The sequence below is a fragment of the Nicotiana tomentosiformis genome, chromosome 1 (assembly GCF_000390325.3).
Source record: "Nicotiana tomentosiformis chromosome 1, ASM39032v3, whole genome shotgun sequence".
NCBI lineage: Eukaryota > Viridiplantae > Streptophyta > Magnoliopsida > Solanales > Solanaceae > Nicotiana > Nicotiana tomentosiformis.
In genome coordinates, this window is record NC_090812.1 from 68,611,042 (window position 1) to 68,683,130 (window position 72,089).

General features: G+C 36.1%; 3 protein-coding genes, 1 long non-coding RNA gene and 1 pseudogene across 9 annotated transcripts; 1 reads left to right on the forward strand and 4 right to left on the reverse strand.

Annotated features, from left to right (window-relative positions):
• Window positions 1–15,848: 15,848 nt before the first annotated feature.
• Window positions 15,849–17,721, reverse strand: LOC104091398 (uncharacterized). Its single transcript, XR_685137.4, has 3 exons — window positions 17,368–17,721; window positions 16,808–17,201; window positions 15,849–16,130 (listed from the first exon to the last, which is right to left on the reverse strand). It is a non-coding gene; the product is annotated as an uncharacterized lncRNA (long non-coding RNA).
• Window positions 17,722–32,357: 14,636 nt separating this feature from the next.
• LOC104109925 (protein DWD HYPERSENSITIVE TO UV-B 1) lies at window positions 32,358–41,173 on the forward strand. 6 transcript variants are annotated; one of them, XM_009619315.4, is made up of 10 exons: window positions 32,360–32,532; window positions 33,793–33,840; window positions 34,491–34,744; window positions 35,646–36,222; window positions 36,577–37,215; window positions 37,865–38,305; window positions 39,258–39,452; window positions 39,584–39,640; window positions 40,412–40,474; window positions 40,553–41,173. In XM_009619315.4, exons 1-10 carry the CDS (start codon window positions 32,413–32,415, stop codon window positions 40,634–40,636), a joined length of 2,478 nt encoding a protein of 825 aa, XP_009617610.1. In that variant the 5' UTR covers window positions 32,360–32,412; the 3' UTR covers window positions 40,637–41,173. The 6 variants fall into 6 exon arrangements, with proteins under 6 accessions (XP_070040461.1, XP_009617610.1, XP_009617611.1 ...); XM_009619317.4 differs by having other exon boundaries at window positions 32,375–32,532; window positions 33,774–33,840; XM_070184360.1 differs by lacking the exons at window positions 40,412–40,474; window positions 40,553–41,173 and adding an exon at window positions 40,211–40,404 and having other exon boundaries at window positions 32,358–32,532.
• On the reverse strand, window positions 33,513–33,651 carry LOC117279984 (U4 spliceosomal RNA; annotated as a pseudogene).
• A 2,456-nt stretch (window positions 41,174–43,629) lies between the features above and the next one.
• Window positions 43,630–49,034, reverse strand: LOC104109923 (uncharacterized). Its single transcript, XM_009619312.4, has 6 exons — window positions 48,775–49,034; window positions 47,478–47,683; window positions 46,432–46,705; window positions 45,775–45,882; window positions 44,781–45,025; window positions 43,630–44,119 (listed from the first exon to the last, which is right to left on the reverse strand). The coding sequence occupies exons 1-6, from the start codon at window positions 48,964–48,966 to the stop codon at window positions 44,023–44,025; spliced, it is 1,122 nt and encodes a 373-aa protein (XP_009617607.1). The 5' UTR covers window positions 48,967–49,034; the 3' UTR covers window positions 43,630–44,022.
• A 19,357-nt stretch (window positions 49,035–68,391) lies between these two features.
• LOC104109922 (probable indole-3-acetic acid-amido synthetase GH3.1) lies at window positions 68,392–70,910 on the reverse strand. The gene is made up of 3 exons (XM_009619311.4): window positions 70,482–70,910; window positions 70,130–70,231; window positions 68,392–70,012 (listed from the first exon to the last, which is right to left on the reverse strand). Exons 1-3 carry the CDS (start codon window positions 70,799–70,801, stop codon window positions 68,647–68,649), a joined length of 1,788 nt encoding a protein of 595 aa, XP_009617606.1. The 5' UTR covers window positions 70,802–70,910; the 3' UTR covers window positions 68,392–68,646.
• Window positions 70,911–72,089: the final 1,179 nt, after the last annotated feature.

Consider the following 72,089-nt stretch of genomic DNA (forward strand, 5'->3'; position numbering starts at 1 on the left):
TAACATAGTTAGAAAAATTCTCGAAAATTTAATAGTTAAGGGAGCCCTCGGCTCAAAACAAGGTAAACACAGTGGGATAATCACTCGGGATACCGTCCCGTAGTTTTAAATGAATATGCAGTACAAGGGGATCTCCCGAAATACGTCTTTAGTTCCAAAGTAAATATGCAGTACATGGGGATCTCCCGGAATACGTCCGTAGTCCCAAAGTAAATATTCAACGCAAAATAAAATGACAGGTATGACATCGAGTTATACAGTTTATACTGGACACAAATAAGGCAAATGAGGACTTAGCTAAACATGACACACAAAATGTCAATTAGGCAGTTAAAACACGTAAACATGCTTTTCTAGTCTAAACTACACAATTTAAACATATTAGTACGACTTAATAAGAGAAACAATTTATGATTTAAAAAGGTTAAACAGGATTTTTGCAATAATAGCCCGTGTACGTACTCGTCACCTCACGTACACGGCGCCCACACAACAAATAATATTAAGATATCCTAAGGGAGAAGTCCCCAACACAAGGTTAGGCAAGCCATTTACCTCGAACCGCTCCAATCATCTCAAAAATACGTTCTTGTCACGAGTATCCGACTCCAAATGGCTCGAATCTATTCAAATAAATTGCATAATATAAATATAACTACGAGTTACTAATTTAGCTAATTAATTCGAAGCTAAAGCGTGAAATTAGGAAAAATGACCAAAAAGTCACCCCCGGGCCCACGTCTCGGAATCGGGTAAAAGTCGCAAAATACGAACACCCATTCACTCACGAGTTTACTCGTACCAAAATTGCTCAAATCCAATACCAAAATCTCGATCAAAACCTCAAAATTCGGCCTAAGAATCTTTCTCAATTTTTCACCCCAAATCCGAAATTAAATGATAAAATCAACCATAGATTAGTAGAATATAACCATAAAGGAGTTAGGAATCATTACCAAAAAACTTCCTCCGAAAATCTCTCCAAATTTCTCCTTCTACCGAGCTCTCAATCAAATTTTGTGTCATGAACTTAACCCTCATTTTTTAACCTTAAATTCTGCCCAGGTGCGTTCTTCTTCGCGAACGCTACATCACGATCGTGAACGCGATGAACAATCTTCCACTGGCCAAAAATTCCTCCTTCGCGAACGCGAGGGGACTCTCGCGAACACGTACCTTCCACTGATGGACCCTTCGCGAACGCGGGAACCTCTTCGCGAACGCATAGGCTTAATTCCCGAAGCTTTCTCTAACCTGTTCCTCTTCGCGAACGTGAGGACCATATCGCGAACGCGTAGGCTTAAGGTCCCATACCTTTGCGAATGCGGGAACAACATCGCGAACGCGAAGAACAACTTCGCTGCCTTTCCCAGATGCACTACGCGATCGCGAGGCACCTCTCGCGAACACGATGAAGGATTTTTCTACAACAAAACACTAGAAATCTGCCATTTCTCTAAGTCCAAAGATGACTCGCTGAGCATCCGAAACACACCCGAGGCCCCTGGGCCCTCGACCAAACATACCAACCAATCCTAAAATACCATACGAACTTAGTCGAGCTCTCAAATCCCATCAAACAACGCTAAAATCACGAATCACCCTCCAATTCAAACTTAAAGAACTTGAAACTTTAAAATTCTACAACTTATGCCGAAACTTATCAAATCATGTCCGATTGACCTCAAATTTTGCGCACAAGTCATAATTAACATTACGGACCTACTCCAACTTTCTGAATTGAAAAACGACCCTGATATCAAAAATTTCACTACCGGCCCAAAACTCCAAAAATTTAACTTTCGCCATTTCAAGTCTAAATGAGCTACGAACCTTCAAAACACAGTCCGGACACGCTTGTAAACCCAAAATCACCTAACGGAGCTAACGGAGCCGACAAAATTCCATTCCGGAGTTGTCTTCACATAGTTCCGACTACGGTCTAAATCCTAAGGCTTAAGCTCTCATTTAGGGACTAAGTGTCCCAAAACACTCCGAAACTCAAAACCCATCATCCCGGCAAGTCACAATAGTAGAAAATGATTTGGGGAAAATAGTTAATAGGGGATCGGGGCTATTACTCTCAAAACGACCGACCGGATCGTTACATACTCATATGTGGGTAAATATAATTCAGCGAATTAAGAGTCAAATCTGAAACCTCGAGGGTTGGGTATTCTAAATTAGCTATGAATTAGCCTAAACAAGAAAATTAACATGAGATCGATATTATGTAATTATAGATTGATTGGACGAATTTGTACGAATTGCTCGAGGTGAAGCATTTGGTATTTCGGCACAAGTACTGTGAGTAGTAATCTTACCGCAATTTGTATTTTTCATAACTTGCATGATTTACACATGATTTTTAATATGTATATGTCACCGATTATTTTGAGTTGCATGTGTGGGTCAGAACCATACACGAATAGGATAAGTAATGACATATTCAATTATTTGACCCTAATCGCCACACACGTACGGAGGAATAAGAAAGAAAGACAAGATATCCTATCACGCCCTCGCAGAATCACGATTATGGAAATGACCGGCTATATAACCATAATTGAGATTCTACTACCGACGTGTGCTCCATTAGTCACAAGAATAACCTAGGGCTCTGATACCAACTTTGTCACGACCCAATTTAGGATAATGACCGGCACGTAGGAGCAACTGCCCCCAAGTAAGCCTCATCAGTATTTTACAAACAATCGGACAGAGTTTCCCCTATATTTGGACTATCCCAAAAACTTTCCTGTCTCAAATCAACAACCAAACATCCTCATATCAATTTAAACGACAATGACTTTATCAATTAACCAAAATAAATATCTACCATTAATAATCTACCCACTAACAGCTAGAAATACTACTTTATCTCCAACTTTGATAAGAATGAGCGATACTCAACATAAGTCTATAATAATAAAAGAATACTCAAGACACTAGAATAATGACAATGGAGCGACACTAAGAGTCCAAAGAAAAGGCCATTCTGATGCCTCTTACAATGGGGAGAGGGAGTCTTAAATAGACTAAAGGAAAGATGCCTTTGATCTTAGGCGTACAAATGAGCGGTCTGATTTAATCGACAGTCTTGAGTGGTCGACAAACAGAAATGGATGGTCCACTCTTTTTAAAAGCAAACAGTAAAAAGCTGTCTTCTTTTTCAAAAGGTGAACAGTGAAAGCAAGATTCTTTTTCTGCTGATGGAGACTATGTCGGTCTTTAATGATGGGGACTCTGTTGGTGCAGATTCCACTTAATCGTAGTTTGGATCCATGTACGCCAAGGCTATACCCTTTAGATCGCACATATCACCATTGCTGCTTTCTCCTATAGAAGCAGCATCTTCGATCAATTGCATGATTTGATCTTCTTCGTAATCTTCAATATTTTGTAAAGCTTGTTTCAACTTTTCCTTGAGGGCTGCCTTGGAGGGCGAAGCTTTCTGGAAGCCTTGTTGGATGGGTTTCTGAACTTTGGGGACTTGTTGTTTAGGAGTCCACCCCTTGATCTTGATTTCTTTAGACAGATATTTGATTCTGTCAAATTCTGCCTTGATAAAATTCCAGCTGACGATAAAAGATATCCTCTTCTGGACAAAGTACTTACACATTTTAATGTATTCTGGTAGAGTAGAAATGGCCTCTTTGGTCTGAAAATCATCAAACCTGTTGAGGAATTGCTGGGGGAGGATCTCTCTATTTCCTCCGAATATGTTCCACCATTCGTAGAACCATCTAGGGATTACAGCTTTAGTAACTTCTAAGCTATACTTAACAAACCAAGTATGTCCTGGTCTAATATACATAAAATTGAACCATGCTGCTTTGTAATCATACCAGCAATAAGTCTGGGGACAATGAGTCATGGTGAGTGCAACTGGTGTGTGCAGGTGATAGGCAAACCACTCGAACGGTGATAAAATTTTCTTAATAGTAAACCTAGAATAATTAATAAATCCTAATCTATTTTGGCACAAAGTATGTTCTACTTTGATAGAGTCAGTATCAATTAAAATGGCTTCATAGAACCTTCTTGTTTTGTATGAACTTTCAGTATCCACATAGTTGAAATCCGTATAGCACGGTTTGATTAGGTCTTCTAGTCTGAGACCTTCATACTCTTTGTCTAGGGCTAAAATTGGTAATACCTGAAGGGTAATGTATTCGAACTTTTCTTCTTTTTGAAGATCTTCTTGAGTTGTCTTCTTGACTGAAGGATTAACTGCTTCTGCAAAAGTCTCTAGGACTTTCATGGTGTAGCTCTCTTTTGTCTGGACTGTAGAGTTGGATGTTGATCCTTTTTCCAAAGGTTTTGGTTGGGTTTTGGTCAGTTTCTCTGAGGGAACTGGAATAGGTACTGGTAATTTTGGGTACTCAGCTAGAGCTGTATACCTGTTTTGGAAAGAAAGCTGTGGCCTTTGGGGGGCTGATGTTTTGGTAGGAGTTATGGGAAGAGGGACAAATGGTCTAGCCATTTGAGGTTTGTTGATCTCCTTTCCTTTGGAAGGAGCATTAGGTCTGAAGGGCCTCATTTTTTCCCTGTAAAAATTCTCTTGTTAGAAAATCAGGTAAAGAGTTTTCTTCTCCTTTGATAAATTCAATTTTAAAATCAAAGCTAGACAGTAGAGCCTGCCATCTAGCAAATATCTGTTTAGAAACCAGATTTTTAACATCTTTTTGTAGAATTTCTTTAGCAGATTTACAATCTACTCTAACCAAAAATTCTTTGTTAATAAGATCGTCTTGGAATTTAGTGATACATAGCACTATAGACAAAACTTCTTTTTTAACAGTAGAATAATTCTTTTGAGCGGAATTCCAGATTTCTGAAGTAAAACGAACTAATTGTTCAGAAGACTCAATGGAAGTCTTTTGTTTAAGGATACCCCCGTAACCAATATCTGAAGCATCTGTTTCAACTATCATAGAAGCTTCTGGGTTAGGGATTCCTAAGCAAGGATGGTTTTGTACAAGTTTCTTAACTTGGATGACTGACTGTGTCTGTTCTTGACTCCATGGGATAGGATTCTTCCTAAGTCTTTTGTAAAGGGGTTCACAGACCTGTCTAATGTTGGGGATAAAATCAGCAACATAATTGAGACTTCCTAAGAATCTCTGTAGTTGGGTTTTATCACTAATCTCATTAGGAAATTTGGACGAGAACTCCATGGCTCTGCAAATTGGTTTATAAGATCCTTGGTAAAGGTCGTGACCTAAGAATCTAATAGAGGTTTGTAAGAGTTTGATCTTCTGGGCACTAACTACCAAACCATTTCTCTTAACAACTTTCAGGAAGGTGTTGAGGTGCTTGAAGTGAGAATCTATGTTATCAGAAAATATAAGAACATCATCTATATAAACTATAGACATATAACTGTAATCATTAAAAATGGAGTTCATGATGTTCTGAAACTCAGATGGGGCATTCTTGAGCCCAAATGGCATTACATTTTATTCGTATTGACCGAAGGGAACATTAAATGCCGTTTTGTATCTGTCTTTCTCAGCTACTTGAATTTGCCAGAAACCAGATTTCATATCGAACTTACTGTAAACATTAGCTTTGTAAGTTCTTTTCAGAAGATCCCTTTTGTTGGGGATGGGATATCTGATCCATTTAAGGACAGCATTCAACGGTTTATAGTTTATAACTAATCGTGGGGCACCTCTCTCTTTCTCTGCACTTTTATTAACATAAAATGCAGAACAACTCCAAGGAGATTTAGAGGGACGAATAATGTTGTTTTTGAGGAGATTCGAAATCTCTTTTTTGCAAACTTCCATAATTTCATGATTCATCTGAATAGGTCTTGCCTTGGTAGGGATGACCTGTTCATTGAATCCTTCTGTGTAAGGAAGTTCAACCAAATGCTTTTTTCTTTCCCAAAAAGCGTTAGGAAAATCAGAACATATTTCTTGTTCAAAAGTGTTTTGAAGATTAGCTATTTTAGTAACTATCTCCGGGGTTTTTAAAATCTGTTTAATTTTCTTAACTTTTATTTCATCCTTTAAAAAGGTGACATGCTGAGATAGGCTGTTTATACGAAAAATAGTACTTTTTCTAATAAAATCATTTTTATCTTGTGAAAGGGTTTTAACAAAAGGAAAATGTAATTCTTTTCCTAATATTTGAGTAGAAATACCATCTAAGCCAGTAATAAAAGGTTTTATCTGAGTGATAAAAGGAATTCCAAGAATGATATCTTCATTAATATTTTCAGTAATAATGAAATCATTTGTCAAGCAAATACCATTATTACAAATATGAGCTTTTGAAAGCTTATAATTAATACGAAGTTGTTCTCCTGTAGCGGAGTATAATTTGGAAGTACTTTTTTCTAAGTACTGAGTAGGAACAATGCCTTTCATGATGCAGTTACGATCTGCACCACTATCAAGTAAAGCGATTTTGTTAATAGCGAAGTGTTTGCTAATAACAATCTTGATAGGAATATGGCAACTTTGAGGTTTGATACTCGTAATGACCGTAAGGCCGGGAGTTTGAGATGATGAAGTCTTATCTTTGGTAAGACGGAGATCAATAGAGTCTTCATTCTCAGAATGACACTCACTTTGATGAGGACTAGGTTCTTCTTCATTTTCTGACTTATATTCATAAGTCTTAGCTTGTTTAAGAACCTGCTCTGTCAAGATATCAACTTCGACGTTTCCAAGTCTTGATTTGATACTTTTGATTTCGTCTTTAAGTTCTGAGACCTCGTGTCTCAAATCCGAAATCGAAGGTTCAGCTGGTTTATCGAAGCGAGCCATGACTTGCTTCATGCTGAATGGTTCAACAACTGACCTAGATTTAGGTCTGTCATTTTGATGAGTAAGAATGAGATTCTTGAGTTCAATCAAGTACTTCTTTCTAGACTCATCATCTGCGATATGTTGGACAACATCAAACAGAGCTTCTTTGGAGCTATCCGAAAGTACCTTGATAGAAACCTGGGTTTTATCGCAAGTACAAAAAGCTCCAGAACAATGGCATTCGATGCCAGATTGGCTTGAGTCAGAGTCATACGCGATGTTGATATCATCTTCATCGCTATACTCATCCGAAGAATAATCAGGGGAAGAATCTGAATTAGGTTCTTCTAAGATAGAGAAGAGTTCCTTTTTGGTGTCTTCACTGATTTCTAGAAGATTGATTTTCTTCTTCTTTCTATCTGATTTGCACTGGTTGACTCTGTGACCAGTTTTACCACAGTTCCAACAGACATCTTTGGTTCTGGAAGACTTTGAGGGTCTTCGGAATTTAGATTTCTTTCTAGGAGGATCATCAAAATTTCTCCTAGATTTGTGGCGACGGGTCTTTTTGGAAGACCTGTAACCCTTTTCCTTCTTGGAAGAATGAGTAGAAGGATCAACAATGTTAGTGTAATCGAAGTCTTGGCAGAAACTTCCTAACTCTCTTCTAGAGGAATGTTGCTCTTTTTTGAGCTGATTTTTAAGCTTGATGTCTGTGCAGAGTTCGAGCCCTACAACATTGATGATGCTAACAATATCACCATAGGTCATCTGATGGTAAGAAATTTTACCTTCACAACGATCCTGGATTTTGGTTCGGACTTTGCTAGAGAATAAAGGGGGAAGACCGCTAATGAAGCATTCTTTCCAAAAATCTAGATGACAGTCAGGTCTAATCATAACCTTGCTGATGAATTGGTTTTTATACCAGATAAAGTCATCTAAAGATGGACAAGATAGATTATTTAGAATTTTCAAACTCCTGTCTTGGAAGAGTTTTGGCTCTCCAATGAAGTGTTTTGCTATGTGGTAGAGAAGGGTTGCACATGCATCTTCTCTAGTCATCTGCGAAGTAGTTTCCATAGGTGTAACTGTCCCACCTATAACCACAGCAGAGGAGGTTCCTTCTGATTTAACTACGGTTTTAACAGCCGTAGCAGAATAGATAGCGTGTCTAACATCATCAGTGAAATAATTATCCCACCAATGTTTTAGCATGCCAGTAAATCCAGCTACAATCATAGAGGCGACTTCTTTATTAGAAGATCCTCTTATCTTGTAAGCTGTAATACAAACTCCCATTTCATGGAGTTTATGGTATATTTGGTGCTCTGCAAGAGCATCAATGTTCCATTCGATAATGCTTCTTCCTTCGTGAGAAGTAGAGGCAAGAAAATAATTTTCCTCGTATTGGATATCTGGAAACGAGGGACGCTTATGATAATTTTTGTAATTATGAAAGCGTTCATTTGTAAGTCTATGAAGGAGATCTTCCTTTTCTTGGATGGTGGATATTTTGCCATCCTTGGGTTTCTCCTTAGAAATATTGAGATCAGCCAACTGTTTGTTGATTTTGTCAAGAACATTACCACTAACTTCAAATGTATCTTTGAGTTTCGGATATTTATCCTTAGAAAACTCAGCGATTTTGAAATCTGGGTTTGATTCAATGTTCTGACTAGAACTGGGTTGTGAGAAAGTTGGCTTTCCACTGAATAAAGACTTTTCTTTGGAGTCTTCTATTTGTCTGGAAATAACATGAAAGAGCTGATTCGAGTAATTGTTTTGTTCAACAACTCGATCAAGATCAGAATAAGTAATTATGTTTGTTGGTTTTTCGCTTTTCATTTTGAAAGGAGAAGCGGAGATCACAACGTTAGAAACTGGGATTTTTATTCCTTCTAGAGGAGGAGTGACAGATTCAACAACTTTGTTGTTGGCTGTATACCATTTGTTAATGAGGACTTGCAAGCAGTCCTTCTGATGTTCATATTTTCCAGATATTTCAAAGCATTTAAAGAAATCGATTTCGCATCTAATTCTTTTCATGTCTGATATCCAGCAATCTATGAAGTCTTTTCTCTGTTCAAGAGAATAAGTAGCAACATACCATTTTCTTTTAGGTACGTTATCAGGATGAGACCATTGTTGGTCGATCTTCTTCTGATCTAGGATATATGGATCACCAGATCTGATTGTCTTGATATATTCAGGGACTTCTTCCTGAGGGGGATACATATCGCTTGGGGTTGGACTAGCAGGATGATTTTGGTAATAAACTTTTGGGACTGTATGGGAGAAATCTACTCCCGTAACTTTCCCTTTGTTGTTACCAATAGTTGGGACGGAAGTTTCGACGTTTTCAGTTACGTCTTCCTCCGGGGGTTTAGAAGAAGAAGGTACGGAAGGAACAGTAGTCCTTCTTCTAAAGGAACTAGTTCTGCTCGAGAGATTAGAACTTGATCCTAGGAATTTCAGATCAATAGATCCATCAGGAAATTGAATTACTTGTTCAATCTGAGATCTTTCAAGATTCGAAGTAGAAGGTTGAGTTATGGCATCGAAGTGCCATTCATCGCTTGTGAGTATATCATTCCAATTAAGGAGTCTAGGGATAAATACTGTATTATGATCAGTATTTGCTTCCATAAGCATGGTGACTCCCTTGACACTTTCAACTCGAGCTCTAGGGGCAAGAGTAGTGTCCATGAGTCTGTAATAGACTTTGTGGATGATAGCTACTTCACGAGTATTGATTTTGCTATTCATATTCTTGGTTTTGACGTTTAAGGTCAAAGTATCCATGACGTTTGGGTCATTGATATCTACCGATAAATTAGGATACCAATTAAAGTATACCGGGCCATTGGCTAGGTTACTTTGAAGAACTCCTAAGAGAGAGTCGTCGAAGTTCAAGAGACGAGCATCTCTCAGAAGGACGCAAATGGGTATGTCTAAACCTTTCCTGAAGAGAGGTTTGACATCAATTTGAACTAAACCAATATGCAAGTAATTGAATCGATTTTTATATCTATTCAAATCATGCTCAGAAAGTAAGTTAATAATTTCTAAAGAATTATTAATAGCAATAGTGGACTCACAAGTCTTAATGTTATGCTTCTTAACGAAACTGAAATTTCCTAATTCATAAGTCTTTTTAAAAGGTTCATTAGGGATACTCCAATTTTGTAAATCAGTTTCTAACTTAGCAATCTTAGTTGCTGCAGAAGATAAATTAACACTGTTCAAAATATGCTGGTTTTGATTCATATTTTGAAAATATAGTCTAGGGGCTTATAGGGCTAAAAATAACTATTCAATACGTATAATTAAACAGTATATATGTATAACATGATACAGTACCTTAATCTCTTAGATCTAATGGCTTCTCAGTAATGTCTTCTTGGTTTTACGTCTTTTTCTCTAAAGTCATCTTAGTGACTGGAACACCTAGCAAGGTCTAAACGCCTACCTCGGCAATAGCGACCTATCTCAATCAGGCTTGCCAACGTCTGAACCGGATATTAATCGGTGACTTCATACTTATAGAGAAAATAACCACCTCATACTGGAACTTTGAAGCAAATTAAAACCAGAAATAAAAGAACTGTATGTAAGATATACATATATATGGTTTAAAATAACATATATGAAAGTATTTTTGCCATGCCCTAGACAGTATATGTACTTAGCTGCTCATACTAAGTACGTATACTGCCAACATAGCTCTAATACCAAGTAGAACATACTTTATCGTTTGGAACTTCCTCCTTAGTTATCTTATATTCACCCAGTGTTTCATGTCTCCATGCTGGAAACAAAAATGTATGTCAGACTCCTCCCAAGTGCTTGAAGCACCTACTATACCACACGATGAGAAGTTATCTTACGAGGAGGAGCCGATGACTATTGTCGATAGACAAGTAAAAAAGTTACAGTCAAAAGAAATTGTGTTCGTTAAAGTTTTATGGAGAAATCATGCTGTTGAAGAAGCTACATGGAAATAGAAGATACTATGAGAGTCGAGTATCCCCAATTATTTCAGTCTACAGGTACGTACCTGAGCTAAATTCGGAGACCGAATTTCATAAGGTGGAGAGAATGTAATACTCCTCATTACAAAAAAAGGGTAATTAAGCAATTTACCCCCAAAAAAACAAAAACAAAAAATACAATATAAGATGAAATAGGGGCAAAGCCCTACACTAACAGAAACAAAAGAATAAAGGGCCGAAGCCCCTTTCTCTATCCAAAATAAAAAAGGTTAGGTATTCTAAATTAGCTATGAATTAGCCTAAACAAGGAAATTAACATAAGATCGATATTATGTAATTATAGATTGATTGGAGGAATTTATACGAATTGCTCGAGGTGAAGCATTTGGTATTTCGGCACGAGTACTATGAGTAGTAATCTTACCGCAATTTGTATTTTTCATAACTTACATGATTTTTAATATGAATATGTTACCGATTATTTTGAGTTGCATGTGGGACAAGTCTTTTACTCGATATGATACCGACATAGTTATTTGACATGATTACCGTTGTTTTAAATATTCTTGTTGTCACTAGATATGTTTTATCGTTACTTGAATTTACTGTTATCGAAATGAAATTACATGATTTGATAAGAACTGAAATGCCCTATATTATTTTAAAAATTTTTCTTATGAGTATATACGGATTACAAAGACAAGTATAAATGGGAGTAGACTTTGAAGGATCCCGTAGCTAACGGCGGGTTCGTTAGACCTGGTGCACCTTGTAATCACCGATTGCCGTTACAGCCCTCGCTAGTGGGAAGGTAGAACTAGCATACCGTTACTGATTTTCCTCGAGTAGGGACTACCGTTATATTTGACTTCTTGCGAAGGAGTCCACAGTTATACCGATTACATGATCTGTTCATTGAAACCTTCCAAACATAAATATTGATATTACACAGTATTTACCGAGCTTATTACCGAATTGTCAATTGATTTATATTACATGAAAAATATGATGAGACTGATTATAGTTTATTATTTCTGAAAGGACATTTTTATGATATTTTTTGTTTAATATACTAGCGTGTTTTCTGACTTGTCCCCAATAAAAACAGTTGTGGTTAAGTGTTATTATTCACTGAGCTAGTGACTCATTCCCCGCTATTTTTTTTTACAGAGAAAACAGTTGACGCGGGCGAGAATTTCGTTAATTAGAGCGCACATGTTGATAGTTCTTGGTGAGCCTCACACTTGTTCGCGTGGGCGGAGATTTTATTTATTGTTATGGCCTTTTCTTTGGACTCTTAGAGTCGCTCCATAGTCATTCTTCTAGTATCTTGAGTATTCTTTTATTATTATAGACTTATGTTGAGTATCGCTCATTCTTATCAAAGTTGGAGATAAAGTAGTATTTCTAGCTGTTAGTGGGTAGATTATTAATGGTAGATATTTGTTTTGGTTAATTGATAAAGTCATTGTCGTTTGAATTGATATTAGGATGTTTGGTTGTTGATTTGAGACAGAAAACCTTTTGGGATAGTCCAAATACAGGGGAAACTCTGTCTGATTTTCTGTAAAATACTGATAAGGCTTACTTGGGGGCAGTTGCTCCTAAGTGCCGGTCATTATCCTAACAAGTAACTATACCAAATGCCTATGCTCTAAGAAAATTGAAGAAACTCAAGTTGTATTATGCCATTCATGATTTGGAGATAGTCATAGTGGTATTTCCTTTTAAAATTTAGAGACACTATTTATACGAAGAAACCTATGAGATTTATACCTAGCACAAGAGTCTGAAGTACATTTAAAACCAACAGAGATATAAATATTTAGCAATGCTGATGGAGGGAACTACTGAAGATATAATTGTACTATTTTGTATTGTTCGGGAAAGATAAATATTATAGCTTATGCAAAAAAAAAATATGGGTGATTTGTCGCATATAGCTCCTATAGAGACATTTATGGACGAAGATATACATAGATTAGAGGGTACACATGTTAGATTCAATGCGAAAAAAAATAAAATTCAAAGATATTATTGGCTATTGGCCAAGCCCTATATAGAGTGTATAAAGGATAGCTAATACGAGGTTGAGCGATTGTTTAATTACCGAGATTAGTTTCTAGCTGGTAAAAGCAAGGATATGACTGTTAATAGTAAGGGTATTCTCCAACTAGATAATTAATTATGTGTAGCAAACATATATGGGTTGAGACAAGCTATTCGTGATGAAGCTCACAACTCTAGATACACTGTATATCTCAGGTCTATAAGATGCGCCATGACTATAAAAAAAATTGATTGGTTGGAAAATAAAGAAAGGAAAAAAAAATTCGTTAACTTTGTTTCTAACTATTTGACATGTCAGTATGGTAAGGCAAGCACTTGCGACTCACAGGTCTACTAAAACAACTCAAGATTCTGAAGTGGAAATACAATAGAACAATACATTATATGACTAAATTACTCAAACAATTAGAGGTATGATTATATATGGAAAAGTTGTAAATTGGCTTACAAAGTAGGCACGTTTCTTGCTAGTTAAAACCTCTTATAGTGAGGTAAAATATACATAGATATAGATGAACATAAAATTATCTGACTCAATAGAGCTCTATTGTCCATCCCCCATAATAGAGGATCACATTCACTTCACAATTTGAAAATCTTTTCAAGAAATGTTGGGTACACGAGTAGATCTTAGTACTAGTTTTATCGCACGCAAATGCAAAGTCCGAATGTGCTATATAGATCTTGGATGATATGTTGAGAGATTGTATTCTTGAGTTTGGAGGTAGTTGGGATGCTTATCTACCTTTAGTTGAATTTTCTTACAACAATAGCTTCCATCCCAGTATTCAGATGGCACCGTACGAAGCATTATATGGTAGGAGATGTCGTTCTCCTATCAGAGGGTTTGAAGCTGGTGAGATTAACTTATTGGGACCCGACTTAGTACAAGAAGTTGTTGACAAGGTCCAATTGATCAGACCGCAATTGCTCACAGTTTAAAGCAGACAAAAATCTTATGCAGATAAGAGAAGAAGAGACTTAATGTTCACAATTGGAGACAAAGTGTTCATACAGGTATCTCCTATGAAAGGTGTGATGCGATTCGGGAAAAGAGGTAAGTTGAGCCCGAAGTTTATAGGTCAGTATGAAATACTTGACCGAGTGGGAGCTGTGGCATATCGTTTGGAACTTCCTCCTTAGTTATCTTATATTCACTCAGTGTTTCATGTCTCCATGCTGGAAAAAAAATGTATATCAGACTCCTCCCAAGTGCTTGAAGCACCTACCATACCACACGATGAGAAGTTATCTTACGAGGAGGAGCCAATGACTATTGTCGATAGACAAGTGAAAAAGTTACAGTCAAAAAAAATTGTGTTCGTTAAAGTTTTATGGAGAAATCATACTGTTGAAGAAGCTACATGGGAAATAGAAGATACTATGAGAGTCAAGTATCCCCAATTATTTCAGCCTACAGGTACGTACCTGAGCTAAATTCGGAGACCGAATTTCATAAGGTGGGGAGAATGTAATACTTCTCGTTACAAAAAAAAAGGGGGAAATTAAGCAATTTACCCTCAAAAAAATAAAAAAAAAATACAATATAAGATGAAATAGGGGCAAAGCCCTACACTAACAGAAACAAAAGAATAAAGGGCCGAAGCCCCTTTCTCTATCCAAAATGAAAAAGGTTAGGTATTCTAAATTAGCTATGAATTAGCCTAAATAAGAAAATTAACATAAGATCGATATTATGTAATTATAGATTGATTGGAGGAATTTATACGAATTACTCGAGGTGAAGCATTTGGTATTTCGGCACGAGTACTGTGAGTAGTAATCTTACCGCAATTTGTATTTTTCATAACTTACATGATTTACACATGATTTTTAATATGAATATGTTACCGATTATTTTGAGTTGCATGTGGGACAAGTCTTTTACTCGATATGATACCGACATAGTTATTTGACATGATTACCGTTGTTTTAAATATTCTTGTTGTCACTAGATATGTTTTATCGTTACTTGAATTTACTGTTATCGAAATGAAATTACATGATTTGATAAGAACTGAAATGCCCTATATTGTTTTAAAAAATTTTCTTATGAGTATATACGGATTACAAAGACAAGTATAAATGGGAGTAGACTTTGAAGGATCCCGTAGCTAACGGCGGGTTCGTTAGACCTGGTGCACCTTGTAATCACCGATTGCCATTACAGCCCTCGATAGTGGGAAGGTAGAACTAGCATACCATTACTGATTTTCCTCGAGTAGGGACTACCGTTATATTTGACTTCTTGCGAAGGAGTCCACAGTTATACCGATTACATGATCTGTTCATTGAAACCTTCCAAACATAAATATTGATATTACACAGTATTTACCGAGCTTATTACTGAATTGTCAATTGATTTATATTACATGAAAAATATGATGAGACTGATTATAGTTTATTATTTCTGAAAGGACATTTTTATGATATTTTCTGTTTAATATACTAGCGTGTTTTCTGACTTGTCCCCAATAAAAACAGTTGTGGTTAAGTGTTATTATTCACTGAGCTAGTGACTCATTCCCCGCTATTTTTTTTACAGAGAAAATAGTTGACGCGGGCGAGGATTTCGTTAATTAGAGCGCACATGTTGATAGTTCTTGGTGAGCCTCACACTTGTTCGCGTGGGCGGAGATTTTATTTATTGTTATGGCCTTTTCTTTGGACTCTTAGAGTCGCTCCATAGTCATTCTTCTAGTGTCTTGAGTATTCTTTTATTATTATAGACTTATGTTGAGTATCGCTTATTCTTATCAAAGTTGGAGATAAAGTAGTATTTCTAGCTGTTAGTGGGTAGATTATTAATGGTAGATATTTGTTTTGGTTAATTGATAAAGTCATTGTCGTTTGAATTGATATTAGGATGTTTGGTTGTTGATTTGAGACATGAAAACTTTTGGGATAGTCCAAATACAGGGGAAACTCTGTCCGATTTTTTATAAAATACTGATAAGGCTTACTTGGGGGCAGTTATTCCTAAGTGCCGGTCATTATCCTGACAAGTAACTATACCAAATTCATGCAAACCAAAATTCAACCTCTGACTGTTGATCTCTACAGAGAAAATGTCAGCACAATAGTCATTCATCTCCCTTTTCATCAATACATTAATCATTTGATGTTGTGTACATATATTAGGGGGCAAATCGAGGAAGTATCCAAAGCATGACTCCCTAAACAAATTTAATTGCTCACTTGGCAAATTTTCCTTGCTGTGTTCCAGTACTTCAACATCTGTATATGATTGCCAATGAGTCACACCACATTTCACACCTTCCATGACAAAGAACTTTTGTCTCTGAATTAAGAAACAAAATAGTAAGGATAAATCTTAAAAAAATAAATGCATCGACCCACATATCAACAAAGAAAAACAGGACACAAGTATATACAAAAAGGTATTTTTTTAATCGATAGTATTATTTCTAAAATTGCATAAACATATGAAATTTATAAAACTAAATTCATTTGTAATACATCAAACTTACAAAATATGTACAACACCGATAATAAAAAAAATGTGAAGTTAATTTTTTCGGAGAACTCATACAATAAGTATACAAAAAACATACAAGAATAAACAAATTATCTCATATAAACATATAAAACACAATACAAAACATATAATCTAACGTACAAATAATATATAAATATATCATTATCAAACAAACAATAGCACTACGCTACAAAGGCGGATACATTCAAAAAATAGCGTGCATACAAAAAACATACAGAAAAATACAAAAAATAAAAAAGTCATTTATGTTAAATAATCACTATCATGCACAATCAACTTCATTTGTAATACACTAAACATACAAAATATATATAATTAATAATTAAGAAAATATATAAATATAACTTTTTGGAAAACTCATACAATCGGTATACAAAAAACATACAAAAAAGAAACAAATTACCTAAAAAACTCACATAAGACAACATAAAGGAAATATTTTTAAAGTTGTACAGTACCTTGTGATCAGATTCATCTTTACGAGAGCCGAAATCCGGATCAATCTTATTATTCTTTTTTGATTTAGTATCGTGATTAACTTTACTCCTCTTTCTTGCTTTTAATACCAATTCTTCCTCTTCAAAATCATCTCGAAGTGCCTTACCATTCCTCTTAGAAACCGAACCTTCATCAATCACTACAGGTATTGCATGCCTAGAATTCGATTTTTTGATTTTTTTTCTTCTTGTGAAAATACACCTAAGTCAAAACTAGGTGTTTCACCCATAACTTTTTTATAATATTTTCGGGGTGATATTCGAACTGCTGTGTTACCTGTTAGTGTATCAACAACAGATTTTCCAGAATATTTTCTCACATATTCAAGCAAAGATGTCTTACCCATTGTTAGTTCTGAAAAAGGTGGAATAAAAAAGAATATTAAAGAGACATTTTTAAAATGGATAAAAAACATAAATAAGAACAAAATACAGAGAAATTAGAAAAGAGACATTGTTAATGTAGAGTGAAGCTTGAAAATTAGACAAAATAAAGAAAGGCAACAAGATTCAAAATTTACCCACAACTTAATTGTAGAACAAATTTTCGAATTTTTTCTTTATTGTATAAATAAGAAAGAGATTTTGGATGATTGAAAGAGAGAAATCAGATATCAAAAACTTTGGAAGAGGAAAGAATCTGTAGTTTTTGGGGATAACAGTAGATGATTGAAAGAGAGAAATCGGATATCAAAAGTTTTGGAAGAGGAATGAGTAAGCGAGATTTTTAGGTTAGAAAGATTTTGGGTATCAGTGGCTTTCTTACGGTGGGTAAGTACAAAGAGAGGTGATGATTTTGGGTATCAGTGAGTTTCTTACGGTAGGTAAATACAAAAACAGATGATGTTTTTGTAATCCTTTGAAAAATGAAGAGTATCTTAAATGTAGGGGATTATGTGTAACTGATACCCACTATTTAAGGTATGTTTCATTTCCTCCTTTTTATGATTTTGTATAAAACTAATAAATATAGGTATATAAAGTAATTAACAAGTAAATAAAGATAGTAAATAGATTTCTATTATAGTATAGATTGGTAAAAATCCAGCAAAGAAAGCTTAGCAAGGGTTCCTTTTTCAAACCCAGCCCGTGCAAAATGAATTTAAACGCGCCAGGGGCCCATCATCTCCAAGCCAAGATCATATTTTTATTTTATTTTTATATTTATTTTGTGTTTAAAGTTGAAGGGAGCCTGTAGTAGTGGTAATAATTTATATTCAGACATATTTAATTGAATGATTGAATAGAAAAAAAAAATAGATAGTAACCTTTCAAACCAATCTTTTCCTTAACACAAAATCAAGTACTACTCTTTTTGGTTTTAAAAGCACCTTGCATGATAGAAAACGAAGTAATCGAACAAACCGTATCCGAGTCGATAACCCATTAGTCATATGTCATTTTATTCCAAATTGTAAACCCAATGCAAATAAATTACGTAATAGTAACACTTTTTTATTCGGATTATATCAGTACTTTCTTAATTTGCTATCACTATATATCTTGTACTTTATTACTTCCTATTTGTGCTTCTTTCATATTCTCTTTTACTATCTTGACTTTAGTTTTCTAAATATCTTCTCTTGCTATTAGTGCTTCTTCCATCTTTTCTTTAGCCGAGGGTCTATCGGAAACAGTCTCTCTGCCCTTCCAGGGTAGGGGTATGACTGCATACATCCTACACTCTCCAAACCCCACTTTCGTGGGATTACACTAGGTTGTTGTTGATTTTAAGAAGTCTTAAACTTGCTTGTGGTTTAAGACTTGTTGCGGCCAAATGCACATGCAAGTATAGTCGTCAAGTAATAAAATGACTAAAAGTCGGATGTCAAACCCACGAGGACTTGTGACTAACTGTTAACTAAATTAGACTATCCTAATTAGGTAAACAAGAATTAAACATAGAAGTATTTTATTCTAAACTAATTAAAATAAGAAGAAAATAACTAATGAACTTTAAACATAGGAAGAGTAGAGTTTTATATTATCAATGTGATGAAAACGATCTAGGGTTGTGGGCTATCTAACATTCCTATTGTATTCTTCAATTGAATTGACTAACTAATTTATCTAGTTTATTGGTTAACATGGTTAATATTGCTCATAAGAATCTGTCGAGTTCTTACTCACCTATTCAAGCTAACCTAATGCCTATATGTCTATGGAATTAGAACTAACAAGAATACATTTATAATTCCTGTAAATCAACCAAGCAAGACAATTAGGTATATGTCTATCCTAACCACGAATCCGTTCCCCGATGCCCAGGGTCAAGAACTTGCTCTACTCAATCCTATGTGTAATCTAGAATTTCCACTTTCGAGTTCAATTCTAGATTCATAGATTGTCACGACCCAAAATCTGAGGATATGGGAGAGCCTGACAGAGAAGCAAACGCCCCTGAGGATGATCAGGAAGCTTAGTTCATAATTTTTTATGTTTGTAATCGATCATGTAGGAATTTTTGTATATAGACAACTTTGGCCGATTTGTGAAGACTTTATGCGTGCCTTACAAATGTTTTCACAGGGATCTTAACAATTCAATCAAATTTGGACTTCGTAATCTCTATGATTGATTATTCGAAGTGATGTAGCCCTTGGGCTTACTAGTTGAGTTAATGATTAGAACTTGAAGAAATATAATCCGTAAGCGTAATAGTCGAGTGAGTGTTTTGCTCGAACTCGAAATGAAAGTAGCCCGTAGGCTTTAATCGTCGAGTGAATGATTCGAACTCGAAGCAATGTAGCCCGTGGGCGTGATGGTCGAGTGAGCGCTTGTGAACTCAAAATAAAAGGTAGCTCGTAAGCATATCAGTCGAGTAAATGATTCGAACTTGATACAATGTAGCCCGTAGGCGTAATGGTCGAAGTAACCCGTAGGCTTAGCAGTCGAGTGAATGATTCAAACTCGATGCAATGTAGCCCGTAGGCGTAATGGTCGAAGTAGCCCATAGGCTTAGCAGTCGAGTGAATAATTCGAACTCGATGCAATATAGCCCGTAGGCGTAATGGTCGAAGTAGCCCGTAGGCTTATCAGTCGAGTGAATGATTCGAACTCGATGCAATGTAGCACGTAGGTGTAATGGTCGAAGTAGCCCGTAGGCTTAGCAGTCGAGTGAATGATTCGAACTTGATACAATGTAGCCCATAGGCGTAATGGTCGAAGTAGCCCGTAGGCTTATCAGTCGAGTGAATGATTCAAACTCGATGCAATGTAGCCCGTAGGTGTGATGGTCGAAGTAGCCCATAGGCTTAGCAGTCGAGTAAATGATTCGAACTCGATGTAATGTAGCCCGTAAGCGTAATGGTCAAAGTAGCATGTAGGCTTAGCAGTCGAGTAAATGAATGATTCAAGCTCGATGCAATGTAGCCCGTAGGCGTAATGGTCGAAGTAGCCTGTAGGCTTAGCAGTCGAGTGAATGATTCGAACTCGATACAATGTTGCCCGTAGGCTTAATTGGTCGAATTTAACTTGATTCTGTTTGCATAATAAATCTCCAAATAGAGGAATTTTCCTTGGATATAAGATGTCGATAAAGAAGAGAACTTTCTTCGCACGTCATTACACATGTGTTCATGTTTCGCGCTTGGGTTCGGGCCAATCTACATGAGCATGGTTCGTTTCGACCATTTGGCTCTTACAATTTTTCCTATTGGAACCATGTTGTTGTGAAATAACTCTCTTGTATTTGAACTCGATGTATTTGAGGGCCTGATGCCCCCTCAGTATTCGAGGTCGATTGTAAAGAGGCCTCGGATGTTGTTATAAGTGCAGCACGATCAATGGTTGCCTCATTAAAAACCTTGCCGAAAAACTCATTTGGGATAAAACCGCTCTAAGGGAAAAAGAGTGCAACATATGCTTTCAAGCGAAAGATCCATCTTAGCCCTTGTTCGGACTTCTGCAGGGGTTAGTTTTGGAATGTAAGAGAATATGGAAAGGCCGAACCTTAGCAGTAGTACCGTTTCAGATGTGACATATTCCAGCTGCTTGATAGTTGTTTGCCGTTTATAATGCCGAGCATGTACGATCCATTTCCGATGTTCTCGAGCACCTGATATGGTCCTTCCCAATTCGGTCCTAGTTTTCCTTCGTTCGGATTTCGGGTATTGATGGTGACTTTTCTTAACACTAAGTCCTCGGGCTTGAATTGGCTGAGCTTGGTTCTTCGATTATAATATCTTTCGATTCACTGCTTTTGGGCGGCCAATTGGACGAGAGCAGCTTCTCGTCTTTCGTCCGATAATTCGAGGCTGGTATTCATAGCCTCATTATTTGATTCTTCCATCACGAATAGAAATCTGGTACTGGGTTCACCAACTTCGACTGGTATCAATGCTTCAGACCCATATACTAAGGAGAATGGGGTTGCCCCCGTACTGGATTTTGACGTCGTCCGATATGCCCAAAGGACTTCGGGCAGGATTTCTCTCCATTTTCCTTTAGCGTCGTTCAACCTCTTCTTTAAGTTTTGAATGACAGTTTTGTTCGTTGATTCGGCCTGTCCATTCCCACTGGGGTGGTATGGCGTCGATAGTATTCTTCTTATTTTGTGATCTTCAAGGAATCTTGTTACTTTGCTGCTAACGAATTATTTTCTATTGTCACATAGGTATCCCGAATCGGCATATGATATGATCCCAAATAAAGTCTATAACTTCTTTCTCTCTTATTTTCTCGAACGCCTGTACTTCAACCCATTTAGAAAAATAGTCAGTCATAAATAAAATGAATTTGGCTTTACTTGGGGTCGATGGCAGAGGGCCGACAATATCCATTCCCCATTTCATGAATGGCCATGGGGATAGGACTGAGTGAAGTTGCTCTCCGGGTTGATGGATCATTGGCGCAAACCTTTGACATTTGTCACATCTACTAACAAATTCCTTCGCATATTTGCCCATATCGATCCAATAATACCTTGCTCTGATTATTTTTCCAACTAATGTATCGGCACCGGAGTGATTCCCGCAAGTGCCCTCGTGCACTTCCCGTTGGATGTAATCGGTATCTCCCGGAACCAAGCATACTGCCAATGGTCCATCGAATGTCCTTCGGTATAACGTTCCGTCCGAAGCCAATGTGAATCGAGCAGCTTTAGTCCGTAGGGTCCTAGAATCTTTAGGGTCTAATGGGAGCTTTCCGCTCTTTAAGTATTCAATATACTTGTTTCTCCAATCCCATGCTAAGCTTGTAGAATTTATCTCGGCGTGAACTTCTTCGATTACTGATCTCGAAAGTTGAATAACATTCCCCGAGCCCAAGTTATCTACCTCGACCGACGATCCCAAATTCGCAAGCGCATCAACCTCATTATTCTGTTCTCGTGGAACATGCTGTAAAGTCCATTGTTTGAAATGGTGCAAAGTGACAAGCAGTTTGTCTAAATACTTTTGCATTCTACCTTCTCGAACTTCGAAGGTTTTGTTTACTTGACTCACCACCAACAAAGAGTCACAATTGGCTTCAATGACTTCTGCTCCCAAGTTTCTAGCTAGCTCGAGACCTGCAATCATGGCTTCATACTTGGCCTCGTTGTTAGTCAACCTGATAGTTTTAATAGATTGCCTAATAGTGTTACCCGTGGGTGGTTTCAAAACTATGCCTAGCCCGGACCCTTTCATGTTCGAAGCCCCGTCCATAAAAAGGATCCATACCCCCGATGATGTACCTGATTTCAACAGGAGTTCTTTTTCGACTTCGAGTATGAGGGTTGGCGTGAAATCGGCCACGAAGTCTGCTAAAATTTGAGACCTGATGGCCATACGGGGTTGATATTCGATATCGTACCCACTGAGTTCGACGGCCCATTTGGCCAGTCGGCCTGATAGCTTGGGTTTGTGCAAAATATTACGAAGCGAGTAGGTGGTTAATATGCATATGGGATGACATTGAAAGTACGACCTTAACTTTCTAGAGGCGCTTATCAGTGCAAGTGCCAATCTTTCTAGGAGCGAATATCTAGTTTCCGCTTCTCCTAAGGTTCGACTCATATAATAAACGGAGAATTGCGTACCTTGCTCTTCTCGAACTAGGACACTGCTTACGGTGATTTCTGATACTGCCAAGTACAAGCAAAGTTTTTTGCCTGTTTTTGGAGTGTGAAGTAGTGGTGGTCTTGATAGATATTGTTTTAGTTCCTCTAATGCTTGTTGACACTCCGGGGTCCAAGCAAAATTGTTCTTATTTTTGAGTAGGGAGAAAAATTTGTGACTTCGATCAGATGATCTCGAAATGAACCGGCCTAAGGCTGCAATCTGACCCGTTAGCCTTTGTACGGCTTTCACACTGTCCACAATGATGATGTCTTCGATGGCCTTGATTTTATCGGGGTTAATCTCGATTCCCCGATTTGATACCATGAAGCCGAGGAACTTACCCGAACCGACCCCGAAAGCACATTTTTCGGGGTTGAGCTTCATGTTGTATTTCCTCAAAATTTCAAACATTTCCTGCAAATGTGTCAAATAGTCCTCTACGCGCAGGGATTTAACTAGCATGTCATCAATATAAACTTCTATTGATTTTCCTATTTGTTCTTCGAACATTTTATTTACTAGGCGTTGGTAAGTAGCCCCTGTATTTTTTAGCCCGAAGGGCATCACATTATAACAATACGTTCCATATTTGGTGATAAACGAAGTCTTTTCCTGGTCCTCCGGGTTCATCTGGATTTGATTATACCCGGAATAGGCATCGAGAAAAGTGAGGATCTCGTGGCCGGCCAGGGCATCGATCTTGCGATCGATGTTGGGCAGCGGAAAGGAATCTTTGGGGCATGCTTTGTTCAAATCCTTATAGTCCACACATATTCTAAGTTTGTTCCCCTTTTTAGGCACTACAACTACGTTGGCTAACCATTCGGGATATTTCACCTTCCGAATGGACCCTATTTGAGAAACTTGGTTACCTCATCCTTTATGAATGCGTGTTTTCCCTCGGACTGGGGTCTTCTCTTTTGCTTCACCAGTCTGAACCTAGGGTCCAAGCTTAGCCGATGTGTCGTTATATCCGGTGGGATGCATGTTATATCTAAATGGGACCAGGCAAAACAATCGATGTTATCGATAAGAAATTGAACAAGTTTCTTCCTGAGTTCGGGGCTCAACCCCATTCCCAAGTATACCTTTCGCTCGGGCCAGTGCTCGATTAGTGTGACTTGCTCTAGTTCCTCGATTGTTGATTTGGTGGCATCGGAGTCATCAGGAATTATGAAAGATCGAGGGACCTTTTGATCATCATCTTCTTCGATCTTCTGGTTATCTGGTTGGGTCGAAGCCGATGTCTATGATTGCTATTTGGTGCCTCATTCTCCTTCTGAGCCCGATCCCATTATCAGCGAAGGTGAGGACATTGATTTTGCTTCCTCGACGACGAACATTTCCTTTGCGGCTGGTTGTTCTCCGTACACCATTTTCGTACCTCTCGATATCGGGAATTTGAGGGCCTGGTGTAGGGTCGAAGGTACAACTCTCATGTTGTGGATCTATGGCCCTCTAAAAAGGGCGTTGTACCTCATATCGCCTTCGATCACGTGAAACTTTGTTTCCTAGATGGTTTTGACTACGTTTATTGGTAGGATTATCTCGCATTTGGTGGTTTCACATGCCATATTGAACCCGTTTAGAACCAGTGTTGTGGGTACAATCTGGTCCTACAGGCCGAGCTGTTCTACGACCTTTAATCTGATGATGTTGGCCGAGCTACCTGGATCGATTAACACACGCTTAATTTTAGTTTTATTCATGAGTATGGATATTACCAGTGCATCGTTATAAGGTTGGATGACCCCTTCTGCATCTTCATCATCGAAGGACAAAGTCCCCATGGGTGCGTAATCTTGAGTCCGAGATTGCTTTTCCCTCACAATCGATGTTTTAGTGCGTTTAAGCACTGGTCCTTGAGGGGTATCGCCGCCGCCGATGATCATGTGAATGATGTGCTGCGGTTCTTCTTGCTCGTTTTGCTTGCCGAAATCCCTGTTTTTAAAATGGTTCTTCGCCCTATCACTCAGAAATTTCTGAAGGTACCCTTTGTTAAATAAGCGGGCTATTTTCTCTCTTAGTTGCCTGCAATCTTCCGTTCTGTGGCCATGGGTGCCATGATATTTGCACATTTGGTTGGGATTCCTTTGGGCAGGATCGGTCTGCATGGGTCGAGGCCATTTAGTGTCTTTGATGCGTCCGATAGCCGACACGATAGTGGATGCACCAACGCTGAAGTTATATTCTGATAATCGAGGTGCTTCTATAGGATCGACATATTTATCAAAGCCGTTCTTGCTCATAAGTCCCCGAGAATTTTTCCCTCGATCAATCCTTCGATTATTTCGAACTGTATTGCGTGCTGAACCATTGTTCACCTGATCTGCGACGTACGGTTGATATCGGTCTATGTTCGACCTTTGTTCTCTGTCGATCTCCTTTTGGTTTTTAGTAGCTGTTCTGTTCTGATGCACGGGTCCATACGGAGCTCCCAACTGATCATCCTCGACCCTTATTTTTGATTGGTATCGGTTGTGTACATCTGCCCAAGTTATTGCTGGATACTCGATCAAATTTTGTTTCAGCCGATGTGATGCTGTCGAACTTAGCTCGTTCAATCCTTGGGTGAAAGCTTGTACGGCCCAATCGTCTGTGACCGGTGGCAATTTCATGCATTCCATTTGAAATCGGGATACGAATTCCCTCAACATTTCATTACCCCTTTGCTTTACTTTAAAGAGGTATGATTTCCTTGTTGCAACCTTTATGGCACCAGCATGTGCCTTTATGAACGAATCTGCTAATATGGCAAAAGAATTGATGGAATTTGGTGGTAAATTGTGATACCAGATCATCGCTCCCTTCGAGAGGGTTTCCCCGAATTTTTTCAACAACACGATTCGATCTCATCGTCCTCCAAATCGTTACCTTTGATGGCACATGTGTAAGAGGTGGCATGTTCCTTAGGATCAGTCGTACCATTATACTTTGGAATTTCGGGCATACAGAATTTTTTGGGGATTGATTTTGGTGCCGCACTTTAGGGAAAAGGCTTTTATATGAATTTTTTTGAATCAAGCCCTTTTATCATTGGTGGAGGCCCGGGATTTGATCGACCCTGGTATTTTATGTTTCCACTCTCTTGTCATTTGCTTCGACTCGTTTTGTGAGTTCCTCAAGCAATTTAGTAATTCCGGGAGTGGTCCCCGATTCTTGCTTGTTTGATTTCACTATGGCGGGCTCCGTTCCGGGGGTGATTTCTCGAAGTGGATTGGAATCCGGCATGCTTTGTACGCGAGTTTGGCTCTGTAACTAAGCTATCGCTACTTGTTGGGCTTGTAGCATCTCGAAGATCATACGTAAGCTGACCCCGATTTCCCCCGCGTTATGGGTGTCTCGGGCTACGGATCGAGTACCTCCCTGAATGCTTCTTTCCGGCCCCGGGTGCCAAGTTGTTTGTTTCATCTTGAAGGCCGGCTTCGTGGTCGATAGGTAAAGCCATTGCTGATTTGAAGTTGTAAGCTGGCGTGTACTGTAGATTTATATCAAACGATCAATATTATCCTTAGCTCCACGGTGAGCGCCAAACAGTTTACCCGAAAAATCGGATAATATTAAATTTATATATGGTTTTAAGGATACGTAATACCTTTTGATATGAAGATAAAGACACGAGTATTTTGATTATGAGAATGACAATGATGAAGAGAAAGAATGAATAAGATCTAGTAAAATAAACAAAAATATCTTTTTTCCTATACAAAGATATCTCCTTGTCTCATTTTACTGGATCTTATTCATTCTTTCTATTCATCATTGTCATTCTCATAATCAAAATACTCGTGTCTTTATCTTCATATCAAAAGGTATTACGTATCCTTAATACCATATATAAATTTAACATTATCCGATTTTTCGGGCAAACACTTCTAGAGTTCTAAATTAAAATTTTGAACATCTCAAAAAGTAATTCTTTTCTCAGCATTCAGTAGCAAAAGTATTAATGTATTATTATGTGAGAAATAGAATTAATAAAAAAAACTAAATACTGTTATGAAAATAATTATATTGTGGATGTTCATTTATTACTCCGCTATAGATAATCTTCCTGAAGAAGATTATCTATTTAGTACTCTGTTGAAGTTTATCTACAAGCAGCTGATGCAGGCAGGTTGCAAGCAGCTCAATGAAATGATTTGCAGCAGTTTCTTATTAAACAGGCAGGTTGCAAGCAGCTCATGCAGACAGCTTACAAGCAGCTAAAGAAAAGCCTCGCAACTGCTTCCTTTCTTCTATAAATAGAGGAGTTTTCAGCTCATTATGTAGATGAATTTGAAGTTGAATAAAATATCAATCTCCCTATATACTTGTCTTCAGTTTATTTCTTTTATAGTCTTTATTTTATAACACGTTATCAGCACGAGTTTCTAATCTTGTCATCAGTCTGAAAGTATTTTTATCAGAATGAAAATCACCAATTGACTGTAGGCAACTCGGCAAATAAAGGTGGAGTGCTTCTTCTCTCGTGACGTAATTGGTGAGTCTTTGTTATAAATTCCATTTCTCTGAACACCTGAGATGCAATCCTACTGGCATTCTTAAGATAAGTACTACTATTAAATTATGTTCTTTATGTCTTTTGAGCTTGAATAAATATATGTTTATCATATATGTTAATTACTGTCTTTCTAGCCAACTAATGATGCCGATGCCGTTTTACTTGGATGTGGTCTCGTGAAATTGAAAAAAATAATTGATTTTACTTAAGTTGTTATATGGTAGCGAGACACACCAGTTTTTATATGGCAAACGATTGCGGTCTACGTACATGTATACAATAGTTATTTTGTGCTTATTGTCATCCTAATTATCTTAATAATGGATTACAAAGTGGATACCATTGTTAGATCCACTTAAACTCCAGCATAGTTTACAAGAAATATACAACCACCAGAAGTGGTTATGTTTCGTATATCTCATTGTAACTAAATTTTGTTAACCACCAGAAGTGGTATATGCCTATGACCACCAGAAGTGATAATTTAAGCCTTCTGTGATTACAATTAAAGATAAGCTAGAGAAATATTCTTTATATTACATGCACGTCTCGATTTGCTCCTCAAGTAGTAAATATTTTAAAAGAGGTTGAAGCATCACAATTGATGTGATTAATGCGCGTTCAGATAATTATATTCGATTTTCTGAAGGATGAGAATTTTTGATAAATATTAATCCATTCCCTAAAGTGAATATGATAATATTAATAAAGTTGTAAATATGAACGTGCTCTTGATATAAATATATTACAATTCACCTCCAGAAGAGGTAATATGATTGAGAGAATATATACTCAATTTTTCATATTTTAATTTGCTCCTAAAGAAGTAACACAATTGAAATTTTCTCCCGAAGCAGGAAAATATTATGAAATTGTGTCTTTCTGTGCGTAAATAAAATAATGAGCTATTCAAAGTTATTTTTGAAGCACATTTCCATTCCCTGTAGTGAATGAAGAAATACCACAACTCACCTCCGGAAGAGCTAGAATAACAAATGATATAAATATTATTTTTGTGGCATAAAGATCATTGTCGCACGTACCTGTTGTACGTAAAACATCTTGGATAATTTTATTAAGTATCATTCTAAGGCAAAAGCATTCTTGTAAAATATTTTTTACTACAACCACATTAATATATTATGGTTAGTTATTGAGTTCCCCGAAGAAAATAACAACTCGTGTATCTTTCCTTAAAAGATGCAATGACTATGTGACTGCCGTATTGATACAAAATATTCAGATGTTAATGATATTTCTCCTTGAAGGAGATATTTGTCACAAAATTAGTGGTAGAAATATTAAAATTCTTAATATTCGTCATTTACGAATTTAGAATTAGTTTTATATTGTTCATTTGATTATGATTTTCTCTCATGATACCAGAAGTGTCTGAGCAATATTTGATAGTACAAAATGTATCAACAACTCCTGAAGAGCTAATTGTTGTCTAGAAGACACATGACACCAGTAGTGTCTGGTAAATATTAGATTGTGGATAATAAAGAAAGGCTCTCGAAGAGCTTATATACAAATATGTTATTCATATTATATGATTATGGTCAAAACATATGTTGTAGTAAAACAGAAGTTTACTGATACAAATGGCTATTATATTGAGACCACAAATGATTGGAAGACTGAAAATCTCTATGTTTCCACAATCATATGGGGTAAAATAATATGTATGTGAGAAGTTACCCGCCTTATTCTTCAAGTTGTACTTATCATGTATCACAGTAAACCATAAGTTTACTAATGCAAAAGCAGTCACAGTAAATTAGAAGTTTTACTGAGGCAAAAGTAGTTACAGTAAATCAGAAATTTACAGATACAAAAGTAGCCACAGTAAATCAGAAGTTTACTGATGCAAAAGATTATGCCATAGTAAACCAGAAGTTTACTTAGAGATAGCACATGCTATGATAAACTTGAAGTTTTCATTTGCCATCTTTAAATGAGCTATTTGAGAATTCAGATAAGCATATACTGAAGAACTAGAAGATTCTTCAAGAATTCTCTTGTGTTGCTTGTTCTCATAATAACTTGATTATACCAGCTAAAGTTGGGACTAAAATCCCCGAATTCTGGAATATATAAAAGGTGAATATGGGCTCATTCACCTATCATGTGAACCACTTATAGATGCATATATAAGATGGTTACATGTATGTTTATTGTCAACCTGTAGTTTGGCATTTGAAATTATCTTTCTCAATTAAGAACATAATTTTCAGATTATGAAATCAAGATAGTTTATCTTGATGATGCTGGTTTATATCCAAGCTAGTTTAGCATTGAATACCTCCTATTAATGGCTAAACTATTGCTTATGAGAACAAAGCCTCATGTGTTGGTCTAAGATTTTCTAAATTGCATACAGTAGCACTTGTATGTATCAGACCAACAAAATATGATAAGTCCTCCCCTCATAATTGGTTTAGGATCAGAAACCAAATATTTTTACTATCTAATAACTTTTGATGTGTGGTATATGATTAATTTCTCTACCACAATGCACAAAGATAGGTTTTCCAAAGAAGATTGAGGATATGAGTTAGTTTTTCTAATATTTGGGGGATGGAATAAAATAGCTAAAAAATATGCTATATGAATCGAATTATCATTAATATGATCCTCGCTTAGAAGATAATTCAAGTCAAATGCAAGAAGCATTTGCTGATCCAAAATTAAATATCATATTTCAGCTGCAAATGCTCCTATTAAAATTAAGTCCCTGAAGGATAGAGTTTACTGTACGCATGAAGCGTGGTAGACCAATCGGTTCCAAAGGTAACAATCCTTGAAAAGAATAGGAGCAAATGATCAAAAAGATCATAATAAGGAGGAAATAAGCTCTGGAAGAGCCCACGACATAACATTTCATGAAACTCCGGAAGAAGTTCAGGTACCTGAAAATAAAGAAAGTGATGAGATCTCAACAAGTTATGTCACTTGCGAACCGATATAAAATGATCGTCGACGATATATTTGATACAATATAGTGCACAATATTGTAAAAGATTGTGAGGATCAGACCTGTAGTCCAGACACCTGAAGATGTCATGACATCTAAATGCAAGGCATAACCTATATGACTCGTTTGATTAAGTCTATATGAAGATCCCTGAAGGATTTAAAATGCCTGAAGTATATAGTTCAAAGCATCGTGAAATGCATTCAATCAGAGTACAAAGATCTTTGTACGGTTTAAATCAATCTGGGCGCATGTGATATAATCGCCTCACTGAATTGATGAATGAAGGTTATGTAAATGAAGGCATTTGTCCATGCACTTTTACAAAAAACACAACATCATAACTTGTTATACTTATTGTTTATGTTAACGGCATAAATATCATAGGAACTCCAGAAGAGCTCCAAAGGGAAAAACTTTGTCTTAGTCTGCAAATTGAATATTTAGAAGACGAGATCTTTATCCATCAATCTGTCTATACAGAAAAGGTCTTAAAACGTTTTTACATGGACAAAGTGCACCCATTAAGTACACCAATTGGATGTTCGATCACTTGAAGTGAATAAGGATCCGTTCTGACCTCCAGAAGAGGATGAGGAACTCCTTGGTTCTGAAATACTCTATCTCAGTGCAATTGATGCACTTATGTATCTTGTTAATGCTACAAGGTCTGACATAGCATTTTCTGTTAATTTACTAGCAAGATATAGCTCTTCTTCTACACGGAGACATTGGAATGGGATTAAGCATATATTGCGATATTTAAAGGGAACTCTTGATATGAGTTTGTTTTATGCCAACAAAGGTAGTGCAGATCTTGTTGGTTATGCAGATGCAGGTTATTTATCTAATTCCCATAAAGTTCGATCTCAAATCGGGTATGTGTTTACATGTGGAGGTATTGTCATATCATGGCGCTTCACAAAGCAATCTATTGCTGCTACTTCTTCAAATCATGCTGAGATAATAGTTATTCATAAAACAAGTAGGGAATGCATATGGTTGAGATCAATGATTCATTTTATTCGAGAAAAATATGGGTTGGAATGTGATAAAAGACCCACAATTTTATACGAAGACAATGTTGCATGCATAACCCAATTGAATGGAGGATTTATAAAAGGAGATAGAACGAAGCACATTTCACCAAAATTATTCTATGCACACGATCTTCCGAAAAATGATGACATTGATGTGCAACAAATCCGTTCAAGTGACAATCCAGCAGATTTATTCACTAAATCTTTACCAACTTCAATTTTTGAGAAGATGGTATACAAGATTGGAATACGAAAACTTAAATATTTGAAACAAGATTTTCATCAGGGGGAGTAAAATACGCGATGTACTCTTTTTTCCTTACTAAGGTTTTTTTCCCACAGGGTTTTCCTTATAAGGTTTTTAATTAGGCAGCTAGCAATGCGTATTACTAAATATATGTACTCTTTTTCTTTCACTAGGATTTTTTTCCACAGGGTTTTTTCCTAGTAAGGTTTTAATGAGACATATTATCTTTTAATGAACATCAAAGGGGGAGTGTTATGAAAATAATTATATTGTGGATGTTCATTTATTACTTCGCTATAGATAATCTTCCTGAAAAAGATTATCCATTTAGTACTCTGTTGAAGTTTATCTACAAGCAGCTGATGCAGGCAGGTTACAAGCAGCTCAATGAAATGATTTGCAGCAGCTTCTTATTAAACAGGCAGGTTGCAAGCAGCTCATGCAGACAGCTTACAAGCAGCTAAAGAAAAACCTCGTAGCTGCTTCCTTTCTTCTATAAATAAAGGAGTTTTCAGTTCATTATGTAGATCAATTTGAAGTTGAATAAAATATCAATCTCCCTCTATACTTGTGTTTCAGTTTATTTCTTTTATAGTCTTTATTTTATAACAAATACCTATTATTATTTAGCTTCTTGGAATTGAAACAACTCCTTTTCTTTGGATCAACACAGAGTAAGTATAACTATATAACTTTATGGAATAATCATAAAACCTTCTATCTCATCTAATTCAAAGACCAAAAATTAAAATGGCGAATGGATATCAATCATAAATTTGATTCCAAAAATTGCTTCAACAGTGTCGGAGTAATTCAGTCGGAGCTACCTCAACATCGCCATGACCTCCGGCACCGATATCTCGTCCTTAGAAACAAGGTCAAAATTTTCATCATTCATCACATGCTAAACATTTTTTCCCAGTTTCGTCACTAATTGAATTAATTACATATCAATTACACCAAATGTAAATTCAGCCGTGTCTGCTTTTATAATCGTGGTATTCTTTACTGGAGACTGAAATTTACTATAACTTATACTATAACTTTATTTGTCGATTAGCAGGATTTTAAGAATTGAAATTGCAGTTATTTGTATCCATTGTTTCTGCTGCTTGATATTCTCGGTCCGTGATTCTCAAGTCACTTATTTTTTGTGTTAAATTCCCTAATTTGGAATTATCCGTGCTAGACTAGGATGTTCTCGAAAGTCCAAAATGATTAATTTGGTCATATTAATTAGACCGGTATGAGAGGGTTAAAAATTGATTAGATTAGTGATGTAATTTTGGTTTAGCAGTTAACAGGTTTATAAGTTGGCATATAATCATGCTTGAATACTACTCCTATCATCTTTAGCAAGAGAGCTAGACTGAAGCATCTGGTCCAGTTGTCCAGAAATTAAGATACTATGCTGGAATAGAGGCAAAAAGGATATACATTTGCAATCAACTTTTTTCTCTGAAGACATGATATAAGAATAAATGACAAATTTGATAACCTCAAAACACTGTAATCAACTTTGATCTCTTAAAGCATGATAAATAAAAAAAAGGGCAAAAGTTTAGATAAAATGGAAAGACTAATCTTACTGTTCTATAAACTTTTGACATAAAGCATGTTATGCTTCAGGCATGCAGCACACTACTTTTCTTAATGCTGACTTCCAATTTATCAATGCTTTGTTTACTTGCTTTGCTATTCTTTTTCTTTTCTTTTTTTTGTTTCTCACCGGTGTCCGCTACCCACATTGGGTGATTGGGCCCGACTAATTGGGCCCGTACCAACATTTTTTTTCATTCCTACGGTTCAAACCCGAGACCTTTGGTTAAGGGTGGAGGGATCCAATCCATCCCACTGCAACACTTGGTGATTTTAATTCTCAACAGCTAGGGGTGAAACCAGGCCGAAGAGGGGGCCGGGAAATAGTTTTCAACCAGCTATAGACGCGCCTCGGTTAGAATCTCACTAGCTGCGTCATTGCCCCAAGCACAAAGATCAACTTGCTCTGCTATTTCATAAGATGGCTGATGCTTTAGTTTGCTGTATGTTATATTGTTATTGCTTTGTGATGTTCCTGACAAATGGTTTGGAACTTTCTAATTCTCAAATTGAGTCCAGGTACATTTGTTCTTGCCAGGCTAGAGGAATTCCGCCTAATAAACAAGTTCTGTTAGCTCTTTTCAAGGTTTGTGATACTGTAGATGTCCATTGTTTACAACCATCAGAAATGCTATCTTTACTGAAAATATAAGCTTATTAATCCTTGTTTTCACTTGTTCGCCCATTGAGGTAGACTTCTACTAGCTGAATATCTTCTGGGAAACGATGATCCTCTAATAGAAAGATTTGGGCTTCATATCAAGAAAATTTATATTGGGCATGTTAACATGATTTGAGATTTGTTTCAAGAAAGTTTTTGTTCTTCAGCATGCTAAGTAAATGTATTTCCTGGTTGGCATCATAATGAGTTGCTCTAGTGGTAAGCACCCTCCACTTCCAACCAAGAGGTTGTGAGTTCGAGTCACCCCAAGAGCAAGGTGGGGAGTTTTTGGAGGGAGGAAGCCGAGGGTCTATCGGAAACAACCTCTCTACCCCAGGGTAGAGGTAAGGTCTGCGTACACACTACCCTCCCCAGACCCCACTAGTGGGATTATACTGTGTTGTTGTTGTTGGTTGGTATCATAGGGGTGGCTATTTTATTAAATGGAGTTCCTTTATCCTTCTCACCGGCCACCGCTAGTGATGTTTGTTTGACTTTTGCTGCAGAATGTGCTGCTTGTTTCTTCATCTGTGTCATCTGAAATCTTACATTCTTACTGTCATATTACTGCGCAGGCCAAGTTGAAGAAAGCCCGCCACGAGGTGTCTAGCTTAGTGATTTTGCTGGATGACATCCAGGATGCTGATTTCCACCCACTGCTCGATTTGTTGATGGAAGTTGATGTTTCTGAGATTGATGCAGTAGATATTATAAATGGATCTGTATGCACCCTGAGTTGGGAGTATCTTCTTTCTTTGCTGCGTGCTAGCAGTAGAAAGTTACGAGTTGTTGATCTCCAGGATATATTGTTTGGCAAGGACTTCTTGCTGTACGTATTGGCACAGTTTTATATTCTATTCCCAACTCTTTGCCACAATTGATAATCTGTTTTGCTTTGCTGCAGATGCAGCCATTTTTTAAGTAGGTATATTTTGGAAAAGTAAATAAAGAAAGAAATGCATCTTCACGGTAGGGAATGAACCCGCTTCAATTATGAACCATGAATTGCATGTGATGTTTTTTGCTAACATATAGACTTTTTCTATCTATTTCCTTTAAAAAAATATTCCACATAGATTTCTTTAATTACGTATTTCATAAGAGATGTTTTAGTTTTGACTAATATATGCAGGAGGAATCAGCACAAAGTCCTTTTCTTATTTTACCTTTCTGGTCCTTTTCTTATTTTACCTGTCTGGATCGGTTGCCTAAACTCATAAGAAAAAATTTAATGTTTAACTGTTGGCCAGTCCGAATTTACCTTCGAGGATCTGTAATAATCTCAAAATATTTGGTACACACACAATAATGGATTCTAGGAATAATTTCCAAGAGATCTTATGAAAAAGAATACTTTTGTAAAGATGTAAAGAAAATGTCCAGCATTGGGAAAAATACTTATCTGACATAGATTGAAAATCTTTAGCAAGTTAATTTTTCATATACTCGAAATATATTCAGAATTAAATTGAACAGAAGCATCAAGGGGAAAGTTGCTTTGAACCAACTATTTTATCCCGAAATCAAACTATTCTAAAATATCCAAAAGAATGAACCCGACAATTGATCGTCTTCTCTGCAATGAGCATGTGTCTTTTTTCCTGTTTTCCGACTGACACATATATTGCTTTTCCATTTGTTGTGTTTAGACATAATGTGAAATGGATAGGTCCTCCTTTATGCAGTACTTAGGCTGATGTGCATTCATTACCTTTAGATGTGTCTTTCAGGGATCTTGCTCAACGAGGCTTACCATGCCAAGTGCTAAATCTGAGGTCCTCCCATTTCCGAAAGCTCACCATGATTGGGAATTTTATGCGGATGCACACCCTTAACCTGGATTCCAGTGCATCCCTTACTAACTTCCGTGAGGAGTGTTTTACCTGTATGCCAAATTTGAAGTTCCTCTCGTTGTGTGAGACAAGAATCACTAATTTATGGACTACCACTGCTGCACTTGCAAAACTCCCTTCCTTAGTTGAATTACGCTTTCAGAATTTTTTACAAGATGATGAAGCACGTAAACATCCTGCATCAGATAGAAGGGATGACTACTGGGATTCAGATCATACAGAGATTAGTATTCATGATGAAGCGCCATCAGTTAGTGGTGAAAGTATCATGTATAGGCATTTTAATGAAGAACAATATTTGAATAATACTGATATGAATATTGATAGGAGTAGTGAAGATTCATCTGATGACAGTGAAGTGGATTTTTCAAGTCAGGATCGTGAAACGAGTTCCATGGAACTCTTGCCTGATGCACCTCCTGGTTTGGAGGATCTGGTTAATCTGCAAAATGAGGTATACCAACAATTATATTTTGTATTATTGTTACATATATTACTTAGCATGAACAATTAACCAGATTCCGCTTCTTATTTTAATTGGGCTGAGAACACCAGTGATATAGATAACAGGAAAACAAAGTTACTCTCTCTCGTATAGCAGTCTTCTCTATTTTTCCCCCCTGATAATAATATCCAAAAACTAGGGGGTATAAATTAATTTATCTTTTAACGCCATCATCTCTCTGCTTCTACGACCTGCTAAAGCTTTGCATGCTAAAAATTTGATTTCACTGCAGAACACCTCCCTCAATGCCCCTATATTTGAGTGGGAAAAAATGACAATCGTCTTTTTATTGCATCATGACAGGTTTCTTTTGGCACGTTAGATATGCAGGATGACGAAGAGCCCTTCTTCCGTTTGTCTGACTCACGACTGTCATACATTGCTCCGAAGAAGTGTATATCTCATAATCCTTCACCAATATGCTTTGAAAAATTCTACCGAGAGTACATGATAGTTTCACTGCCAAACCTGAAAATTCTTGATAACTTGCCTATTAGGAAGGTTGATAGAGAAAAGGCCGAAGTGATCTTCTCACAAAATTTTGAGTACCTACCATATAAGAGGAAGAACAAGGAGAGTGTTGTCAGCATTCTGCAAAAGCGTGAGACTAGAGCAAACCATACTCGCAGGCTCTTTCCTAGGCGAAAGTCGCAATACTTTTATTCTAGGTCATTGTCTGCTGCCAAAGTTGGTTCTGCTGCTTGGCCTGCCCTTTGTCCCCTCTCTATCATGGACACCACAGCAAGAGATGATAGAAGAAGCTATCGACCACGCCAATTTGAGTATCATCCATCTGATGCAAGCCTTATGGTTTTTGGAACATTGGATGGTGAAGTGATTGTTATAAACCATGAGAGTGGAAAAATTGTTAGTTACATTCCCTCACTCGGAACAATGAACAGTGTTCTGGGTTTATGCTGGCTAAAAAATTATCCCTCCAAGGTATATCATGTAAAAGCTTGTAAGTTATGACTGTATCTGGTGAAGGAATATTCCTGGAAATTGTGTTCCTTGGATCCCTCTGTGCATACTATTGTATTTCAGACTATTCTTTTCTTGCTAAACATGCTCCTTGCTGTTTCTGGTTTACACCTGATATTATTAATAATTTAGATATATTGTTGTTCATTTCCTGAATAATGTTGTCAAAAAACTGAATAAGAATCCAATCTTTGGGCGCAACTAGAGGTTGTAATTCTCAAGTAATATCGAAGGATTTGCAAGTATTTTGGGAAATGCTTTTCTTTTTTATAATAGCCATGGGTCCTCTATTAGTCTCCATGAACTCTGCTGTTGAAGGGTTATAAGTTTCTCATGAACCAATATTTTGTTATGTTCAAGTAATTTAGCTGGAAAAGTGACAAATGAGCAGAATTATGATGGGACTGCTTTATGACTGATGAATATAATCACTTTTTAGGTCAGATTTTACATGTTTAGAGTCTGCTGTGGAGAAATTGTCAGCTGCAGAGGAAAAAATTTCAATGGCCATACATATATATATATTTTTTAGGCGTTGTAAACTCAACCATGCCAAGTCGTTGAACTTGAGCACCTGCCTATTTTGACAAAACCCTTGTGTTTTTCTCAGGTCATTGCTGGTTCTGATAATGGTTCACTTAGATTGTATGACATCCGGTTGATGCCTCCAACAGCCACAGGCAGCCATCAGAGTGCAGGTTCAATTATGTTTGATGACTTTGACCAGTTAACATCTGTTCACGTCAACTCTACCGATGAGTTATTTCTTGCGAGTGGATACTCAAAGCATGTTGCTCTGTACGACATTAGCAGTGGCAGACGCTTGCAGGTGTTTGATGATATGCACCGAGAACATATTAATGTCGTTAAATTTTCACACCACTCTCCATCTATTTTTGCCACTTCATCATTTGATCGGGAGGTCAAGATGTGGGATTTAAGACAGAAACCAAACCAGCCTTGCTATACTGCTTTAAGTTCTCGAGGGAATGTGATGGTTTGCTTTTCCCCTGATGACCAATATCTTCTTGTTTCGGCTGTTGACAACGAGGTAATTTGTTGAGATAAGTCAGAGGTTTTGTCCCATTTACAATGATTCTCCATGTCGGTCCCTGCTGTTATTGTGATTGTCTGGAGCTTTTTTCGTCATCTGTCCCTGTTGCGGAAATTTCAATGTATAGCACAAAGTAATCATATCATATTACATGTACTTATAAAAATAATCATATTATACTTATAAAATATTAAAAAAAAATATTCATATTATATTACATATAGATTTTACCAAGAACCCTTTTTATCTTAAATGCTTGACTTCCACTATCACCCTCATATTCTTTAATCGAGGTTAGAAGAGAATTCAATGCTATCTGATAATGTCATCAAATTGTTAGGAAATGATTAACTCATAAAGATGATTAAATATTTGGACAATTATCACCTTGGAAGAGAAACATGGAAAAATTTCACCTATATGCAATAGCCACTAAACAAAGAATTGGCCAGTGCAACAGGAGGAAAGAGATTAAGTACTGGCTGAACTATACAGAATTAGGATTGATGTCGTATGCCTGTGGCGAAGCCATTCCGAAGGCTGACAGGAAGAGGACAATTGTTTAAGACCAACTTCCTTGGATATCCCAGGAGACATTCCTATGAAACAAAAGTTTGATATGCAAAAAGAGAGCAAGAACTTCTAAAGGCATATAAAATGCTCATTATTTACCAAGGAATAACTTCTTTTTCCCCCTCATTTTCTTTGAGAAGGTGGATGAACTTATAAATTTGATAACAAGAAAAAAAAAATTGTTCCATAAAAACAATGGCCCACCATTCACGTGGATAGGATAGTTTTAAGAGGGATATGTGCCAAACTGGCACAATGCAGCAGTAAAATGAAAAGATTTATGAAAGTGGTTTTTAATGGATTTGTATTATATGCAGTTCCGCAAAACGTCATCCTTTTCCAGGTTATATTGAGAACATGGAAAAATTATTGGCAGGTGAAACAATTGTTAGCTGTTGATGGGAGGCTCCATCTAGATTTTAGTATAACTTCAACAGGGAGCTCTCAGAATTACACTCGCTCTTATTACATGAACGGAAGGGATTATGTCATCAGCGGAAGCTGTGATGAACATGTAGTCCGCATCTGCTGTGCTCAAACGGGTAGGCGGCTTAGAGATGTATCATTGGAGGTAATCTGGTTTAACTTAGCTTGCTTTTCCACTGTTTTTAATTTAACTGATTCGAAAACATGATGATTATCTTTAACATCATAATTGCACTGCTTGCTGTTTGACTGAGATTGTATCTTCATGTTGTTCAGGGAAAAGGTTCAGGAGCTTCAATGTTTGTCCAATCATTGAGAGGGGATCCTTTCAGAGTAAGTCCTCTTTTCTTTACATGTGCACTTAACTAGTGGGAATTAGATATCACTTTATATTAACATTTGGAATTGTAATTATAGAACTAATAAATACTGAATACTGACCTAGCTGCATCACTGATAGTCTATGACTATTGAGTGTTTAAATAGACTTGTCAGAAGGGAAATGAGGCTACTCTTGCAGTTAATAATTAATGTATGTAATTATCTGTGGACTGTACCAAACAAATTCGCTCAACCTTGAGACAGAGTTTAGAAATTGCAGGTTAAAGAATTGAGCTGATCTTTCTGCTGGTCTTCTTGTGAGCATGGCTAACGGGTCTTATATCATTAGTGAAAGAGGGGTTTGACTAGATTCTTTCACTCTGTGCCAGAAACAGTTCTTGCATATTCTCGCATAGGAGAGAGATTTATATATTAAAAACATATTTTCTGAATCTGGAGGCATATTGAAATGAAGCCCAGATTGAAATGACCTGCAATTTAAGTTTTTTTTTTTTTAATCTCAAATTTGATGATCTAAGCCTATTAACTTGAGATCGATTGTATCAAATCCTCCATCACTAGTGTGCCAAATTATTTAGCTGGAGTGCTGGACCAAGCTAGAAGTTGAAATATCTATCATGAAGCTTTTCATGCAACCTTAACTTGCCACTAGTATTGCTTGAGATCAGCTCAGTCAAGTGTCAAAGGCTGGTACAGGAACAAGTCAATCCCTCAAACTGGGAAAGTTTACGTATCTCTTTTTCAATATTATGGTGTTTTCAGGATTTTAGCATGAGCGTCTTGGCAGCCTATATACGTCCGAGTTCAAACTCAGAAATTGTTAAGGTAAATTCAATGCCTTGACATGACGATTTTGACATTGAGCAACCAGATTCCTAATATTCTTTCATGAATATGATGCAGGTAAATCTGCTGGCATCAAGTGACCAAGACAAAGGGTACTCGTACACTCAGCATTCTCATCCATTATTTAGTAGCGGAGGCTGATCTTTCTGCAGTCACATTACATGCTACATATAGTTATGGACACGTTGAGAATGATGTTGATCTAGTTCATGGCCTATTAGAAGTAGAAGGCGCTCTAGTCGGAGCTTTGGTCGCCGGCTCGCCTGTCATCAGTCACCAACTGCCTTGATCTTCTGGCACTGGGCAGGCGTCAGCCCTAGTGAAGTCAATACCAGAGACAAGCTGTTTGGAAGACAAAACCAACTGAAGAAGGTACTTAATGCTTTCTGCATGTTCAGTATGTACCTGTAGTCTTTGTAGATGCACTGTAGACTAGATAGGTATTAACTAAATGAAATGGAAGTAGGAGTGCAACAGAATCAGAATGTAGGTTGCTTCTTGTTATCTGTAATTCTATTTGAACAACCTCGTGTATGTTGTAACATTTGTATGAAGTATAGTGCCTGATTAGATACATTACTGAAGTGTCTGCTTCTCTGATGTTCTCTCATCTTTTACATATACCAAATATTGTAAAGACTAGCATTTTGAGCTGTTGATGATGGTTTCAGTCCTGAACTCACGAGGCATTGTATATCTCATATATTTTGGTGAACTTCGTTTATTAGTTAGAGCGCCCTTTTTCTTGTTCTTGTTAATACACGAGATTTCATGGGAACTTCCACAAGACATCTAAGGTTAGAACATTTTAGTTATGTATGCGTTGAATTTAGCAAAATAAAATTTAGCCTGCCTAACCTGTCCAAAACTTGGGTAGGTTTAACTGGAAATATATTCATTAATTGGTTAATTTAGGCGCAATCTAAATTAACTGGTTCAAGTACACCTGTGCCCATTTTGTTTGTTCTTGTTTGAATTTCAAAGAACCAAACCGTTTAACATATGGTTTGTAATTTATTATAAGTTTCTTTCATGTACTCGACACTTTTAGTTGTGTCATATAAACACATTTTAGTCGTTATATAGTGGATGACTCGCGAAATGAGTACTTATTACACAAGGTATAGCTTTTGATTTCTAGAAGGAACAACCTCATACAATTCCTAACCAATTAAAACCAAATACAAGTTATCTTTTTCCATCAAAATACAAGTTGAGTTATAATAATAAACTAACACCGTTTGCGCTAGATTTCGCCATTGATGGCACGTGTTTCCCATTTTACTTAAGATGAACTCACTGTTAAGGAAGAAAAAATAAAGATAAAAACAAAACAGTCCCAGACTGCTCTCTTGTAACGGGGCTATAAATATATACCCATGTTGTGTCTTTCTACTATTGCTTAAAGTTCTGAGTTTCCTAAGAAACATTTCTTCTCTGCAAAATTCTGTACCAGATCTAGTGAAGAGAAATGAAAACCAAAATAAAGAGGCTTTTGGTAGCTTTTATGTTGGTGTTTGCTCTTCTTTTGACATCCTCCTTTCTTGAAACTGCAACGGCTAAATCAGGTAAATTAGCTTAACATTGGTGCCATTCATTCTAGCAAAACTGCTAAATAGAAAAGAGCATCCAATGCACAAAGTTTTCGCTATGCACGTAGTCCAAACAAGATCGACTTATGTTCGGTTGTTTATTTTTACATAACCTTATCTTGTATTTTTGTAAGAGGTTGTTTGCAGGGTCAATTGGTTTTTTGGCCTTTTACAAACTTGTTTTTAGTTTTATGACCCGATCTCTTTTTTACCCATGGGAGATTTATTTTACACATAAGAGATCTTTCATTTACACATAAGAGATCTAAAAAAGACATTTTCTTAAATTCAACATTGTAAAAGGCCAAGAAGGCCTAAAACCTCGTTATTTGCATGATTGGAACTTTGACCTTTTCGGCACAGGACAACCACCCTTGTCGCTGCGCTAAAACTCTCTCTAGCAAAACATCTAACTGACTGCATGAAATATACAAGGATGTAAATTATATACATTGTATAAAGAATTTTTATATTCAACATTTAACCTGAGCAGGTAATATGTCTTATTTTTTGAGTTACTAATCTTACTTTTATAGATGATTGCATGTAATTATCTTTTAAGTGACCTAATAGCGTAAAATACTTTTATACGGTCAGTTTATAGAAGTTAAACTCAATTTACAATGAACATGGTGCAGTGTATTGTGCCCACAAGGCCACAAATGCAAAGCTCGGTGTTCCAAGTCAATGCGTGAAATACTGCGAGTTGTGCTGTGCAAAGTGCAAATGCGTTCCTACTGGGACTTATGGCAACAAGCATCAGTACCCTTGTTATAGGGACATGAAAAACTCCAAGGGCAAGCCTAAATGTCCTTAAAAATAAAACCATATTTCTTCTCCTGCTTCTGTACCTAAAACTATGTTTACTAGTATTTGTTTTGACTAACACTCTTTTGTGTCTGTTAAACTTTCAGAATAAGTGAGCTCCTCTAGGACCTGTTACCCAATCTTGTGTGGGAATTGAGAAATTATGATATTAAATCCTGCCATTTCTTTTTACTAATCAATTTTCTTGCATCCAATGTTTTGAAACAAATGCCCCTAGCTTACAAATGAAGGATTTAACCGAAATGTATAATTCTAAATACCTTACTTAAAGCTAAGAGAATGATTTCTTCACCACACATTTTTATTAAATGCTACAGATTAATTGAACTCCATCATAGAAAAGAGAAGATGGAGAATTAAAAGCACCATGTCCAAAGCCCCACGAATGACTTCAAGCAAAAATGTCAAAACAAGATTCAGTTACGCGGTTAAAATATGCTATAACATGTATAATCTTCTTGATATTCTATTAAATAGGTTAATGGAAAAGATGATTGCTATTAGACCAAATGAAGGAGGAGTTGGATTTAGGCTTTTAAACATCCTAGATACCAGCATTATACCATTTAATCCAATTAAATCGTAAAGGCATGTCCAAACATCTAAGTGTGGTTAATTTTACATATGGTCACTGAATTTTTCCCACTATAACAGTAAAGCCAATACTATTTTTGCAACACCCGACATACCCCTCTGGAAAGGAGAAAAGGGAAAGAAAAGAAAAACTTGAAACGTATTTATTCTCCAATTATAAAAGAGTATGTACAGTGTATCCTGAAAATCTTAGCACAAGTTCAAAGCTCTAAAACACTTTATACATCAAATAACATATTTTACATGCTTATCAACAGCGTCCAGACAAGCATTGTAAATCAAAGTCAGACAATAATAGGTCTGTCGAGTGTTCCATCAAATAATTACACAACCGCGTACCATTTGCATAAACATATTTCAGCCAATACACTGATCTACGCATTTATAAATGTCAAGCAAGCAAATACGTCTCACGGATTCGGCCAGATCAAACAAGAGAAGAGCGCTCCATCTACTTGCTTATCGATACCTCTCTCAGCCTTTTTGGCTAAAAACAAGTGTCAATCAACTTGCTTATTGCTCGAACTTTTGTTCACACGGCAAGGACAACAGTTCAGTAAGTTCCACCCGATATTCTAGACCTCTAAGGTAGTGCCCCAGCAGCATGCACCTGATGAAATTATCAAGAAAAAAAAAGTCAAAGTTACTGTCTTTAAATACCAAATAGTAAAATTCAGCATTCAGCTCAAAGGCAGAAATCCAGGGCTTTTCAGAATATTGTGAAATACTAATAATATTTTGATATCATGAAGCAACACAGCAGCACATATAGACAGTTAACAGATGGGCCAGCATATGAGTAACAGACGCCAACATTACATGATCATATGAGCACATACTGACAGTTAACAAACTGAACAGTAGAAGAGTAACAGAAAGCCCAAGATTGACAGGCAAACACCTGATCAAAGCAGCAAGAGCAAGACTGAAAGAGAATGGGAAAACAGAACAGATGTTGCAGCTACACTAATACAATTGGAGCAAGCAAGAGCATTTGATTCCAACTTGTACATGAAACTTCTTTATTCTAACCCTTACAGGATTCAACCAAGTACGACACAGTAAGTGCAAACTGGCTATATTTGTATCCAGAAACTACTAGCAGTTTTCAAGAACCAATAAACCTACATATCTATAAATTTAAGTTCCTAGCTTGTTCGTATAGAAGTCTAGTCAAATTAAAGACAAATTTCTCAACACCCCAGTCGTACTACTAGAAAACTAATATATTTGCAACCTAAGCATTAAGATCATTAAGAAAGTATTCTCACCAAAACAATAGACGAGCCAAATAATCTCTAGTCAATGATATCTGAGGCTGGAAGTGAATAGATGTGTTCTCGACAAGATCGATGGAATCTTCAGCTCCAACATTTACAGTTCCCGCAGAGGTATTATCTGATAAATCAGAGGCCTTAGAATGCATTCTAGGGGATAGAGTTGCGAGTAGTCCATGGACTACTGAATGGATGGTCTCCTTTACTTCCAAGGATGTTGGTTCTGATAGCTCAGCAACCTGCTCGCATTGATGTGGCAGTAAGCAAAGCAAAGACAATGGGAAGACAATAAGATAGGAATATAGGAAGATAAAAGTTTCCCAACTTCCAATTCTGAAAGGAATGAAAAGCTAGAGAACATATTAAGACAGCAAAAATTATAGAGTAAATCAAGTTTACGCACAACTACTACTAACGGGATAACAAGCTTCAAGGTTGACTTGGTAGCAAAATCAATTAAAAACATAGGAAAGAAAATCCTCCCTACCCACAATAATGAAGTTATGAAACTATGCAAAAGAAAAGGAGGGAGAGAAACGCCCCTAGGGCTTTAGTCCAGTGATAAAAGTGTCATTCATCCAGTGATGTGTGGGTTAGCTGACGGGTCGGAACCCTAACGCAGAAAAAAAAAACTGACTTTTAAGTGGAAAAGGTAGAGGGGCAGGCCCATTATGCACCACGTTTCGAACCATGAGCCACTGTTCCTCGAGGATTTCTTGGATATCAAAAAAAAAAAGGAGAGAAGCATCTTTTTCTATTCTTGGTATGAATAAAAGAGGTGTGCAAGTCTTTGTTCTTTCTCTGAGTAGAAAAGAAAATTTTGAATAGGTGTTATTTCACTTTATTACCCAACGTATATTCTCTACTTTGTCCGTAATTCTATGGTCTCTTTTGGAGAAAGAGAAAGTTCAACCTAAAAGGCCCTCTTTCACTATGAAACTTAAGGAAAAGGAAAGTTGACATGTTATATAGAAAGAGAGCCATTTACCTTCTCCGGCTGCAATGATCTTAAGTAGTCCAACAACTCATTCTTTTCCTCACCCACAAATTGTTGCATCTGAAGAGCTGCACTTTTCCTCTTAACTTCATGGAGTTCCTTCCATACACAAAAACAACAGACAGGTCAATTTAATGTTCAGACAACACGAAGCAAGAAATACAAAAGTAACTAGAAAGCAAATCTGGCAGTTGAGTGGACATGGCACGTAGTTCGTCTCAAAACATCCTATCAGCTACAACATTTAGTAACCCTTCCCCCTCCGCTAATGCCAAATTAAAACCTCAACAAAGGTGAATTGGTATTGGGGAAGCTGTAGAACTGTAGTAGGCAAGTCAGCAGTACAAATGAATTATTCTTCTCACTTGTACTTTATCAGTATCACAGACCATATTCATGCAAGCTAATAATCAAATACTCTGATGATGGGAAATCCAGACCACCCAACAAGTAAAAAACAAAAATTACGAAAGAGTATCGAAATGCTAATTCCCCTTTTTCTTTAAGATGCCAGGTGAGACTCTAGGTCCAATATGTTATATAGAAAAAAGTCTTGGACTGCTATGTCCTTTAATAAAAGGTACATCCTACAATTAAAGGGGACTAAATCATTAATATAAGGTGTATACACTGCAATGCTGATTCTACCTTTTTGTAAGATGCTAGGCGAGTCTGTAGGTCTAATATGTATTGCTGAGCTTCGGGGATCATTTTACCAACGTCTGGAATATCAGGTGAAAGTTCACTTTTTCCTTCTGATGTTGGTCGGTTATGTTTCGAGTTTTGGCTCGAAACATTTTCATTCAGCAAGGTCTCATCTCCAACTTTGGAATCAATTTGCTTTTGTCTATCAATATTTCTATCATATATTTCAAGGTTCTTTTCAAGACAAAGCCTGTACTCGGCATTTCGTAGTGTATACCTGCAATATTACAATGGAGTGCACTTTATGCTACACCTTCAAATAAAAGCAGCAACAACAACAACAACCCAGTAAAATCCCACCACTTTCAAATACAAGCATCAAGTAGAAAGAGCAACAGAAGCAATTTAAGCTCCTTTTTGCCAGAAATTTGTAAAAATAGTTCATATCTTCGATCTCTCGCTACTCCCCTTCCCCTGTCTCAATGAAATTTAAAACATCATACTCCCATTATTCTTTCAGGTTTTCTATTAAAGTCAACCTGAGAGTGAACACTAAAAACAATGAGAATTTGATGTAAATGCCAACCATATTTTGAAATATTTCATCCCTTCGCTCATTTATTTCTGTTCATCTTTTGAGATTTTCTTGATAGTAACTAGTGAAATATTCTATATATATTCTGGTCCAGCCAGGCTCTTCTTCTTTTTTTCCAATTTATAGTGGGGTAGGTATGGAGGAGAATGTTTTACATGGAAAATATCTTCTGAAGAAATGTTTTACCTTGTAAAATCATTTTCTGGACCACTTTTCAATATATAAAAGTTGGTGGCATATGAGGTAGAACAAGGTATTCAATAGGCATCCAGGGAGTGTAAATGAGTACAAAAAGCACATAGCTCCTGTACATTACTTTTACGCCTATCTAAGACTCAAGGACCAAAAAACTTCTTTCCTCTACCTTTCTTTTGATCTCTAAAACTAAATCCTGCTAAGCATAAGCATAATGAGGTTGTGGGCACGAGGTGCTCATGTAAAAGATAAAGCATACCCAGTCATCATTGAGGAGATCAAAAGCTTGGAGATTGGTTCCCACAAAGCTTCAATTAGAACTTGAAACTGGTCAGATGGAAGCAAGCCCAACATGCCTGATATAGTTCTTTTCATTGCATCAATGGTTGTGGGCGGTACATCTTTTTGAATAAGGCTGACGTCCAAAGGCTCTATCTCTTGGATCAAATTTGAGAGGACTGATTTCTGGAAAGAATTAAAGAAGCAAAAAGGGAAAAAAAGGGCAATCTTTAATCAAGTTCATCATTATGCTACTAAAATTTCCTATGGCACTATTCCCAAGGTTGTTTATTTGTGAATGAATAACCATCACTTGCGCAACATACAAAAGTGACAGCAAGCAAATCATATTTTTAACTCAAGTCTCAATAACAAGAATACTTGTTTTTCTATAGATATAAATAAAACCTCAAAGATTTTGCAGTACATCAAGTAATGGACTAAAAGAACATAAATGCAACTCAAATCAATGCGCGATATATATATATATATATATATATATATATATATATATATATATATATATATATATATATTATTATTTTATTTTTTTTTGATAACCGTGGTGTCCGGGCCAGCTTGCGCGCACCTCGACTAATTCCACGGGATACCTGCCACCTCCCACCAGCAACAGGTAACTCTATCCACCAAGACTTGGATAGATGGGAAGAAATCACCTAGTATTTGCCTCCCCTGGGATTTGAACCTGAGAGGTTCTCACCCACTTCATTGACCACTAGGCCACACCCTTGGGTGCCAATATGATAATATAAGTATCCCTCCATGTTTTAAGAACAATGTCAAACGTCTGTAGTTAGTGACCTCGAATATTATCATACATTTTCATTCCCATAATAAGTTACAAGATAGACGATCATATGCATCCCTGAATCTACATCATTGGAATGAGTAAAACTCTAAAGCCAAATTAATTTGTCTCTTTACTTAAAAGTTAAAACTCATCTCCTAGCCGACCACAGCATGTCCCAAATTTAAAGACAACAAATGCAACTCTAACAGATATACATGTTCTTTTAAAAAAAATCAGTGTGTATATATATAGTATCCAAGTTCGCCAGTCAGTGCCTTATGTGCACAAATCAAAATCCAATTAACACAAATTGGCAATGACTTTCCATATATAGAGACATAAAAGGCAAGTTAATTTACGTTTAGCAGCAAAACAGTACCCCAAACTACTATGAACTGTAGCATACATAGTAAAACCAAATTAACAAAAACAGATTAGAATATGCAAATTAGGTATCACAGCTAACCTTGGATCGAGAATTCTGATTGCTCGCACTGAAACCATCAAAGGAAGATGCTGAAGAAGCAAAAATTGAAGCAGTTCGTAAGGTTGAAGATTTATTAGGAATTTTGATGGAACGAAAAGTTGGTAAGGATGAAAAAGATAGGCGCTTGAGAGGAAGAGGAGAAGTGGAGAGGGAGAAGGAGAAGGTTGCCATTGACAACCACTACTGTCTCCTCCTCTCTTTCCTCTTTCTGATCCGACCCGGGGAAAGGGATGACCTTAATAGCACACTGTACATGCATCCTAAGGATCTAAAAGTGTGGAGGACGCGTCTCTCTTTCCCTAATGGGCCAGAGCTCAGCCCAGTGTTTTGGATTGGAAATACTTTATTAAACCACTTTAACTAAGACAGGATCCTGACTTCCTTACTGGACTCGATAAGCCTTGTGTGAGTACTTTTGAAATGCATTTATTTATGAAAGAATTAACCCGTACTGCTTAAACTAAAAATACTTAGTGAAAGAATAATATATATATAATTTATTTATTAGCTATATATAATCTATGTGATTAAAAAATAATAATAATAAATATGACCGGCTATTTGTGTAAAGATCCATTTATTTATAGGAGAATAAATAAATTTGGTCCCTCAGTTATTGATAAATTCTAATTTTGGTCTTTGTGATATATATATATATATATATATATATATATATATATATATATATATATATATTTAGTCTTTAATTAATTAAAATATATGTCTTTGATCCCTTTATTTAGTCTCTTTCTAGAACAGTATTAACCTCAAATATAGAATATCAATGCAAGTAAAGACTAAATAATTGAATGACGTAATGGTTAGGAGTTTGTTACATTTGTAAAGATTCACAAGAAGATGGATCAAAAGTGCACATTTTAAATAATATTGAAGGTTGTAAATTATTTCACGAACTAAAATTATATTGATATTTATAGAGTAGAAGCTCAAATTTCATTCTATTGGTATCCAGGCAATACACAAATTGACAAAAATCATATAAGAGATCACGTAAACTCAATCTCTTTCTTATAGAATAATTCAGTGGAAAAACTGGTTAAGAAGGCACTATCAATACGATTTATCTCAGATTAGATAGTGTAGGTTAATACAACAAAAATAATAATAGATGATTACTAAAACTTGTATGGGTCGAAATTGAAATTTTGAATTCACATTCCTCTAGGCATCACGGATTAATATGTCAGATTTTAAAACTTCACATGCCTGGTTTATAATTTGAATACTTCACAGTTGTGAGTCTCAAGCGACTTCATTAACTGACATGTGAACTCTTAAGTTCTTTTGGACCCAAGTGTAACTATGCTCACAAGTTAAGGACTCAAAGGTAATTGTACAACAAGGAAGTTCCACCTGGCTATGCTTCATTGGCCTCCTGAATGGTTAAAGAAATTTAGATTTCTGACAATGAGTTTCTTATAGCATAGCTCCTAATAACAAATGAATATGGCCCTAACCTTATTTTATGTTTCAAAATTAATTGCTCTGAGTTGGCAAACCATATTAGACAGTGGACCAAACTAAAGGATTTTCTTTTTAGAAATTCCATAAATTTCCCATTGAATTCCCGTCTCAGGTCAATAATCAGGCTGCAGACAGAAGAATTTTGAATCTCATTTTGTTTTTTCGAGTCCATTAGAAAGCAATCATTATAGGCAATTAAAACCAGAAAAAGCCTAAAAATATAGAGAAAAAGACTGATGAACTTTCTAATATTTAAAGGAAAACTGATAATAAAGAAAAAATAGAGTCCAAAAAGCATGGCAAAAGTATCTAATTAGGATAAGCATATTAAAACTATATTTTACTGGTATACACCAGAATTCAATAATGCAACAGAAAAATATAAGAAGTTTTCGTGTCAACTTTCCATATGGATGGCTCATGCTCTTCAGTTCATTACGAATATATAACAGTCTAAAATATAGCAGAATAATAATCGTCATACGTTAATTAAAAGATTATAAATCTATCTCGTTGAATTACTCTTTCCAAATTTTGCCACAGTTCTTCTTGTGTTTTCTATATACTTCTTTGCTATTATCGGATAATCTTGTTTTCTTCTTTTGTCATTTCTTAAATTTAAAGACTTCTGATCGTTCTACTTAATTTTAATGTCTTTAATTTATATCTAGCAAATAAAGATGGACTAAAATCTTTATGAGAAAGAGAAATTATAGGCACTTACACCAATCAAGGCATGAAGGATTAATATGTCCACCTTTAAAACTTAACAGTCTAGTATATAAGGTTTTAGTTTATACAGATCAATTGAAGTTTATTCATCGTTCCATTTTTTATGTTTTCTCATTTATTGCTCTAAGTTGGCAAACCCATGTTATATTGCCGACCATAAACTAACTAATTTTTTATCCATGAATTTCTGTCTCGGGTCAAACAGGCTGCAGACAGCAGAATTTTAAGAAATGTTTCCTTTTTCTCAAGTCTCAAGTACTCCATTAAAGATATTAATTAGAGGCAATTAAGTTCAAAAGGCCAAAAATAATAGAGAAAAAATGACTGAACTTCGCATATTGAAAAGCCAAAACGGCAACTTAATAAAACGTTAGATTCCTAAAAATCTGGCAAGAGTATCTAAGGCTAGACAGAGTTGAATTATATGCATGTATAACAGATACTTATAAAATAGAGTTCAATAATGCAACTAAAAAATGACGAAGTTCTGCAGATAGTGATAAAGACCTTCCACTTTCCGTGGACGGGTCATGTTCATCTTGAACAGATAATATTTTAAAACATGGAGCTAAATAATCCTCCCGTTTTCTTTTGTATGCCATTATCAATATTTGGCAAACAAACCACTTTTTGTTGCCCACATTTATTTGAAAGAGTTTTACTTCTACGCGTTAACACAACATAATATGTTTAAGTCATCAATTAAGTTACGTGCAATAACATTATATGTACAAATTTGTAAGAAACATGATCTAATAGCCTTAAAAAGAATATAAATAACTAGCTATATCGGGTTAAGATGCGCTGATACTATAAAAATTAGTCTAAACATTATTTATATATATATTAAAGGAATAAAGTTACCGTATATATTTGGCATTGTGGTTAAGCCAAGTGGCAAACTAATAAATGTCAATATACAACGATATTCTATATTTGACTATGTTAATCAAATAGAAATGCAAGTGTGTGTGTGTGTATATATATATTGTGGTTAAGCCAAGTGGCAAACTAATAAATGTCAATATACAACGATATTCTATATTTGACTATGTTAATCAAATAGAAATGCAAGTGTGTGTGTGTGTGTGTATATATATATATATATATATATATATATATATATATATATATATATATATATATATATATATAAACTAAATTTGAATTAAAGGATAATTTTGAATTTATAGATAAAGTTTTTAAATTTGAATTAAAATTAAAAGGAAATTTATATTTTGTTATCATGTTATCATACTTAATTCAGTTAATGATCATATGCAATTAGGAACTTTTATTATTTTTTTTAATTATTTAAATACTACTTCGCCTTTAACAAAAAAGAAAAAAACTACTCCATATAACTAGAGAATCCTTTCACATTTAAAACCCTATCATTATAGTTATTTAAAATACTATATCTAGATTTCAATAAAGCAAATTTCTTTTAAAATAAATGTAATATATAGGGCACACGTCTATGTTTATCCAGATAATAAAAAAGAGTTTAAAAATTGAATAAAAGTTTACTTATATATAATAAAGTAAACCTACATGCTAGAGAAAGAAACAACACAAAAAGAAGTCAATATTCAAAAAAAGTTATTTTTTTCCCTTTTGAAAAAATGTTTGTTTGAAGAGTCAATTTGTATAAATCGACATCAAACAAATAACAAAACTGTGGCTATACAATTGCTATCATTAATTTTAATTTAGCACCTTCTAGGAATTGAAGGGTACAGTCATGCCAACAATGCAAGGGTATAATATTTTTTTCGTTAAAGAATATTAGTTTTGAATCATTAGATTATGTGAAAGGTTTTTTTTCTTAAATTCAACAAGAGAGATATTGCTTCCTAATTGATAGTTTCTATACTGATTTTCAAGCGTAACAAAAAGAATATTTTAAAAAAATTAGTATGACGTGATTTTTAAAAAAATGTAAATAAATTATTTCGAAATGGGATTATTTTTTAAAATATAATATAATTTTAAAAATAAAAAGATAAAATATTTTTGAATTTTAGTAGATAGTTTTTAAAATTATTATAATAGAAGTCATATCATGGATAAAATCAAGAAACCAAAATCTTATGGAATATTTACATAAATATCGGTCATATTAATTGTTTACTTTTTATAGCTAATATACATAGATGATATACCGACAATACATGTAACGACCCAACCGGTCGTTTTGACTTTTAGAACCCCGTTCCTCTAAATAAAATTACCTAAATGTGCTTATTATAAATTATGACTTACGAGGATGGTTGGTTCGGGATTTAGAAGTGTTTCGGTTATAATCGGAACACTTGGTTCCTTAAGTTGGCTTTAAAAGGCCAAGTTTGACTTTGGTCAATATTTTGAGAAAACGACCTCGGAACAGAATTCTGACAATTCCAACAGCTCCGTATGGTGATTTTGGATTTAGGAACATGTTCGAAATTTTATTTGGAAGTCCGTAGTAAAATTAAACTTGAAATGGCTAAAATAGGAATTTAAGTTTGGAAGTTTGACCGGGGAGTTGACTTTTTGCTATCGGAGTCGGAATTCAATTCTAAAAAATTTCATAGCTCCATTATATCATTTATGACTTGTGTGCAAAATTTGAGGTCAGTCGGAGTTGATTTGATAAGTTTCGACATCGAAGGTAGAAGTTGGAAATTCTATGTTTCATTAAGCTTGAATTTGAGCATAATTCGTGGTTTTAGCATCGTTTTAGGTGATTTGAGGTTTCAAATAGGTTCGTATGATATTTTAGGACTTGTTGGTATATTTGGTTGAGGTCCCGAGGGCCTCAAGTGAGTTTTCGGATAGTTAACGGATCAAAAGTTGGACTTAAAAAGCTGCTGTAATTTTTTCTTATGCTGGATATTCTGGGCTGTGATCGAGCCCAGATATCGAGTCAACGGCCTGAGTCGAATCCAGGGACGAGGCTCAGTATAGAAGCCACGATCGAAGGTCCAACTCTAGGGCCATGATCGAAGGCAAGGCTCGAGGGCCAGGATCAAGACCTAAGATCAAGGGTCACGATCGAAGTCCCAGACTCGATGCCATGATCGAGTCCCAAGATCGAGGCCATGACTGAGTCCCAGGCTCGAGGGCCACGATCAAAGCCACGATCGAGGCCCAATTCCAAAGGCTGCCTCGACAGTTTATAAAAGAGGACATTCGTCCCATTTGCCATTTTTGACGAACTTGAGCTTGAGCAAAGGCGACTTTTGACAAATTTTCAAGGGAAAAACATTGGGGGTAAGTAATTCTAACTCGGATTTGGTCGACATATACAAGTATATCATTGTTTTCACCATAAATTAGTATTTTGAGATTTAAATTTGGGAAAATTTTAGAAATCTCATAGAAATAAATTTTTGATATTTCAGTATCGATTCGGAGTCGGATTTTAGTAAAACTGGTATGGTTGGACTCGTAATTGAATGAATTATCGGATTTTATAACTTTTATCAGATTCCGAGATGTGGACCCCACTAACAAATTTTTAATTAATTTCGGGTTTTTTTTTATTGAAAATGTAGTATTTCCTTATAGAATTGATTTCTATAAATTTAGCGATTGTATCGAATTATTTTGGTTAGATTCAAGCCAATTGAAGTTGGATAATCGAGGAAAAGGCCTACTAATGGATTAAATTGGAGCAAGACGAGGTAAGTCTCTTGTCTAATCTTGTGAAGGAAAAATTACCCCATAGGTGATTAAATTAAATAATTGTTGCTAATTGTCGGGGCTACGTACGCACGAGGTGACAAGAGTCCGTGCGTAGCTACTATTAATGCTAAAGTCTAGGTAGTTTAGGACTCAAAAGCATGAATTGCTTGTGTAAATGGTAGTCTTTACTTAATTAAATTATTTGATATATTTATATATATATTGTGAATTGTTAGATAAAAATATTAAAGGATAGAAATCTCATATGCTTGAATTTCTGTTTAAATTAATTAATTGTTAAGAGAAATTATTCTTCCTCCTGAATTTATCTTATAATAAATATACTCTCATTCTGGAGGTACATAAGAAAATGTCTTCCTTTCTTGTGGAGCGGGCCGAACGCCTCGGCAGGATAGATGCATCTATGGATCGTGCCGCACGTCCCTCGGCAGTTACAAGAAACTCTAGATCGAGTCGTACAACCTCGTCAGAAATCGTGCTTAATAATAATAATTACGCGATACTTTGATAGTTTATTTCAGCTTGTGAGGCTAATTGAAATTTGGAAATAAATGGAATTTAAAGAATTTATTTATCTCCGTTTGTTAAGAAAATTATTGTTATTTTTGAAATGAGGCTAATTGATAAATTGGAAATTTATTGGAATTGAAGAAATTTAATTATTTTTACTGGTTATAGAAAATCATTGTAGATTTTATAAATCATGTTGATCTAGATATTGCTATTTTTATTTAATTTATTATTATTGACTCCTAGTGAGTGTCAGAGTCGGCCATCTCGTCTCTACCTCTTCGAGATTAGGCTTGATACTTACTAGGCACACGTTATTTTTCGTACTCATGCTGCACTTGCTGCACATTTTATTGTACAGGTATATATATGTCTAGCGGCCTTGTGAGCGTAGAGTTATGGTTACAAATGTGGGAAATTAGGTGAGCTGCATTCTATATTACAATCTGCAGCCAACAGAGTCTCCTTCAGAGATATTATATTTTTCTATCTAATTTATATTCGAGATAGATGCTGTATTTTAAATTTTAATTCCCTAGTAAATGCTCATGCACTTGTGACACCGGGTTTTGGGAATGGTTGTGAGTTGTTTGGAAATTTAGTGCCTAAATATATTTATCATTTACTCTATGAGTTTTTTTTATTTTATTGAAGAAATTTTGATTTTAAATCCATTAAAATGGGTAATTAAGCTAAGTATGTATTGTTGGCTTGCCTGGTAGTGGTGTCCAGCGCCATCATGACCTTTAATGGATTTTGGGTCGTGACAACATAGTATCAGAGCACTAGGTTCACTTAGGTCTCACGAGTCATGAGCAAGTCTAGCAGAGTCTTGCGGATCGGTACAGAGAGGTATGTGCTTATCTTCGATAGGCTACATGGCTGTTAGGAATACTTCCCTTTTTGATTCCTCATCATGCAATTTGATTCCTTTGAGGCTTATGCCTTCATTTCCTTCCTACTCAATCTTATGCGACGTGAAGCGCTTGTTATAAATTGGGGATCGAGGAAATTTTTAATGGTACTACAGATGTAGTACATGATGCTTCTCTCTGTGTAATTAATTGAGCTATTGTCGTCGCCTTGCGAAAGGCCGCTCTGTCATTTTCAAATTAAGTATCAATACTACCTAAGGTTTTGAGATTTGGCATTGATTGTTATTATGATTCGTGCGTTGTTATCGCATAGTGTTTGTGAAATGGTAAAATGCATGTCTATGTGTCAGGGCAGTAAACGACTTGAAAGAAGGTTTTTCTCACTACATGATTCAGAGGTTCCATGTTTCATTTCTAACAGAGAAAAAGGCAATCGGTCTATGAATGTTCAGGTTTGGGGTTGACAGAGTAATGAAGCCTGATATTTTCGAGCATGGTAGAGTTCTCAATTTTGATGTGGTGTCATCGCCTTGTTAAATGTGTTAAGGTTTGCCGGTGTTATAATTTTCTTCAACTAGCCTTCACGACGGGGTGTTTGGAATTGGTGAAGGGGAAGCAGTTATTGGAGATCGCAGTGTGCAGTGGTTCAGGATTTAAGCGGTGTTCCTAGTATTGATGGCTCGAGAAGGATAATCCTCGGAAAGGTTTAAAGTTAGTAATGACCTATTGGTTCAAGTGCTACAAAAACAGATTTTGAGTTAAGGCAACAACTGGCAGCAAAATATGAGGAAGGACTTGTGGAAGGTGTCTTGTGGTGGTTAAGTTCCTAGAAGGCCAAGTGTGAGAAACAGAAGTCGAGTAGCTGCTTAAAGGAGATGGTTGACAAAAGTGGGAGAGTGGCAAGGTAGCATATGGGTTACGTGGTAGGATGATTACACGGCTTGGGGAAAGTTTGGAGTGATTTGGGATGTAGAATGGATAGTGACTAGGTCAACGGACTTAAGTTGTAATATTAGCTGCTATATCGAGGGAGATTAGATACAACAAGAGGGAGTTTCTTGATATGAAGAAGGATACAACACAACTTTGGATTGGAATGTATTGTCGCACTTTTAGTTGACGTCCATGAGGAGTGAACAAACTAGTGCATCTGGTGAATGAGCTCGGACCCATGATGATCTACTGATTACGTAGAAATTACACCCAGTGCAGCGACGTTGGAATATATTACCATGTAATTTCCACAGGCACGCTATTTTCTGTGAGCAGGTTAGCGGTCTCGTGGTATTGACGAAGCTTCTGCGAAGAATTTTACTGGCTACCCGGTAAGAGATTTAATATGTAAATGTGGCTAGTGGTTCGGAGTGTTTATTAAAGGTTAATGGAAGGATTTCGAGAAATTTGGCAAGTTGCGTGTGCATTATCATGTCAACGATGAAGAAAGAATCTCGATGGATTCCGGAGTTATGTAATTGTAGCTTCAAGCTAAGTGGGAGAGCCCCACCTTATACAATTGGATTGTATGGTTTTCTATTTGTGAGTCTCCTGGTTATCGATGTATTGGTGGGTCATTGCAACTAAGGGAAGAAAACATCAGCGGTAATTTGAACAAAGGATTTGGGGAATGTGTGCCATATTTGTCCTTATCGATTCATATTTAGGTTTTTGGAAGACTCAGAGTTTATGCTTTGTGTAAATGTAATGCACATGGAAAGTGAGACAGTCGGGTGTTTCCTTGAGAAAGTGTCCATGTGCTAGCAAGGCCTTGGAGTTGACCATGTTTGGGAATAATTCAGAGCAAGTGACTCTCGATAATGGTCTTAGTGGGTTCAAAAATTTAAAGTACGGTGCCTAAGGATATCAAGTCCGTAATATGGTTGAGTATCGAGTTTTTGCAGCAGATTATGAAACGGGGTTCGGAGTACTCTGCGTTATCTTCCGATTGTGGTGTAGCATTAGAGAAACAGAAGAAAATAACTTCAGATTCATAAAAGAAGTATCAGAATGGATGTACCAGTTGAAGGTGTATAAATCTGCAAAAAGAAGAGTATGAGATAATTAGTGGGTTTTGAAACAGCGTGGTCTCGTGAAATAAGGTCACTCGGGATGAGTGCGGATTTGAGTTCGTGATGTAATGAATGGAGTTATTATTATTTCTAAGGCAAGTTGAGAATAAATTGAGGAAAAGACGGGTCGGCTAACAATGGTTGAATCGGCATGATGGTAGGAATGATCAGCTCCTTCAGCGCATAAGAGTTATGCATGTAATTTGTGGCGGTACGTGCGAGGCTTGGCGGCCGTTGTAATTGATTTTATTTGGAGGAATTCAAGTATTATGTCATGTTATGTGTAGAAGGATCCCGGAAGAGTTATGGTGGTTTAGACCACTACTTGAGGCCGGTATTTTCTGCGGATATGAGAATTTAGTCACGTGTTGCAATGGTTCTCTTGAAATGAGTTGAGTAGAAGGTTTCTATATGATAAAGGGTTTACCCTATTAGTGGTTCATGAGTTATGATAGAATTCTTGTACTCATGCGCATTGCGTGATTTAGTGCACTAAGTAGCATGGAATTCGAAAGTTGAGGATTCAAGATTTCGGTTCGGTGTTGACAAGGATGTCATGAGCTCGGATGAGAAGGAAAAGGATTTAGATGTTTAAAGTAAGATGATATTGTTTTCGGCATCACCTAAGGTCGATGTCAAGTGTAAGAGACCTTGTGTAGTGATTTGTGGATTATTGATATGCTTACAGCATTAGAGTAACCGGTAGTATGGGTGTGCAGACTTATTAAATGGTGCGGAAGGTCGTGGGAGCGTGTCTTACGGAAAGATGGTGTAAGAGTGGCATGTAGTCACTTAATTGAGTGAAGATTGAAACCAATTATGAAGATTGTGGCGATATCGCTAATTCAAGGATTTATGCCTGGAGGGCGCTCAGTTCATTTGGTTGTGGGCTGTGGAAGTTTGTTCCAATTATGATGGCTATTCTTGTGTGTTATGGGAAAAGGGGTTATTATGGATCCTTGAAAGGTTATTAGCCTAGTATAGTGCGATCAGAATAGGCGTGAGGTCTGTGGATGGATTTAAATATGAACATGGACTCTATATCAGGCCGAATGTGTTCATTCAGCATAGCGCTCCTTATGGAAGAGTATTCGAACGTTGGATGTCATTTCGTCATCGGCTATTTCATGTAATAATATATTGTGCCGTGTGAGTTGTGAAACAACTTTATAAATTTCTTATGTGTTGAGGTTCCGCGTGGCGATGGTGTTATGTGAGCAGGATGGCTCTCGAGATTCAGATCATATATCGCACCTTAGTTGTGCTTGAGTTTTGTAGTTTATGGTGCTGTCGGTCCTCCCAGGGATGGTATCATGCACTTAGCATGCTTGTGTCCGATATTCGGATATTTTGCAGAAGTGAGCATTCTAGCTCGGTAAGTATATTCTTATAGATTTTTTTTGTGCGGATCAGGTGGCACACCGCCACGGGTATGTTGTTTGGATCGGGTTGCACGCCTCAACGGTATCATGTGTGGATCGGGTTGCACGCCGCAACAGTGTGATGTTGAGTACAGTCCCCTATATTCTATTTTGTGTGTTTTGTGTCCCATTTTCTGAGAAAGGTTCATGATACATTTTCAGTTGTTTAATTAGTCACGTGGGTTGAGCAATCTTTTCCAGAGTTCGTTTTTCTTATATATCACAATCGAGTCTGTATCTTATTAGCTCATTGTGGCGTCATATGAGGCTTTTTGATCGTGTCTGAGGTGGCTTATTATCTGAGCAGCTCATACTGGGTAAGACGCGACTATTGGATCTGGGATCAGTGCGATCAGATTATATAAAGTATAATAAAGAGCAAATACCATTATTTGGTGCATAATAAGGCAATGGTTCTTGTCAGAGGGAGAAACTCAATAATTTGTTGACTTGGCAGTTGGTTATGAATTTCTACACATTTCTTCCATCGTGAAAGCATTTCAAGAGATTTAACAGGACTTATATGTATCATGAGGTGTGTTGTGAACATCAGATTCGTGGAATTCTGGCAATTGTTATCGAAGGATGTTATTATGGTCATGTGAATGATGCGGTGCATAATCTAAATTCAACAAAAGTATGCAATCCTGTATTGGTGCATCATGTAGTGATTGATACGGTGTTTATAGGTTGGAAACAAGTATGGTGGAGAATTATGGATGTTCGAATTTGGCTCTAAGGCTTATTTGCCTGAATAAAAGGGAGAATCTTCATATTGGCTCGAGTTAATGTGCTCAACTGGGTGTGGTAGGAAGGGTAGGTGCACGAGGTGTTAAACAGTGATTTTGGATAACTCTTGAATACTTCTTAGCACGTTCGAGAACGAACGTATATTTAAGTAAGAGAAAATGTAACGACCCAAACGATCGTTTTGACTTTTAGAACCCCGTTCCCCTAAATAAAACTCCCTAAATGTGCTTATAATGAATTATGACTTGCGGGAATGGTTGGTTCGGGATTTGGAAGTGTTTGGGTTGAAATCGGAATACTTGGTTCCTTAAGTTGGCTTTAAAAGGCCAAGTTTGACTTCGGTCAACATTTTGAGAAAACGACCTCGGAATAGAATTCCGACGTTTCCAACAGCTCCATATGGTGATTTTGGACTTAAGAGCGTGTTCGAAATTTTATTTGGAAGTCCGTAGTTAAATTAGGCTTGAAATGGCTAAAATAGGAATTTAAGTTTGAAAGTTTGACCGGGGAGTTGACTTTTTGATATCAGAGTCAGAATCCAGTTCTAAAAATTTTCATAGCTCCGTTATGTTATTTATGACTTGTATGCAAAATTTGAGGTCAGTCGGAATTGATTTGATAGGTTTCGACATCGAAGGTAGAAGTTGGAAATTCTATATTTCATTAAGCTTGAATTGGAGCATAATTCATGGTTTTAGCATCGTTTTAGGTGATTTGAGGTTTCAAATAGGTTCGTATGATATTTTAGGACTTGTTGATATATTTGGTTGAGGTCCCGAGGGCCTCAAGTGAGTTTTCGGATGGTTAACGGATCAAAAGTTGGACTTAAAAAACTGCTACAATTTTTTCTTCTGCTGGATATTCTGGGTTGTGATCGAGCCCAGATATCGAGTCCAGGGTCGACGGCCTGAGTCGAATCTAGGGACGAGGCTCAGTATCGAAGCCACGATCGAAGCTCCAGCTCTAGGGCCATGATCGAAGGCAAGGCTCGAGGGCCAGGATCAAGACCTAAGATCGAGGGTCACGATCGAAGTCCCGGGCTCGATGCCATGATTGACACCATGACCGAGTCCCAAGCTTGAGGCCATGACCGAGTCCCAGGCTCGAGGGCCACGATCGAAGCCACGATCGAGGCCCAATTCCGAAGGCTGTCTCGGCAGTTTATAAATGAGGGCATTCATCCCATTTGCCATTTTTGACGAACTTGAGCTTGAGCAGAGGCGATTTTTGACAGATTTTCAAGGAAAAAATATTGGGGTAAGTGATTCTAACTCGAATTTGGTTTACATATACAAGTATATCATTGTTTTCACCATAAATTAGTGTTTTGAGACTTACATTTAGGAAAATTTTAGAAATCTCATAGAAACGAAATTTTGATATTTCAGTATCGATTCAGAGTCGGATTTTAATGAAACTGGTATGGTTGGACTCATAATTGAATGAGTTGTCGGATTTTTATTGAAAATGTATTATTTTCTTATAGAATTGATTCCTATAAATTTAGTGATTGTATCAAATTATTTTGGTTTGATTCGAACCAATTGAAGTTGGATAATCGAGGAAAAGGCCTACTAATGGATTAAATTGGAGCAAGACGAGGTAAGTCTTTTGTCTAATCTTATTAGGTGAAAATTATCCCATAGGTGATTAAATTAAATAATTGTTGCTAATTGTGGGGGCTACGTACACACGAGGTGATGAGAGTCCGTGCGTAGCTACTATTAATGCTAAAGTCTGGATAGTTTAGGACTCAAAAGCATGAATTGCTTGTGCAAATGGTAGTCTTTACTTAATTAAATTATTTAATATATTTATATAAATGTTGTGAATTGTTAGATAAAAATATTAAAGGATGAAAATCTCATATGCTTGAATTTCTGTTTAAATTAATTAATTGTTAAGAGAAATTGTTCTTCCTCCTGAATTTATCTTATAATAAATATACTCTCATTCCGGAGGTACATAAGAAAATGTCTTCCTTTCTTGTGGAGCGGGCCGAACGCCTCGGCAGGATAGATGCATTTATGGATCGTGCCGCACGTCCCTCGGCAATGTACATGAAACTCTTGATCGGGTCGTACGACCTCAGCAAAAATCGTGCTTAATAATAATAATTACATGATACTTTGATAGTTTATTTTAACTTGTGAGGCTAGTTGAAAATTTAAAATTATTGGAATTTAAAGAATTTATTTATCTCCGTTTGTTAAGAAAATTATTGTTATTTTTGAAATGAGGCTAATTGATAAATTGAAAATTTATTGGAATTGAAGAAATTTAATTATTTCTACTGGTTAAAGAAAATCAATGTAAATTTTATAAATCATGTTGATTTAGATATTGCTATTTTTATTTCACTTATTATTATTGACTCCTAGTGAGTGTCAGAGTCGGCCATCTCGTCTCTACCTCTTCGAGATTAAGCTTGATACTTACTGGGTACACGTTATTTTTCATACTTATGTTGCACTTGCTGTATATTTTATTGTGCAGGTACATATATGTCTAGCGGCCTTGTGAGCGCAGAGTTGTGGTTACAAATGTGGGAATTTAGGTGAGCTGCATTCTATATTACAATATGCAGCCAACAAAGTCTCCTTCAGAAATATTTTATTTTTCTGTCTAATTTATATTCTATATTGCAATCCTTTCCAGAGTGTGTTTTTCTTATATATCACAATCGAGTCCGTATCTTATTAGCTCATTGTGGCGTCATATGAGGCCTTTTGATCGTGTCTGAGGTGGCTTGTTGCCTGAGCAGCTCATACTGGGTAAGACGCGACTATTTGATCTGGGATCAGTGCGATCGGATTATATAAAGTATAATAAAGAGCAAATACCATTATTTGGTCCATAATGAGGCAATGGTTCTTGTCAGAGGGAGAAACTCAATAATTTGTTGACTTGGCAGTTGGTTATGAATTTCTACATATTTCTTCCATCATGGAAGCATTTCAAGAGATGGAAGAGGACTTATATATATCATGAGGTGTGTTGTGAACATCAGATTCGTGGAATTTTGGCTATTGTTATCGAAGGATGTTATTATGGTCATGTGAATGATACAGTGCATAGTCTAAATTCAACAAAAGTATGCAACCCTGTATTGGTGCATCCTGTAGTGATTGATACGGTATTCGTAGGTTGGAAACAGGCATGGGGGAGAATTCTGGATGTTAGAATTTGGCTTTAAGGCTTATTTGCATGAATAAAGGGGAGAATCTTCAGATTGGATCGAGTTAATGTGTTCAACTGGGTGTGGTAGGAAGAGTAGTTACACGAGGTGTTAAACAGTGATTTTGGATAACTCTGGAACACTCCTTAGCACGTTCGAGGACGAACGTATATTTAAGTGAGAGAGAATGTAACGACTCAATCGGTCGTTTTAACTTTTATAACCCCATTCCCCTAAATAAAACTCCCTAAATGTGTTTATAATGAATTATGACTTGCGGGAATGGTTGGTTCGGAATTTGGAAGTGTTTGGGTTGAAATCGGAATACTTGGTTCCTTAAGTTGGCTTTAAAAGACCAAGTTTGACTTCGGTCAACATTTGGGAAAACGACCTCGGAATAAAATTCTGACCATTCCAACAGCTCCGTATGGTGATTTTGGACTTAGGAGCGTGTTCGAAATTTTATTTGGAAGTCCGTAGTTAAATTATGTTTGAAATGACTAAAATAGGAATTTAAGTTTGGAAGTTTGACCGGGGAGTTGACTTTTTGATATTGGAGTCGAAATCCAGTTCTGAAAATTTTTATAGCTCCATTATATCATTTATGACTTGTGTGCGAAATTTGAGGTCAGTCGGAGTTGATTTGATAGGTTTCGACATTGAAGGTAGAAGTTGGAAATTCTATGTTTCATTAAGCTTGAATTGGAGCATAATTCGTGGTTTTAGCATAGTTTTAGGTGATTTGATGTTTCAAATATGTTCGTATGATGTTTTAGGACTTGTTGGTATATTTAGTTTAGGTCCCGAGGGCCTCAGGTGAGTTTTCGGATGGTTAATGGATCAAAAGTTGGACTTAAAAAGCTTGTGCAATTTTTTCTTCTGCTGGATATTCTGGCCTGTGATCGAGCCCAAGATCGAGCCCAGATATCGAGTCCAGGGGCGACGGCCTAAGTCGAATCTAGGGACGAGGCTCAGTATCGAAGCCACGATCGAAGGTCCAGCTCTAGGGCCATGATCGAAGGCAAGGTTCGAGGGCTAGGATCAAGACCTAAGATCGAGGGTCACGATCAAAGTCGCAGGCTCGATGACATGATTGAGACCATGACTGAGTCCCAAGCTCGAGGCCATGATTGAGTCCCAGGCTCGAGGGCCACGATCGAGGCCCAATTCCGAAGGCTGCCTGGGTAGTTTATAAAAGAGGACATTCGTCCCATTTGCCATTTTTGACGAACTTGAGCTTGAGCAGAGGCGACTTTTGACAGACTTTCAAGGGAAAAATATTGGGGTAAGTGATTCTAACTCGGATTTGGTCTACATATACAAGTATATCATTGTTTTCACCATAAATTAGTGTTTTGAGATTTAAATTTGGAAATTTTTTAGAAATCTCATAAAAACGAATTTTTGATATTTTAGTATCGATTCGGAGTTGGGTTTTAGTGAAACTGGTATGGTTGGACTCGTAATTGAATAGGTTATCGATTTTTTATTGAAAATATAGTATTTTCTTATAGAATTGATTCCTATAAATTTAGTGATTGTATCGAATTATTTTGGTTAGATTCGAGCCAATTGAAGTTGGATAATCGAGAAAAAGGCCTACTAATGGATTAAATTGGAGCAAGACGAGGTAGGTCTCTTGTCTAATCTTGTGAGGGGGAAATTATCCCATAGGTGATTAAATTAAATAATTGTTGCTAATTGTGGGAGCTACGTACGCACGAGGTGACTAGAGTCTGTGCATAGCTACTATTAATGCTAAAGTCTGGGTAGTTTAGGACTCAAAAGCATGAATTGCTTGTGTAAATGGTAGTCTTTACTTAATTAAATTATTTGATATATTTATATATATGTTGTGAATTGTTAGATAAAAATATTAAAGGATGAAAATCTCATATGCTTAAATTTCTATTTAAATTAATTAATTGTTAAGAGAAATTGTTCTTCCTCCTGAATTTATCTTATAATAAATATACTCTCATTCCGGAGGTACATAAGAAAATGTCTTCCTTTCTTGTGGAGCGGGCCGAATGTCTCGGCAGGATAGATGCATCTATGGATCGTGCCGCACGTCCCTCGGCAGTGTACACGAAACTCTTGATCGGGTCGTACGACCTCGTCAGAAATCGTGCTTAATAATAATAATTACACGATACTTTGATAGTTTATTTCAGCTTGTGAGGCTAGTTGAAAATTTGAAATTATTGGAATTTAAAGAATTTATTTATCTCCGTTTGTTAAGGAAATTATTGTTATTTTTGAAATGAGGCTAATTGATAAATTAAAAATTTATTGAAATTAAAGAAATTTAATTATTTCTATTAGTTAAAGAAAATTATTGTAAATTTTATAAATCATGTTGATCTAGATATTGCTATTTTTATTTAATTTATTATTATTGACTCCTAGTGAGTATCAGAGTCGGCCATTTCGTCTCTACCTCTTCGAGATTAGGCTTGATACTTACTGGGTATACGTTATTTTTCATACTCATGCTGCACTTGCTGCACATTTTATTGTACAGGTACATATATGTCTAGCGGCCTTGTGAGCGCAGAGTTGTGGTTACAAATGTGGGAATTTATGTGAGCTGCATTCTATATTACAATCCGCAGCCAACAGAGTCTCCTTCAGAGATATTATATTTTCCTGTATAATTTATATTCGGGATAGATGCTATATTTAAAATTTTAATTCCCTAGTAAATGCTCATGCACTTGTGACACCGGGGTTTGGGAATGGTTGTGAGTTGTTTAGAAATTTAGTTGCTAAAAATATTTATCATTTACTCTATGAGTTTTATTTTTATTATTTCATTGAAGAAATTTTGATTTTAAATCCATTAAAATGGGTAATTAAGCTAAGTATGTATTGTTGGCTTGCCTGATAGCTGTGTCTAGCGCCATCACGACCTTTAATGGATTTTTGGTCGTGACAACACACGATTATATACATATTATATATGAACTATATATAAAATTACTCATCCTTTAATTTTTTTTTAATTTAAGTGGTTGTAAGAACACCTATTTAGGTTGATTAGATAAATCCAAAAGAAAAAAATATGAAAGAATTTCAACCAAAGACTAAAAATATAAATAAAGTTCTTATATAGACAATTTCAATTAAAACTCATCATTTTATAGTGAAATAAATTAACTTTTTGTAATAAAAGAAAGAAAGACATAAAAACTAAGATAAAAAAATAAATATAGAAAAAAATGTATGAAAAATCTAAAAATCATAAATAAGAGATAACAACGAATTTCTTCTTCTATTTTATCTTTGTTGAATATAAAAAATTTGGAAGTTGATCTCATTGATTTCAAATATTTTTTTTAACTCAAATACATAGATTATAAGATAAGGATGCCGTAGAATATTTTTCTTAATTTACATTGTGTGTCATTTTAAAAAGAATAATATTACTAACAAACTGATATGATATTTGAATTTGAATTAAATGTATTTTGCGTAGTTTGCATTGAGGTTAAGCCAAGTATGGTGTCGACAAAAAATTAATTGGCAATTTTAAGACAATATATGTAATGTTATATAATGACGATCAACTAATTTAACATTTAATGATTTAAAGAACAAAAAATATGTATATATAGGGTATTCAAAATTCAAAATTTGTAGCTAGAGATATCGATAAACTCAAAATGTAGTCATACTTAAATAAAGTTTCACCAGTTAAAGAATCATTTGAATTTTTAGATAGCTAATTAAAGTGAATTTTAAATTAAGGATATTGTCTTTACTTGCATCATTAAAATATAAAGTTTTAGAAATTAGAATTTCAAAATAGAAATATTTTTTGAAAGATAACAACATATCAAATAAGAGTTCAAGTCGTAGTAAAAGAGTCAAGTTGTAACTAAAGAATTGTTTATATTGTGTCAACCTTTGTGCTTTGCCATAAATACAAGTTATTATTAGTTTTGTGGCAATTTTTAGATTCAAATGACACCAATGAGAATGGTGCAAAAATAAAATGATAACTACGAGATTTGAGAAAATGTTAGTCTTTTTTCATGTATTATTTCTTAATTAATATCTAAGGGTTATCTATAATTATCTAGAAGGTTTAAGTTTTATGGTTATTTACATATAATTCAAATAACTCAAATATTTAACATGGTTAATATTATATATCAAAATGGAGTCATAATAGGAAAAATAATTCACTGGCTAATGAATTTTTAAATTTTTTTGATAGCCGACTAAAATGAGTTTTGAAATAAGGATTATATTTTTACTTATATTATTATAAAACTAATTATTATTGAAAAATAAAGTTTTAGAAACTAAAATTTTAAAATAGAAATATTTTTTGAAAGATATCAACACACCAAATAAGAGTTCAAGTAGTAGTAAAAGAGTCAAGTCATATCCAAAGAGTCCTTCATAATCTCAACATTTGATTGTGTTTGCTATAAATATGAGTTATTATTTTGCTTTCTGACTAATTTTAGGACCCAATGACACAGACGAGAATTGTACCAAAAAGAAAATAGAATTATAACTAGGAGATTTGAGAAAAGATTAATCTTTTTCATATAGTGTTGCTTAATTAATATCCAATTATTATCTATATATTTATCGAGAAGATTTAAATTTTAAGATTATTTACATATAATCCAAATAATTAAAATATTTGACATGTTTAGTGTCCGCGCATCCGCGCGGGTGCTAGTACTAGTATGGAATATATATGAAATGTTTTTAACTATAAAAATTGTAATTTATGATTTCTTTTTATAATTCTTAAATTACATAGCCTCCGAATTAGCCCCCCCAAAAATGCATAGACCTTCTTACTTTGAATCATGTATTTGTTTAAAGTTAGGAAAAAATAGTCCGTTGCGTCGTAGATGAGTTAAAACTTGGACGGAAGAAACAGTTCATTTAACAAGCTTGGGATATTACATCATTTTCACAAGTTAATTGAGCCATAGCGTACAAACCTAATTCTGCCGAACGTCCATGTCTAGTTACAATCAGGGCCGTTCTCGTCACAAAGTAAGACAAGAAAATGAAAATACAAAAGACCAAAAAAAAAAAAAAAAAAAGGTTTAGGGAATCCTTCATTGACTCTCCCATGTCAGTCATGCATGTGTAATTAATAAACAGTTCTCTCCTCAACGACGCCGTTCTGGTGTCCATTGAGGCAACGATGGGCTAAAGTGTCTTGACATTACTCTTGAGTCAAGAAGTTCCAAAATAGGTGCAAAACTAACACATCTTGGCACCTTATATTGGTTAATTGAAGCACCCCTTGAAATTGCATAATCCATTAGTTCTTCAAATGTGCCATTTTTCACCATTCTAATTTCCAACGGACCAATTGAATTGCAAGCAACTCGTCCTTGTCTGTACACTGTGTTAAGTGACTCTTCCATGGCCAAACAACACTTGTTTAACACTTCGTCACTAGGAGAATTGTTTAAATCCTTCATTAATAACTCCCAATAAATCACGTAATGACCGGGAATTGTCTTTGTATCTGCATAACTTGTGTACTCCACCACGCTAGTGTTGAATTCCTTAAGAAGTTTTGAAGCATTTTCCACGGCTCTCTGTAATTCGGCCTCGTCCGTCTTGTCCGAATCAATGCTCAATAGAACATTTTTCCTCCTCACGAAATGGAACTGCGGCGCTGAGTTATGAAACCCAGTGACACGAAGTATATCACCGACTCTGTAACGGTATAATCCCGCATAGGTCGTGATGACGAGTTCATACTCTTTCCCAACTTCAACGTCGACAAGGTCAACAAGTTTACGAGTTGAGTCACGAGATGAGTTAGGATCATGGGGTAAGAATTCAAAGTAACCCATGTTCGGCATGATTGTGTACGAAACTTCCGAGGGCTTACACATGGGATTTAAATTGAGTCCAAAGTAACACTCGGAAGCTGCGTACATAGTACACGCCTTTGGTAAACCACCACTGTAATAATCCAGAGTAGGAATATATTGAGCCATAGCACCCGTGACAATTACGTCAAGGTACTTTGTCTTAGGCCAAATTCTCGCGATAATTCCTTCCCAGTTTTCATTAGAACATTCATCGGTAACAAAATCGGCTAGCTTTGGATTTGGTCTCATAACCAGACCCATGCGTTCACAAATTGAGGGGTCGGTAATTTCGGGGTTCAAAGTCCCTGTTCGAATGTCATGAGCGAGTTGTGGCCAATGGAGTTGCAAGAACCGAATGGCTCGGACAAGGCCCGAGGCAAAGACCGCACCAAGGCGAAGAACTTGCTCGCGCTCGTAGAGACCGCAGAGCATTTGAGTGTACATACTCTGAAAGGAGTCTGCACAAAGGATGGCCTCATTTGGGCTGGTGTAAACATTGTACGGGTCATGTGGTCTTCTTTTGAAATGTTCACTTTTGTAATAGCTTGTGAGTACTGGTCTTGCCAATAGCCCACCAGGCGTTTTCGTCTCGGACTTGATAAATAAGAAGTATAGTCCTTTGCCTTTGTCTAATCCAGGGACGTACCTGTCACATAAATGAGGCTTCGTAAGAAATATGCTTTTTGTTTGCCAGATAATTCGAATACCAAAAGGGGTAACGTAACTCTATTAGGTTTTGCATATTTAATTTGTTTATACTTACAGGTTCATAACAGGCATAAGAAGACTGTAAAGTAGCTGGCGACGATCCAACTCTTCTTTAATTGTTGGCATAAGTTTCCTTTCGCCAGCTGACGTTCCAGAGCTGTTAACATAAAAAACATATATCAATAACTTAGGTATAGCAATTAAAGGCTTGCATATAAAAAGAGCTAGCAAACTAGGTACTCCTCCGTTCCATTTTATACGGTGAAGTATAAACTATACACTCATTAATAAATTAAAATATTCAAAAAAAATGTAACGTAGTCCAAGAAAATTTATTTTGACACTTGAAATAATAATAGTGTCACGTAAAAATGAATCCACAGAATAATATTATGCTAACGGCTTACCTAGTGAGGAATTCAGAGATGGGATGAGCTGATAGGATAGGAGAACGGTCGCCGTAAGCAATCCGTTGGATCTCAGGCTGAAGATCTTCGTAAGTTACGACCGGAATTTTGTTTTTAAAGGTTTCAGGGTCACTGACGCCGTCAAGTTTAAAGCGCTTAAGGTACTCAGTTTGTGAGTTTCGAGTCAATATCTCATTCAAGACTCTTTCTTGGACGGCATCAGCATTTCTAGTCATCTCTTCGATGAATTGAAGTGCCTTTGCGTCTTTCTCACATGCAGGAGGACCCAATGGTGAAGATAGTACCGAATCAACAGCCATATTAAGGTAATTTATCAAAGCTTATAAAATATTTACTGTTGTGAGAAAAGAGAAAGAGTTTGTAATAAATTACTTGAGTTTGTGTTGGAATTAGATAACGAAGGGAAATGGTGGTGCGAAATATGGAGTAAGAGGGTGCTTAAATAGGAGGAGAGGAAGAGTGGGGGTGACACGTCAGGTGCCATGTCATAGTGGGACCCAAAAAGGCGGCAAAGACAAAAAGAAGGTTGGAAGGTTGGAAGGAAGTCGACGGAGGGGCCGTGGACAATTTTGTAATATCTACGTGTTTGGTGAAGAGGGGACAAAGTGGGGTCCAACCACGTCTACATAACCCCTAATTTAGGGGTGCATGTGGGCCCCATCAATAGCCACCTCAGCTGGGGTACAGCTATACGGGGTTGGGTGGTTGGTTTTGGACTGTGGCGTGAATCGCCCAACCACACTGCTCCTTTCTGGTAAAATTGTTGGACCGCGATTACGATAGCGCACTATATAGTTTCCGTTGCTACAAGCATGCTACATGACCTCCTACGAGTTTTCGTTATAATTTTATTATATTTATTCATATAAAATATAAAGGCATCAATATCTTACAGGAAAACAGACACGTAAATAATGTGTTTTTCTTCATGTATTATGTAAGTATAATACAAGGCAGGAGAAACAAAAACTGTTGCTCTTGTTTAATACATGCATGCATCATCCAAACAAAATGATTCATATTATATATAAGGATATATAATAAAAATACTTTAAGTTTCTTCAGAAAAATCATAAATAATAGATCAAAAGATTACCATGTTTGAATTAGCACATTAATTAGAAAGAGGATATATAAGCAAATAAAAAGTGAATACACTGTATTGAAACTTATGTGAGCTAATAATGAGTAAATAGTAAGTAGCATTTTTTTAATTAAAAACTCATAACAACACGCATCTCAATTAATCAAAACTCAAAAGAAAAAGTCTAATTCCTTTCTCTTGGCTTCATTAATCATGAACGATCGGTTTAATTTTTTTTCCTTGGTAAGTTCATTTTTTTACACTCAACCACACGTCCTTGCTGATTGATAAATATTATTCCATCTGTTCCAATTTATATAATATTTTTCGTTTTTCGAGATTCAAGCTATATAAACTTTGATCAATATTTTAAAAGATATTCTTTTCATTATATTGACATGTGAAGTATTGCAAATTATGGTACTTTTGATATAGTTTTTGAATATTTAATTTTTAATTTTAAAATATATAATTAATCTAATCCAATTTATCTTTAAAGATTA

Coding starts and splice junctions, on each gene's coding strand:
- LOC104109925 (XM_009619315.4), top strand. CDS start 32,413: ATGGATATCAATCATAAATTTGATTCCAAAAATTGCTTCAACAGTGTC. Junction 34,745..35,645: donor TTTGGCAAGGACTTCTTGCT/GTACGTATTGGC, acceptor TGTGTCTTTCAG/GGATCTTGCTCAACGAGGCT. Junction 38,306..39,257: donor TTTCGGCTGTTGACAACGAG/GTAATTTGTTGA, acceptor AATTATTGGCAG/GTGAAACAATTGTTAGCTGT.
- LOC104109922 (XM_009619311.4), bottom strand. CDS start 70,801: ATGGCTGTTGATTCGGTACTATCTTCACCATTGGGTCCTCCTGCATGT. Junction 70,232..70,481: donor ATCTCTGAATTCCTCACTAG/GTAAGCCGTTAG, acceptor TTATGTTAACAG/CTCTGGAACGTCAGCTGGCG. Junction 70,013..70,129: donor CTTATGCCTGTTATGAACCT/GTAAGTATAAAC, acceptor TTTATGTGACAG/GTACGTCCCTGGATTAGACA.
- LOC104109923 (XM_009619312.4), bottom strand. CDS start 48,966: ATGGCAACCTTCTCCTTCTCCCTCTCCACTTCTCCTCTTCCTCTCAAG. Junction 45,026..45,774: donor GATCATTGCAGCCGGAGAAG/GTAAATGGCTCT, acceptor CAATGCGAGCAG/GTTGCTGAGCTATCAGAACC. Junction 44,120..44,780: donor TTGGCTCGTCTATTGTTTTG/GTGAGAATACTT, acceptor TAATTTCATCAG/GTGCATGCTGCTGGGGCACT.